The sequence below is a fragment of the Melitaea cinxia genome, chromosome 17, assembly GCF_905220565.1.
Source record: "Melitaea cinxia chromosome 17, ilMelCinx1.1, whole genome shotgun sequence".
Classification (NCBI taxonomy): Eukaryota; Metazoa; Arthropoda; class Insecta; order Lepidoptera; family Nymphalidae; genus Melitaea; species Melitaea cinxia.
Window position 1 is genome coordinate 14,177,415 of NC_059410.1, and position 72,089 is coordinate 14,249,503.

The 72,089-nt window shown below is 36.4% G+C and overlaps 2 protein-coding genes and 1 long non-coding RNA gene across 3 annotated transcripts; all 3 read left to right on the top strand.

Moving 5' to 3' along the window:
• Positions 1 to 9,390: 9,390 nt before the first annotated feature.
• On the top strand, positions 9,391 to 28,945 carry LOC123661432 (RNA polymerase II-associated protein 3). The gene is made up of 9 exons (XM_045596393.1): positions 9,391 to 9,525; positions 9,735 to 9,842; positions 13,707 to 13,826; positions 17,242 to 17,369; positions 17,940 to 18,150; positions 18,771 to 18,968; positions 25,201 to 25,524; positions 26,209 to 26,401; positions 28,779 to 28,945. Exons 1-9 carry the CDS (start codon positions 9,391 to 9,393, stop codon positions 28,865 to 28,867), a joined length of 1,506 nt encoding a protein of 501 aa, XP_045452349.1. The 3' UTR covers positions 28,868 to 28,945.
• Positions 28,946 to 38,881: 9,936 nt separating this feature from the next.
• Positions 38,882 to 39,800, top strand: LOC123661684. The gene is made up of 2 exons (XR_006744380.1): positions 38,882 to 39,177; positions 39,634 to 39,800. It is a non-coding gene; the product is annotated as an uncharacterized LOC123661684 (long non-coding RNA).
• A 2,207-nt stretch (positions 39,801 to 42,007) lies between these two features.
• On the top strand, positions 42,008 to 43,920 carry LOC123661433. Its single transcript, XM_045596394.1, has 2 exons — positions 42,008 to 42,109; positions 42,394 to 43,920. Exons 1-2 carry the CDS (start codon positions 42,008 to 42,010, stop codon positions 43,918 to 43,920), a joined length of 1,629 nt encoding a protein of 542 aa, XP_045452350.1.
• Positions 43,921 to 72,089: the final 28,169 nt, after the last annotated feature.

The window sequence follows — 72,089 nt, forward strand, 5'->3', positions numbered from 1 at the left end:
TAACAGGTGCATGGACGTCGTATAGCCTTGTTATCAAGGAGTTAAACATTTCAACCTTATCATCAATTGAGGAGAGTTCGGTTATAGCTGACCACTCAGTAGACTGTGCGTCCTCGCGAAGACGGTCCAGATTCATACCTTTAAAACTACGCTGCATAACAGTCCTTGATTTGGCTTTAGGGGGACGAAGCTTGTAAGAGAGATAGATCAGGTCGTGATTAGAAAATGCCTCCGCAGCACACTGGCCATGTTTTAACACAGACGAAGGAGTAGTTACCATCATAAGATCGAGAAGGGATGGAATGCAGCCAGGTAAGTTATGTGTAGCAGCTAAGGGTAAGATGTGCAAATTAAAAGCTTCGACCATTGACATTAACCTCTTACAGCGAGCATTCTTTTTTAACAAACAAGTATTGAAGTCACCCATTATAATACTGTGATTGTAAATTGGAATGAACTTATCTAAAAGGCATTCAAAGGAAGAAAAATAGTCGATGTGGAGAGAAGGGCTATAGAAAACGCCTAAAAAAATTTTGGTGTTAGATAATGTGACCTCAATTAAAAGATATTCAATCGTATCCACAGGAGTTGGCTGCGGTGAGGCGCTAAGTATGGCGAAAGGAATGTATGATCTTAAGTAAATAGCAACTCCGCCGCCTACCCTGCCAACACGGTCATTACGTATAAGTTGAAATCCTGGTAATGAGTAAGAGGTCGATGGTAGGCAAGGTTTAAGCCACGATTCTGAGACCAGGATGGCATGAATATTACGGGATTCGAAGGACGCAAGCATATCTGGGTAATGTGCCGGAATACTTTGGGCATTTATGTGAACTATATTAAAGTTTTTCAGCGAGTCTGAGAAATAAGAATTTAAAGTAACATTTAGTGGAATGAAAGTTGTACTATGGAAACTGTCTTCGCTGGAATCACTTGACGAAAAAGACGCAAATTCATCGCTCGATGTATTGTTGTTGTTTAAAAATGACATCTTATACTATACTTAGATATATTCAATAATAAAATACTAGATTATGTAAATAAAAATAATATTAAAATGTATATATAAAAATTATAAATAGTTCATAAAAATATTATATTAAAATAAAGCAATGTATTTCTAACCCGCCAGCAGCATTGAAAGTATTTGCTTGAAAATTTTACAACAAGAACAAATCAACCTTTAACAAAAAATATATAAATAGGTACAGTAATTAGAACAAAAAAACACAATCCATCAAAACCTCCATCACGGTAACTTACAAAAAAATAATAATAACAAAAAAAAGAAAGAACAAACAAAGTAAAAAAAAAATGTTAAAACTTACCTCTAAAAATATTATAATATAATAACAACAATTATTAAATGTAAAAAAAAATTGTTCTGTCTTAGCTATAAAATGTTCATTTAAATATTATAGAAATTAAAAAAAATGACATTTATGACCAATTTTATGTACCCGTCGATGTAAAATGCTAAATTTTCAAACACGTAAAGTAACGAAATCGTCTTCATATCGTTCCTCTTCATATCGTCCTGCTAAATACGAAAAAAAAAGAATTATCCAATTTTGTGCATTCGTTCGAAAGTTGTGAGCGTGCACATTTTTGGCTTTTATTTTTAATTTATATACATTTATTTAAAAAAAGACTTATTAAAATAATTTTTAATGTACCTATATAACATTAAGTACAGTTTTTGACGCCTCTGCATACAACAATTACTTCGATTATTGAAACGGTAAATAAAAACTTGTTAAATCAAGATTTTGTTTTTTATATTTTAAAAATAAAAACGAGAAACGATACCAATAACCACTTGGCGCAATTCGAAATACCCTTTTTTTTAAATTTTAAAAACAAATTAAAAACCTGTACTTGATATTTATAAAACTAAAAAGAAAATTTAAAGGGCACAATAAAACCTTCAAGATAATTAGGTATTGCCAATAACGTATATACCAGAAGAGATTTTTGAAAAATGTCCTTCAGCCAAGATATATTCTGATTTTGTTTCTTCTAGTAATAGTAGTCATCAACATCATCACTTCACCCTATCGCAGTCCACTGCTGGACATAGGTCTCCACAAGCTCACGCCAAAAATGGTGTGAACTCATGTGTGTTGTCCATAGTCACCACGCTGGGCAGGCGGGTTGGTGACCGCAGGGCTCGCTTTGTCACACATATGACGCTGCTGACCGTCTTCGACCTGTGTATTTCAAAGCCAGCAGTTGGATGGTTATCCCGGTATAGGTCGACTTCTTAAGTTCCAAGGTGGTGTACCGGTTACGTTACCCACGGGAAGAGAAGAGAGTGGTGTAGGTTCATATTTATAAGTGTAATCTAACATTTCTATTCATTGTACTAGTTTTATGTGAATATTTAATTAAGCTTTTTAATCGAAAGTGTTACGTTTCATGTGATCCCATTTTAATTGAACTGAGACTGAACTGAGATATACAGATTTTGATGACTTTTATTTTAATCGAAATCTTATTAAATTAGTCTTGACTTGTCTTGTAGTTCCATTCAAATTTGATTGAGATCTGATAACTACTTTTTGAGTAATCTTTGATAAGTCGTATTTACTTGACAAATTTTTCGTCTACTTACGTTGTATTACTTGTCAATGAATTGATGTCGGCTTTTTTTCGTTTTCGCAAAAGCACAATTATTTATGCTTATTTCAAATACTTTACAAACTACCTCCAATAAGTGAAAGTAATTTGAGAGGTATTTCTACAGAATCCAAATTTCTGCTAATGCAATGACCTTGACACAGATGTACATCGTCCATAATACTCATAAACTAGGCTAACTGCCTAGTGGGTTAGAAACTTACATATTTGATTACATGTTAAAAACTGATAATGAGACAAAGCTCTGCAAAAATATCGTATTCAAAATCTGGAACAATTCCAACTGGGAAAGTAGCTTAACCTTACAGGTCACGGGCCAAATAACACTGCTTTGCAGTAGTCTTGCTAGGGTGGGTACCGCAGTCAGAAGACTGTGCGATGTGTTCATTTGATATCTGGTAGGTTCTGTAAAACGTTTTTCTCTTTCAAAAATGGTCACCTCCAAATTTAAAACCAAAATTCAGCAATTCTACTCAGGATTTAATCTAATTTAATTCTTTTGCAAACCAAGTCTATTATAGTTTAAATTCCTATAAAATATTTTTGTTTGTCGTTGTCCTAAAAAACAACCTACAGTTTTCTTTAAAATATTATTAATTGTGGAAAGTTGGACTTAACTAGTTTTGACATTTATCTCCTGAATTACCAACTCTGTTTAATATAAACTACCATGTCTTTAAGGTCTCATCAAAATCGAAACATCGTTAAATGGGATTATGGAGATTAGCCGGAACAAGCTTTTTGTTAATTAAAAAAACGTTATTTATAACTACAAGCAAGTACCTTTTTAAATATTGATTATTTGTATCGATGATACGTATATTTTTAATAAGCAAAACATGCTATTTAATTCCAAATACAATATCTCAAAATTTATCAAAAAAACATTTTAGTTTATTAATGCCAATTGTGCTGTGTGGCTACGGCGTGCTGTGTGGCTACGGCGTGCTGTGTGGCTACGGCACTAAAGAATTTAGCCACCCCCTCTCTTCCCGTGGGTGTCGTAAGAGGCGACTAAGGGATAACAAGGTTCCACAACCACCGTGGAACTTAAGAAGCCGACCGATGGCGGGATAACCATCCAACTGCTGGCTTTGAAATACACAGGCCGAAGACGGGAAGCAGCGTCTTCGGTGCGACAAAGCCAGTACTGCGGTCACCAACCCGCCTGCCCAGCGTGGTGACTATGGGCAAAACACATGAGTTCACGTTATTTTTGGCGTGAACTTGTGGAGGCCTATGTCCAGCAGTGGACTGTATAGGCTGTAATTAATGCCAATTAAGCAGATGAGTATTAGTTTAGTTTTTGTAAAGTTTTTTGTTTTCGTTTTGGAGATGTGTGCGTCTGAATAAAGAAACGACCAAATTAAATGTGATAAATGAATATAATTGAAACAATTTTTATATCGAATTAAAATGCTTGACGATCTTCTTACCACCTTTTATTTAACTGGCTTCAAAAAAGGAGGAGGTTACTCACTTTGACCTTATATATATATATATATATATATATATATATATATATATATATATATATATATATATATATATATATATATATATATGTATATATATATATATATATATATATATATGTATTCCCTCGATTTCTCTGGGATTCCATCATCAGATCCTGGTTTCCTTATCATGGACCACACTTAGAACATCTCATTTCCAACGAAAAAAGAATTATCAAAATCGGTTCATAAACGACGAAGTTATCTCCGAACATACATTAAAAATATATAATATATATAAATATACGGTCAAATTGAGTAACCTCCTCCTCTTTTGAAGTCGGTTAAAAAAAAGAATTATCCAATTTGATGCAGTCATTCAAAATTTATGCGTTTACAAATATTTGGGCGATTCACTTTTATTTACTTAGATGACGACTATAGACTTTATAACTGAGGTAGGGCATAGCAGGAATTTCTTGGTCAAAATATGGAGCAGCCCGACTGGGGTAGTACCTCGACCTTACGAAGATCAAAGCAAAATAATACTGTTTTCAAGCAGTATTGTGTTCCTGTTGGTGAGTAAGGTGACCAGAACTCCTGGGCGGATTGGGGATTGGGTCGGCAACGCGCTTGCGATGCTTCTGGTGTTGGAGGTGTCTATAAGCTACGGTAATCGCTTACCATCAAGTGAGCCGTACGCTTGTTTGCCGACCTAGTGACATAAAAAAAAAATATATGTAATGCAGAACCATTGGTAAGCGAATCCGCTTCAGACTTATTGTTACATTGGCCTTATTTATTTAATTTTTTGTAGTGAAACTACTTTTTTTTAATTTCAAAAGCACTTTTATAACATACATATAAAAAAATTAAACTTAAACAATATATAATAACAAAGTATCTGATATGCATGTCACTTACAAGTGTAAATTTGGAATCGTTATGATTTGAAACTCGATAAAACGAAAAAAAAAAAAAAAAAAATGAACATAAATGAAATAAAGGATGGTCACCGTCGATAGAAAAAACCTTCCTATAACTTTTCAGAAGTTTCACTTCTGCCATGTGTGAATTGTTCACACTCACTTTATTATTTAAGGCGCTACCCCGACCAAATAACCTTGAGCATTCGTTCCCTCTTTGCCGCACCCCACCTCTACAATACTTCGTAAAACACTACTAGCGCTATTTGGTAAACAACTTACGAATACGCGTAAAAAATATAGATCATGGAGTCCGTAGACATGGCATTCATTAAAAATTTTTTTTTTTTAAAGAAAGAAAGAAATGTTAATTGGTGAGTAAATTAATTTTGGTAATGAATTCAGTGACAACACCTACGTTAATAAATAAATAAATAAATAAATATATAATATATATATATATATATATATATATATATATGTACTACAAATATATTTTATTTAATATTAATATAATATATAATATATTTGCTGTGTACAATAAAAAGTAAATTAATTTTATTTAATTGGTGCATAAATAATTTTGGTAATGAATTCAGTCACTACACTTACGTTCATAATGAATACTTACAACTTTTATTCTAATACTAGCGACTCGCCCCGGCGTCGCACGGGTGCAATGCTGATACTAAATATAAAATATATATAGATGAAAAGATACTAATATATAAAAAATATATTGTATTACATTATAATGTATATATTATATATTAGTACATTATTATATTACCGTTGCGTAGGTTTAAAGATCTTAGCATACAGACTGCGGAAAGCGACTTTGTTTTATACTATGTAGTGAAGTATAAGTATTCATGATACTCGTTTGGTGTTGACTTTTTGGATTGAAGGCGAGTTATCTATAATAATAATAATAATAATAATAATATACTTTATTGCACATGTAAATAAAGAACAAAATTTACATAATAAGCAATTATAGTACTAAATTGTTCAACCAGGCGATCTTATTGCTAATAATTGTATTTGCTCGCAAACGAAAATTCAATTACATCAACAAGTAATACAACGTAGATCGACGAAAAAATAGTCAAGTAACTACGCGTTATCAAAGATTACTCAAAAAGTAGTTATTAGATCTCGATAAAATTTAAATATGATGATATTAAATGTCATGATAAACATCAGCTTTCGATTAAATAAAAAATTATCAAAATCGGTACACCCAGTAAAAAGTTATGCGGATTTTCGAGAGTTTCCCTCGATTTATCTGGGATCCCATCATCAAATCCTGGTTTCCGTATCATGGTACAAAACTAGGGATATCTCCTTTTCAACAAAAAAAGAATAATCAAAATCAGTACATCCAGTAGAAAGTTATGCGTTATAATATAACGTAGGTCGACGAAAAAAGCGTCAAGTAAAAACGCATTATTAGATCTAACTCGAAAAGTAGTTGTTAGATCTCAAATAAATTTAAATGGGACCAAATGACACACACCACTTTTCGACTAAATTTTTTTTTGTCGAAATCGGTCCACCCAGTTAAAAGTTCTGATGTCCACATACATAAAAAATACAGTCGAATTGAGAACCTCCTCCTTATTTGGAAGTCGGTTAAAACAAAATACAATCGAATTGGGAATCTCCTCGTTTTTTGGAAGTCGGTTAAAAAGCAATCATCTTTATTATTCAGACAATGTAAGTAGAAAAATATTTTATTTTTAACAAACAACTTTTTTTTTATTTAAAACAAAGTAAATTTTATTTTATAAACTTCAACAATAAATGCTAACAAGATGCTAATAAATTTATTATTGTTAATTGATATTGTGTATTGAGCGTGCGCTAGCCGACACGGTGACAAACAACACAAGCTTCTCCCTCCAAACCTTGCGGCAGACTGAATTCCGATACCCTGTGCTTGAGTTACAGTAGTGAATACGCCCAGATTTTAGAAAAAAATCTATAAAAATTCAAATTTGGGTCTTTTGAAAAAAAAAATTCTTACGTATTGTTCAGTATTAAATTGTCAATCCATTGGTGTCGGTTGCAAAATAAAATAATGTTTACTTTACGAGGAGATGCATATTATCAATCACTATTTCTCATTTTTGTGGTATCGTTGTAAGGAGATTATTTAACATCTATTCCTTCAAAAAAAAAAAAAAATATCTACCATTGTATAGTTAAAATTATGCAGAATTTAACTGTGTTTTTATTAGTTTGATTCTTCTTTCCATTAACAAGTAGATAGCTCCAAAAAAGTGCACAAAAAACGGCTAGCGCGGCGTTTTGGTCAGGGAGGCGCCTTAACGTATTCGCACAATTCCTGATATTTGTGTACCTAATTAAAATTAAGTTGCTTCATTGAAAACGCTATTTTTTTTCGTGTTTTTGTGACAATTCTTGAAACGTTTTTTTTTTAATAAGATTGGATTTTGTTTTGGCAACTTAGTGATTGAGTGTTTATTATTATACTCGTATACCAAATAATATATCCTTATTAGTAATGTAAATACGGATATAGGTACAAATCTATCTAAATATACTTTATTACATTTCAACTTCAGAAATATATTATTTCATTTATATTTGACATGAATAAATTACTGTTTTAGTGTTTTGATGTACTTTTACAGTTTTACTGCTTAGTGTAGTTAGTAGGTTACCTTCTGGCACTGGATTCTTTCTTCTGTACTTCTGACATGCTCTGTGCATCGTCTGTGCTTCTGGCATTATGACAAAGATTCGATCCGTAAATGAAATAATGAAATGAAAAAATTACCAAGCGACGTGGCTTAAAGATCTTAATAAAAACACTTATTTATTGAATTAGAACCTGCTCAATATCTGGAGCAGCCCGTCTGGATATGTACCTCAACCTTACTATTACAGAAGATCACAGCTAAATAATATTTCAGTCAACTAGTGTTTCTGTGGTAAAGGGCGATCGAGCTCCTGGAAAGGTTCGGTGATAGGGTCAGCTCGCAATACTTCTGATGTTTCAGGCGTCTATAGGCTCTACAGTAACAGCTTACGAACTAAATTTTGACTTGTGTCTTCGTGTAAGAGAATGGTACTAGATATAAGTGTACACAAAATATATACTTACTACAAGTTCACAAAGTAGAATATAGTCAGTGGCTGACAATTGGACTTTGCATTTGAGCTTTGCCACACAGCTAATTGCATGGCCGTCTTATTCCAAGTTTTATTCTATCTCTCTAAATCATATAACTGTGTTCCATGGAAAAACACAGATAAAATAAAATAAAAACAAAAACAGATATGTAAATTCATTTTTTTTTCTTATGTGCAGTAACGGAAAAGGAACTAATAACGAAATGCACTCGAGTAATACTTTAGTAAGTATAACCTATATATATAAATACTAAAGTAAGTATAACTGACCAATCATTGTACGACAATATTATTATATTTGTATGCTTATCTATACTTATAATAGTAGTCAAGTACAAAAATGTCTTCAAATTAGACTTGGGTAACTCATGAGTGAGTGATACAAATGAAACATATCTTTTCAAGTGAGCTAGTCTCTCATCAGCTCACTTACGTTTCAAATATATCTCCAGCTCACTAGTCTTATGATTCATTTTCGAGAGACTGACGTACTGAGCGGGAGTAAACGAGACTGAGCTAGTGAGCCACTCGATCGGACGATGGCGTTTATCATGCGAAAGAGAGAGATAGTTAGTTATGGCTCTGTATCTTTTCGATTCATATTTCACAAGGTCATAGACTCAACCGTCTTGCTTTGAACAAGCGAAAAAGTATTTTTTACAACCACATAAGGTTGCATTTTGATTGCTTTATAAAATTATTTCACTGAGCTAAATGAGCTGAAGAGCTAAATGAGTGATATTTGCATTTTGGTTGCTTTATAAAATTATTACACTGAGCTAAATGAGCTGAAGAGCTAAATGAGTGATATATATCCTAAGATCAAAATGATATATATCTCTCTTTTCTTTTCATTGATATAAAGTTCGCATGGCTACTTCAAATTAATGTTGCCTGTCGAGTGTCGGTATATACAGACAGAGCCATCTGTACTTTCTATGAAGAAATAAGCAGTCTTTAAAAATCCAATGTAGGGTATATCGAAATACTTTAAACAAGTTCTCAAATAACACTTTATACCGTTTATTTATTTTATTCTGAAACTTTAGACTAAAATATTTTAATTGATTATTTTTGTAATAAGACAGAAATGTCAGATTCCGAACCGGATCAGCGCCATGACAACGTGAAAACTGTTTGAGGTTGACAACCGTTTTCTATCGATTAAGCAGGTAAAAAATATCATTTTTTCCGTGTCAATAAAAATGGACAAAGCTTTCGAAATACAAAAACAAGCTCGGGATAATGTGAAAACATTACATACATATCTCACAGATCTACAGAACTGGGAGATTGAAATGAAACGTAAAGAGGCCGCACTTAACGGTGATTTTGTACAGGTTTAAAAAAAACATAATTTATCAATTCAGTGCTTAGTGTTGTACAAAGTAATAATGTGGTTAGTGTAGTGTAATATGTATCTATTAATTTGTACATTGCGTGCGCTATTCGAGGGTGGTCCTTGTTTTCTATTATGCATTATATACATTTTGGCAGTGTTATTCGAATATTTAAATCACAGTATTGATTTTGAGTCTTTTGGGGATAGGATCTTCCACCTATAAGGAGCAAGGCGCATAAAGACAAACCTGTGCAAGTTAAAAAGAAGCCCTTGAAGAGAATCGTAGACTACGACGCTTGGGATAAGTTTGATGCTGTGAGTTGTAATTTGTTTTATTTATCACGTTACAGCATAAGTATAACAATACATGCAAATTCATATATGAATACATAAATACATTATCAATGATAATTTTTCTTGTTTTGATGAGTATAAGTACAACAAAAATCATCAACAATGGTTGACTGCCATCATTTTCTTAAAATATGCATATCTATGTCCATTGTTAAATTCCTACCTAAATACTTATTAAACTCTTGTTTACACACTGAGAATCGAACCCGCTAACCGTCGGTGTTTTAGGCGACTACTCGCACCGCTACACCAGAGCTGTTGTTGTTTTTTTCCTTTACATAAACTAACATTTATATATATTTAACTCGTAAATATTGGGATACAAAAACTTGTTAACTAATATAATATATTTCTACACATTCTTTAATAATAATCATGTATATGCAAACCCAACCTCATAACTAGACAGTTCATCGGCATAATTTCATCCCGTAATGTCTCTGGCTTCTAAAGAACACTCTAGGGTCATTCAGCGTGATTCGTCACATCAGCCTATCACAGTCCACTACAGGACATAGGCCTCCACAAGTTCGAGCCAATAATGGCTTGAACTCATGTGTGTTGCCCATAGTCACCACCCTGGGCAGGCGGGTTGGTGACCGCAGGGCTGGCTTTGTCGCACCGAAAACTGCTGCGCGTTTTGGGCCTATGTATTTCTAAGCCAGCATTTGGATGCTTATCCCGCCATCGGTCGGCTTTTTTAAGTTGCAAGGTGGTAGTGGAACTGTGTTATCCCTTAGTCGCCTCTTACGACACCCACGGGAAGAGAGGGGGTGGCTATATTCTTAAATGCCGTAGCCACTCAGCATGATTAAAATAATTAATTCAGTGTGATTAAATTATGGAAATAGAACCAGACTTGAAACTGAACTTGAACTTAATACCACTCACGCTAGTCACACTAAATTACTTCCTATCCTTATTGTAATATCCTTATCGTAATAATTACACAGAGATTGTAAGATGCTACAGTAATTGAAGATGGCTATTATTCTGTCAATATAGCCTATGTCCAGCAGTGGACTGTGATAGGCTGATGTGTATATAAGTGTTTGCTGCTACAAAAAAAACTGACTTCTATTGACATTGAAAAATAATACAACGTAGGTAGCAAAAAAAAAAAAAAATATCAATGAAATATTCATTATTTATTATTTATTTTTATTTTATACTTTATTGTACACCACAAATATATTACAAACAAAGCATAAAGATAGTTACAGACAGTGAAGTACAATGGGCGGACTTATGGCTAATTAGCCATTTCTTCCAGACAACCCATAATTCATATATATTTAATCATTATTAGCGATAACTCCATAAAAAAAAAATTCCACAAAAGAAACAAAAAAAATTGGAGGGTAGATGAGAGTCAACACATGCTAGTGTATCTTTCCTGTTATTTGGTGGAAATTTTTGTGTTTATTGTTGAATTTTGTATACTGTGCCGGTTTGTTTTGTATATTAGTGCTGTTTTTATTTTCTGTAATAAGTGTTAGTCCCTAATATGGAGTGGGACGCTTCACCTCCTCCTGATGGGGGAGGTGGCGGCGTTGGCGGCAATAAAAGACGCTTGTCAATGGATCCTGATCCTGAAAGTGTTAAGAAAGCCTCTCCTCCGTCTGCCTCTGTGCAAGACATGTAGAAGTAGAAGGAGAAGAAGAAGATAACTCCAAAAGTACTTATCAGATATTTGTAAAATTTAAATGGACCTATACGACAAGCACTGGCATCTTCTTTAAAGACTATAGCTCCATCAGCTTTTCACCAATGATTTTGCCAATGACAAGTGCTAAAAGTGAATTAAAGTCTAGAGACAGGGTCCATTTTTGACAGCACAACCCACTAGGGTTAAGCCGCTTAAGCTGCGGTTAATTGAAAATATTTGAAATGATTATTTAATTTTATTTTTTGGTAAATTATAGTTTTATATCATTGATTCTAATAAACTTAGCTAAGACAACACAAAAAGAAGTTCTCACTAAAGTTAGGAGAAAAAAAACATTAACTGGCCGTGGAATGTTTTTGGGAAGCATATTATATAGTGATTAGGTTAATTTCAAACAAAAAACAAATGATCAAGAGATCCTTTCTCCAAGCCATATTCACATAAGGAACTGTCACGAATGCGCAATTTAGCCAAGAACACAGGTGTGCAGGAGAAACCCCATTGTATACGGATAATTTTTGACTTAGTTATTTTACCTTGGTCGGAATAGTTAAAAAACCATAGCTTGATAGGAATACACGGCTGGATATTGCCATAATATTTACCTGTAACTAGTTTTGAGGATTGCCATAGTCTATCCCAAGATTTATCCAAACATTGCTTAGCCAAACTTCTAAAGTCTCGGGAAGAGCACTTATTATATTTATCACAACCTGCATAGGTTGGCATCTTTTACCTGCTATACGGCTGTGACTCTGTATCCAGGCAAGCGCTACTTCAATATTCGACTGATGACATTTGAACAGTATCTCTTTTATCTTTAGAGTAATGGGAAGATTATTTTTAGCATGAAATGGACTTTTCAATAAATCCTGGAGGCAGCTTCGAGAGTCAGTGAATACTACGGATTTATTAAGACCATGTGATTCAATATACAAGACAGCTTCCAAAATAGCAATACATTCACCTGAGAAAGTGGAGAAGTGAGGATACAGTTTGTAATTCAAGATAATATTGTATTTAGGAATCCAGACCGCCGACCCAAAGATTAACTAGGGGTTAATTAGTTGATTAGTTAGTTGTGGGCTCGATTTTCCGCATTTAGACTCAAAGCTGGTTCTTTATGCGTGAAAAGAGTCTCTTACATTTTTTTTAAGTAGGTAAAAAAACGAAACAGTTCAATGCTGCGCTATGGTGATGTGACTAGGCTGTAAGATTAAGTACTCAACAATCCCAGCAGAATGAGAATCGTGTTTCAAGGGTCCAAAAACACACAGCACAAAATCACAGAATAAGACAAACATCAAACTACCATTTATTGTGGCCACCCCACTAATTATGTTATCAAAAGTCAATTGGAAGTCAGTGACGTAGCGAGCTTAACTCGCGCCTGGGGCACAATACCTTTTTAACGCCCCTCGATTCGAACCTTTGTGAATAGCGCCCGGGGCTTGACCAGGGTGTAGCGAGGGGAACAAGGGGGCACCCCTTGTTCCCCTCGCTACACCACGGTCGGAAGTTATTTTTTCCTATTCAAAAACTGTTGTACTTGGCCTTTGCCTTAAAAGTAGTCACTTTGTAAAATCTAAATATAATCCTAAGTTGCTAATCTGTTAAATTAACTTCAAATAAATTTCTCGATTCGACTGCTGTCGGGCAATATACTGCGGCTTAAATACAAATAACCATTTTTATCTCCGAAACAACAACAAAAAAAAAAACATGAAATATCAAACATTTTTTTAATATTATATCACAAATCCCTATTAGTGGGGACCGAACTTGAATCTCCGACTAAAAAAAAATGTACAAAACTTCCTAATGTGTGGGTAGCACAAAAATAAATAATATGAAATATTAATTAATCTTATATAACTGGGTCGGCAGACAAGCAGACGACTCATCTGATGGTAAGCGATTACTGTAGCTTGTCGTACGTCTGCAACACAGAAGCATCAGAAGCGCGTTGCCGATCCTATATACCCAATTCACCCCTGAAGCTCCGGTTACCTTACTCACCAACAGGGACACATCAATGCTTGAAAGCAGTACTATTTAGCTGTGTGTATACTTCTCCAGTTATCCTGCTCTATATTTTAAGCAGGATATTTCCTGCTGTGTGCCAATCTCAGTTAATCTTATTAATTGAATTACAGAACAAAGCATGTGAAGAAGTCGACATGGCAGATGTAGGGCCAGTGTCCCTTGATAGCAAGAAGAGTCAGGCGGCGAAGGCTGAGCGGTTGAAAGAAGAAGCCCAGTATGAGAAAGAGAGGGTATTTCTTGTTTTTTTTTTTTATTTTTTTTTTACAATACTTTTATGATCACTTGATGTTAAATTTGACATTATAGTCTATTTCACGTAGGATGGGTACGGTGACACATGTCAAATTAACTCTATAGTGAGGTGACCATGCATAATTAATTGATGTAATTCGATTATCGAGTACAAATGCGGTTAACCTTTAATCGATTATATAAAAAAATAAAATAATCATCGCTATAGTAAATAAATAGTATTTTAAGGGTGGTGTTAAACGCGAGAAATAAGCTATCGACAAACCCATTAACACAGCTCACGTGGCAAATTATTAGTCGTTCGCCTTTACCCTTAGGTACTTTAGTCGAAGAATGAGCAGTGTCGTCTGTCCATACTTTGCCAACAGTTTGATTGGCGTTCAACCATGTCTAGTCAAGGAATACTACGTTGTTCCAATTCGTAATGTTTTTCGCCTTTTCTAAGAATTTCACAAAGTTTTCACGCACTTTTCTGTTTGTTAACTTTTTTATTTATTTATGGAAATCCAATTTTATTTAAAATTCGCCATAACGATGTCACACTTCCATTAAATAATTTAGCACCTTTCAAAGACATTAATTATTGTAAAACTGTGGGCAACTCATTTCTCCGCTAATAATCATATTCAACCTCAACGACCAAACATTTATTTTCTTTGCCTCTTTTTGGGAGTCGATAACTTATTATCTTCCATATTGGTGTCACCATACTTTACTTATTTTTGACACTAAGCTGTGTGGCTACGGCAAATAAGGCTTCCCGTGGGTGTCGTAGGAGGCGACTAAGGGATAACACAGTCCCACTACCACCTTGAAACTTATAAAGCCGACCGATAGCGGGATAACCATTCGACTGCTGGCTTTGAAATACACAGGCCGAAGACGGGCAACAGCGTCTTCAGTGCGACAAAGCCGGCTCTGCGGTCACCAACCCGCCCAGCGTGGTGACTATAGGCAACACACATGAGTTCACGCCATTTTTTGGCACGAGCTTGTGGAGGCCTATGTCCAACAGTGGACTCCGATAGGCTGAAGTAATTTTTGACACTGTATTACGACTAATTTCAAGTGCCTGTGCAACTCGATCCACTATGTGGTTGACAGATAATAATGGACCGCTATTTTCTCACTCGCGTTCAAAGTATTCCCGAAACCGAACAACCAATTGACTGTTTGAAACGGTCTTCTTTTGTTCTTTTCGGCATTTTACAGAACAGAACACACACACAAAATGAATAACTAAAAAAAATAATAACAGAGCTTAACAACAATAAAACAGCAACAAATATAACTATAGCAACTGGCAAAACCAAAACACGGGAAGCATACAAGAGACAGAAAGTACTGATTGAGATATCTCGAGTCAGTGAGATGACGCGATTCACAAGATGGCCGTTACGATTATTTATTTTAGCCGATTACTACGTGTCAATCCCTATCATTAAACGTTTCGTTTCATGCCTGTAATTTTAAGTTATCATTTTTTCTGTACCTTTTTTATTTTGTTTAAAATGTAAAAACGCATATATAAATACAATTTCAATCTAATCAAGCATTATTATTTGCTTTGAAAACTAATTGGTGATTTTTAAAAATGTATATTTATCCGATTTGTTGAAAATAGTGAGCGTGTATTGGAACATATCAAATGTCACCGTACCCATCCTATGTGAAATAGATTATAATGCATTTTTATTAAAATTTGTGTAATAAAGTATAAATAGGTACTTTAAAATGACATTTGTATTAGTAATTAAATGCTATTGTTGCTGTATGTATAAAAAATATATTTATGTTTTTTTTTTCTTTAATGAAAAGCTTTGCCGCTACTGCGACTATGTCGATCTGTTATTATACATATATGTTAGTGCAGTTACATGACAACACCCTAAGACACTATTGATAAAACTTCATTGACCAATTATTCAATTTCTTTGCTGAAATAGAGATTTGTCAAAATACTATTTATTACATTCTCCAAAATTGGGTTAAACGGAAAAAAAATGCGTCTTCTGGTTTCGTTCTTAACACATTCCATTAAAATATGACGGCATCCTCGAAATTTTCTAGTTATAGGTTTTTTCTTTTGATTTAAAAATAAGGATATTGAATTGACTAGAGTATGGAATATCCATTCCATACTCTAGTCAATTCAATAGCTGCATTCCTCTATAACTTTAATTTCTATGAGGATATGACTAAAAGTTCTGTTACTTTTAATTATTTTATTAAAATACTGTACCATAATAATTCTTTATTTTTCTTCTCTTTCTTTTATTTAGCCGAACATTCAAAAATTTCTTCAGCATACAGATATCAGAAATACGTTCATTACAGTTAAAATATATTTATATATCAGATATAGGCAATGCGATTAAAATTCATTAATTACATTGGCATTTATTATGGGAATATAACAATAGTCAATGAGAAAAATAACAACTATAGAACAACTCAATAAATAATATTTACAACAGTTGGAAAAGAAAGAGTAATTGCATCGTCATCGTAAACAATTTCTGTAAATTGAGGATAATTGTGAATATACGACCGCCAGCAGACCAGGAGCCAGGACCAACTGCTTATCCGACTTTCTCTAACTGGAAGTTCTGACAATGTATTAATTTTAATTTTTAGAAATTATGATTTATTTATTTATTTATTTTGTAATGCTGCACGTGTGTTCATGTGTAAATGCTTACTTTAATTATTTATCTAACGTAAATAATATGTAATTGTAAAAATGTACTTACAATTTGATTTTATGAAAGTATTTTGTTATCATATATATTCATACGCTAAGGTTATAAGATGTTTGCCACACTTTTTAAGAAAAATTTCACCATTACCACATATATTATATATCATTTTATAGATAATTGCTTGTTAAAACTATTTAAAAAGGGAAGTTAGATATGCTTTAAGAAGAAGGAAGGCAATTTTTTCCTCCAATCAACGTGGGTGAAACCGCGGGGACCAGCTAGTTTTGTTTAATTAAGGTAGGGCACAGCAGGAAATGTCTTGCTCAAAATATTGAGCCGCTCGACTGAAGTTATACCTCGACCTTACAGAAGATCACAGCTAAATAGTACTGCTTTCAAGCATGTGTTCCTGTTGGTGAGTAAGGTAACCAGAGCTCCAGGGGGGAATTGGGTATATAGGGTCGGCAACGCGTTTGCGATGCTTCTGTGTTGCAGACGTCTATAAGCTACGGTGAAACCGTATGCTTGTTTGCCGGCTTAGTTATATATTTAAAAAAAACCGATTAAGTATTATAACAAGATGTTTATAAATGGAGAGTATCTTTAGTAGATAATTAAGTAGATTATTAGAAATCAAATAAAAATAGAAATATCAGAAAATGATTTAATTTTTTTTTTTTTATATTTTCAGGGTAATAATTTTGTAAAGCAAGAGAAATGGGACGAGGCGATCTCCTGCTACAATAGAGCCATTGAGCTGGTGAAGGATGACGCTATATATTACGCTAATAGAGGATTGTGCTACTTGAAGAAGGATAGGTATGTGTTATTTTTTTAACCGATCCCCGAGAAAGGAGGTTCTGAATTCGATTATTATTGATATTTTGTTTTTTTTTATGTATGCTACCACAGAACTCTTGACTGGATGTACTTATTTCGATGATTCTTATTTTAATCGAGAGGTGCTCTGGTACCATTGAATTTTAAATAAGATTTGATAAGTAGTTTATGAGCTATCCCTGATAATGGGTAGTTAATTGACTACTTTTTTCGCCTACCTACGCTGTGACTCTCATTTTATTGTTGAGGTAACAACCGCTCTGGTGTTTATTTCCGGTTTGGATGTCCTTTCTTGTCCATAAATATCTGATAGCGACCGTTACTCACAGTAGAGAACATATCCACTGCAGTGGGGCAGCGTAGCGCATTAAGCGCCGATCCTTCTCCTACATGGAGAAATAGGCCTATCCCTGACACTGGGATTATTACAGGCTGACTGCCATCTGGGTTATATCGGTATATTTCGGTATTTAGTTTTAATGTGAACCATATTAGAAAATCCAGCCTGTATGTCCTTTTATTAAACTTTAAAAAATAATTAATTTCCAGCCTTCATCAAGCAGAAACAGATTGTACCGAGGCACTTCGTCTAGACCCTACATATGTAAAGGCCTTACAACGTCGAGCCACAGCTAGAGAACGACTGGGGTCCCTTAGGGCCGCTTCCCATGACTTAACAGAGGTCCTCAAGATTGAACCCCACAACACTGCAGCAAGGCGACAGCTTGAGGCTATTAAAGCCAGAATGGGGACTAAGGGGGTAAGGAAATATTCTCTAACTGCGACTTATATTTTTTAACTATCAATTTCTTTTTTTTTTCAAAAACAGGATTCTTTGGGATCTGGGTACACTCAGAAACAACCTTGTCGTGTTGTCTTGTTTACGATCTTCAAAACAAACTTATTTATTAATTTATAATATATATTATATGTGTATATATTTATTATAATTTATAATATATATTATTTTATACTTATTAGTAACAACCGCTTTGGTGTAGTAGTGTGAGTAGTCGCCTAAAACACCGACGGTTTGCGGGTTCGATTCCCGCTCAGGATGGATATTTGTATTGTACAATTTTTTTTTTTTTTTTCTATCTTTTATGCGATCCGAGATTGATTGATCCAAAGTCATCATCATCATCATTTCAGCCTATTGCAGTCCACTATTGGACATAGGCCTAGGGCATATGACAGATGGTAGTGTTCCAAGATGGTAGTGGAACTGTGTTACCCCTTAGTCGTCTCTTACGACACCCACGGGAAGAGAGTAGGTGGCTATATTCTTTAATGCAGAAGCCACTTAGCTTGATCCAAATTCAGCGATACTGAAAATAAAATTTTAAAACATAATACATATTTTTGACTTTTTTTCAACAGACAAAGTCAAAATCATCACCGTCATCAACGCCCACAGTGGAATCTAAGCCTATCACCCCTCCCAAGTCAAAAATAGTGGAATTGCCATCAGAGCCGGTTAAGAAGGAACTGACTCCGCTTGAAAAATGGAGAAACGGTGTCGGCGAAAATATTACTGTGATAAGACCGGTCAAGAAACCACCGCATTTGAGATCTAAGGTAAGAAAGTGTCTTATTATTATAAAATTCTAATTTCTTGGCTTGTTGTCTTGCCAATCATTACAGAAAATAAAAAATATCTCATCAGAAATAAAGCTATGTTAATGATATAACCTTTGAATTAAGTATTTCCAGAATACACAAGGGAAATAATGCTATAAACACTTGTTTTGACCCTGGCACTTTGTCAGTTAACCTTATAATTAACACATAAGGGTCCATCCATAAATTACGTAACATTCCACGATTTTTTTGAAACCCCTCCAACGTATTTGTCACATCTTCACACCACCTAGTATGATGTATTTTTGACATCAGTTTCAAAATTATTATTACATCAATTTTAATTATGTCAATTAGACAACAAAACAATTTAAACTTTTCAGGGAGCCAAAGTAAAAGAAGGCGAAGAATTTAAACTTTCATTTTTTAAGTTAATTGTTAAGAGCCATTTCACAATTTTACGCTCTGCAAGTTTAGGTAAATTTGGTCGCATCGCGCGAGTCGTACGAGCCGCGCGATCTTTGTGCTAGTACGTATAGTGTGACAACCAAAAGACCATCGTGATCATTTTGTGATGTATAATAAAAATTATAACTATGGTATAAAATGTTTTTTACATAATTAATTTGTTAAAAATTTCAAGTATGTTATATAACAACAGTCAATAAATTTAAAATAAAATTAAAAAAATCAATTTTATGAAACAATTTTTTTAAATTGATTTAGTTTTTTCAGTTTACGAATGAATCTAATATTTACGATATGAATAAAAAAGCATTTAATGACATCGACACCGACAAACATATTAATTAACAAACAACAAGACAAACAGATTGAAATGCCTATTTGTATTGATAGTGTGAGAAAAGAAAATTAAATTATACATTTGTTTACAGAAATTATCATTATATTATTTTACAGTCATTTTCGTAATATGTTTATTTTATTTATATTTTATTATGAAAGTATCAAATGCGTTTTATCCGCTATAACAACAGGCGCTTGGCGCGTGTGAGTGAAAGAGACGGCTGCGCAGAATTTGGCGTGGACCTTACCTCTAAGAGCGCTAGCGCTCGACTGATTTACCGGGCTTGATGCGTGGCAATATATACTATCTTTTTATTATTTAATATAAAATGTATTAAAAATAATTACATGTTTTAATTATTTTTTTTTGTATTCCTTAATGATGTAAGTTTACTTTGATGAAGATAGTTCGTTAAAATTTCTTAGTTTTCTAAGAGAAATATCGCTTTTAAAATTGTACTTATTTGGAAAATATTCGTAACTTTAATTTTTTATTATCGTTTAATAGAGATACAAATGGAATAAAAATCTATGATAGTGGACAACAAAATTATATTCCACATATTATGATATTTTTTAAAATGGTTTCAACGTAGAGGTTATTGAAAAGTAGGACTTCAAAGTATACATTGCGACCGTTTACCCAGGGAGGAGGCTGATGAAAAGGTTAATAATTTTATACACATAATATAAATCAAAATTCTGATCCGACTATGGACTACAACAAAGGTTGCTCTATTATATTTCAAGAATATAAATTACATTATTGCATCCAACACTGAGATTAACGACGTCAAAATATTACAATTTCGCGGATTGTTACCGATTTTTGTGAAATGGCTCTTAATAGGTAGAAGTAATATAATGTTTTGATACTTACAATCTATACAAATAAATAAAATTGGAGTGTCTGTTTGTAATATTAAAATAACCCCTTTTTACGAACATCATAGGGATTTATAAACGGTACATATACCAAAATAACATTTTTTACAATTTTGACTGTCTGTTTTTTCCGGCTAATCTCTGAAACGGCTGGACCGATTTTGATTGGAATTTCACTGGCAGATAGCTGATATAGTAAGGAGTACCTTAGGCTACTTTTATTTTAGAAATTAATCTATCTATCTATATCGTCGCTGAATAGGCAAAACTACTAAAGCGCCATTTTGGTCAAAATGAGTTATATATATGGTTCGACTGCATTTTTTTTTCTCTGCCTATTAGTCCGGGTCTCGTGGCGATCAGAGCATTTTTTTGGCGCTTTAGCACTCAAAATGGGGTTAAAATCTCACAAGATGTGTTGCGACTTTTTACTAATGTGTGGCTTACTTCGACACATTTTCGTATAATTGTCGGTTTAGTATTATGCTCGCTGCAACAAGCCCTATTCAGATTTGTTAGTAATTTTCGAAAGTATACTTTTGATAACCGATGGTATTTATATAACTTTCGCTTGAATCTATTTTTTTACCACGGGTCCTTTAAGTCAAATGAGCTTAAGAAAAAACCACAAGATATGGTGATTTAGTAGTTTCTGCTGATTGAAATCACGTATACTCAAGCTTATAAGTAAATAATCTTTCAGCAAGAATCATCAACCATGGCGCTTTAGTATTTTTGCTTTACTCAGTAATTTAAGTAACAGGATATTAGCATTTTTGAGCGGCTGATGTAACAGAAGCAGAAGAGTTAACTGTCAATGGAAAAAACAAAAGTGTGTTAAAAAAGATATATGTATAAAACTCGGCTGCCTATTTCTAAAAAGAAGTACGATGATTTATGGAAATTGTGCACATCAAAAGTAATCGCAGAAGAACACCACGATGAATACAAAAACATGCCTTGTATAGCGAACGTTCAAGACACGCTACCAGACACTGACGAAGAGGATGAGATTAATGAGGATTAAGTAGATTATTATTTCTCAATCAATATTTTATTAGAATTAGAAGTTAATAATGTTCAGTTTTGATCTCTTATTTAAATTACAATAAGTATACTGATTATTGTTAAAATGGAGTCTTGTAATTGTAACTAACTTAAGTAACTCCGTCTAGGATGACTGTTTTGAACGACAGGCGTGATATTGTTATTTTAAACTAAGCTTAGTATAAAAGAACAATATAGCGCCTGAACTGAACAGTGATTCCAGAGGGAGTTATTTGTGTTAGTTGCAATAGCGAAACTCCTTATTATGTTTTTATTTAGTACGTTTTTATAAACAAATGTGGAAAATTACGGAGGAAGGTGATTTTTGTTTTATTTATAATCTGAGAAAATGTCAATTTTGTTTGAACAAATTTTTTAATTGAATAAAGATTTATGTTAAATTGGTGTTATTTATTTATTATACGGCTTGTGCATCAACAGCTCAGCAGTTTCCTTTTGAAACACCGTCTGTTGAATCCCATGCAATCCGGTTTTCGTCCAGGTCACAGTACGACTACTGCGCTTGTAAAAATAACTGATGATATACGATCAAATATGGAAAACCAACAGGTCACGGTATTAACGTTACTCGATTTTAGTAACGCCTTTAATACTGTGGACTTTGATATACTATGTGATATTTTACGTTCTCTTAACATATCTCCTGAGGTTGCTGATTGGTTTCTTAGTTACTTGCAGGGTCGCCGGCAGCGAGTTAAATTGAATGACTCATACTCCAATTGGTCAATGGTCAATACCGGTGTCCCGCAAGGTGGCGTGCTCTCCCCTCTTTTGTTTTCAATATTTATAAACTCTATCTGTAATGTAATATCTTCTTTCTACCACCTCTATGCAGATGATCTCCAGATATACTCTCACTCCACTGTTCATAACTTATCTCAGTGTGTATCGCGTATAAACAATGACCTTTTAGCCATTGGTAAATGGAGTAAAGCCTATGGCCTAAATATAAATCCAAATAAAACGAAAGCTATTATTATAGGAAGCTCCAGACTACTCAGTCGCATTGATAAATCTGAGGTATCTCCTGTTACATTTAATGGATTCACCATTCCATACAGCGAAAGCGTGAGAAATTTAGGTGTTATCTTTGACCAACATCTCTCTTGGGGTCCTCAAATATGTGAAATTAGTCGCAGACTGTTCGCTTCGGTTGGGTCTCTCCGCAGATTGCGTAATCTACTGCCCATTCCTACTAAAATTGCTCTTGCACATAGTCTCCTATTACCAATTCTTGAGTATGCTGATACTTGCTATCTTGACATTACAGAGGAGCAGCTTAATAAGCTTGAGCGCATTCAGAATGTATGTATAAGATTTATCTTTGGACTACGCAAATATGACCATATTTCAGAATTTCGCAAAAAACTCAAGTGGCTCCCAATTCGCCTTCGCAGGAATACTCATATCCTTACCCTACTTTACTCCATTTTATTTATTCCCTTTAAGGAATCATCAAGGAATTTGAAACGTTCTTTCCTATCTGAAAGAACGTTTCAAATTCCTTGGTGATTCTCACAAACGCTGTCTTCGTTCTGACAGTAATTTTCTTCTTGAAATTCCTTCTCAATCCTCTTCCTTTTATGACAAATCTTTTACAGTTCAAGCCTCTCGCTTATGGAATACCTTGCCCTTGAATATCAGACGTGTACAAACACCTGCAGTTTTTAAAAAGACTGTTTGGAAGCATTTTTTTCAAACTCAACAATAAACAAGTAATTCATAATTATAATGTATACATATATGTATTTATATGTATGTATGCATGTATGTGGGTATATATGTATATATGTATGTATGTATGTATGTATGTATGTATGTATGTATTTATGTATCTATTTATGTATGTATATGTTTAATTATTTGAATATTTATAATAAATTTGTTGTAACTTGTACACCTATGCTGACGCTAGACCATTTCCTTTGCCCTAAGGTTGCCTGGAAGAGATCGCTTTTTAGCGATAAGGCCGCCCTTTGTACCTAATGAATATATTGTCAATATTTTCTTTCTTTCTTTGATATGTATTATTTCTGTTTTTGGTGTACAATAAAGTGTATTATTATTATACGGGTTAATATGTCATAATAAACATTTTTGTTGCTCACGTTAGTAATAATATTTAGGCTGGAACAAGATAAAAAGTGATGAAAGTATAATCATCCCATTATTTAATTGGCAACTATGTCTTGAAAGTAAAAAGCTTTCGAGATTTCTCTAGTATCCGATGCTGAATGTCTTTTTGCTATATGTCTTTCTGTAGTAGATTTATCTCTTAGTAATTTTCGTTTACGACTATTATATTTTTTAAATAATGTTAGTATTTTTTTCCAAAGAGAATGTTAACACACTCGAGTCTTTAGTAGTTGGCGACTCCCTAACCGTGAACTTAACGTGGAGGTTAGTAAATTTCCCTTGCTGGTTTTTTTTCAGGACTCAGAGGATTTATCCTAAAGTGACAGCTAACTCCGTAAATAGTTAAAATACGAACAGTGTAATAGATTAATTGCGTAGATAAAATTAAATCATGATTGTTTCCTTAACAGTTCTTACTTTCACCCAAAAGAAAAAAAGTTGTGACAGGTTAAAGCAAAAAAAAAACTTAAAATTGTTTTTTCTCAAAACAGCCCTTGTGCACGTTAGCAGTTTTGCCTATTCAGCGACGATATATATATGAATATATATAAGTGATTTCTACCTATAATATATTGACTCATCACAATATCTCTGGAACCATAAGGCTTAGAGACTTGAAATTTGGTAGTAATATTCCTTTCGCCGAGTAAAGGTCAGCTAAGAACGGATTTTAAGAAAATCCACCCACAAGAGAGGGTTGTGAGGGCGCTAACAATGGAAAATTCCCATTTTATAGCTCCTATCGACTCCAAATTTGGTAGAAATCTCCTATATGTGATGAAAAAATAATCAATGAGCGGATTTTATGATAACTCATTCAATAAGGATTGCGTGTGTGGGCATTAACAATGAAAATTTTAAATGTTATGTGACTCCAAATCTACTGAACCAATTTTTATCAAATTTTGTCTGCATCTGTAATTTGGTCTGACTTAGAAGACATTGTAGTTTTTAGCTCAATTGGACCCGGTAGGTGGCGCTGCTATCGGTATGTAACTCCGAAACTACTGACCCAATTTATATCAAGTTTTGTAAACATCTGTAATTTGGTCTATCTTGGAAGATATACCAAATTACAGAAGGTAGTTTTTATGTCAATTGGACCCGGTAGGTGGCGCCGCTATCGGTATGTAAGCTATCAAATTTGGTAGCTGTTTTCCTAGCAGGATAACGTCTGGTCAGCTAGTTAGATATATTTTGAAATGTGATGTCCCAAAATTTTGGATCCATTCCCACCCCTTGTCACACAATGTCACACTTCGTTGACAAATCCCAACTTAACATGTGAAGTCATTTATGGATGGCGCCTAATATATTTAATATTTATTTTCAGAGAGCGCTAAAACATATAACTATCCACGAAATACAATTAGGAGCTAATAAGAGAGATGAAAAACCATCGAGCCATGTTAAAACACTCAATGTAAATGACAACGCCCATGGGGATACAAACAACAATAAGGCCAATGACAACAATGTTGATGCGACCACGAAAGACGGTAACAGGGTAAAAGTTAGTAATGCTGGGGATAATAGGAATATTGCTAATGCAATTAATACAGTGCAAAATATGGTTCCACCGGTTAATAGTGTTCAGTTTATGTCGCAATGGAAATATTTGAAAGGCAACGACGAAGCTAGAAGCAATTATTTGAGGGTAAGTGTTTATATTATTACTAGCTGTGCCTTCCGGCTTCACCTGTGTACTTTTGAGAAAACATACCAAAATATAATATAGCCCCTAGTCTTCTGGTTAATGGTCTTTCCAACACAAAAAGATTTTTCCTTTTGGGCAAGACTTCTTTTATAATTGAGACCAACTATTGTATAACAAAGTCTTGAAAATAATTTATCATTTGCAAATAAACAAGCTTTAAAGTTTATATTAAGTTTTTTATGTACTGTGTGGCTACGGTACTAAATAATATAGCCACCCCCTCTCTTCCCGTGGGTGTCGTAAGAGGCGACTGAGGGATAACACAGTTCCGCTACCACCTTGAAACTTAAAAAGCCGACCGGTGGTGGGATGAACTGCTGGCTTTGAAATACACAGGCCGAAGACGGGCAGCAGCGTCTTCGGTGCGACAAAGCCAGCCCTGCGGTCACCAACCCGCCTGCCCAGCGTGGTGACTATGGGCAAAACACATGAGTTCACGTTATTTTTGGCGTAAACTTGTGGAGGCCTATGTCCAGCAGTGGACTGTATAGGCTGTAATGATGATGATGATGATGAGCTTGTTAACAAAGTATATTATATAGCGTATTATTATTATATAAATTATATTATGTGTAATTTAATAAGAATTAATTACGGTAATTAATTTTCTAATTTTTTTTACAGTTAATAGAACCAACAAAACTGCCGTCAATCTTCGAGAATGCTCTAGAAAGCGACGTTCTCTCCGATCTCCTTTATATTATATGTATTAACAAGGATAAGTTTAGAAACAAAATATCTGCTTACTTGAAAAATCTCTGCAAGGTCAAACGCTTTTCTGCACTTGCCATGTTTCTCACTGTCAGCGATAAGGAATGTGAGTAATTGTATTATTTTTATAACAAACTAGCGACACGATTATTTCCGTTCGCCTCGCCCGATCACACTTTTCGTAACGCTCTCGTCACGCATTCACCAACTTAACCCCCAAGTCAAGCGTGCGTAAAGAAGTTTCACTTCAAAAAGAATTATTTGATTTAGTGGTTGTCATTTTTTGCGGGGGGAAATTACACACATGCACACTTTATCTAATTCCCACACAAAAATAATCGTCTGTCACTACGAAACTCACACGTACAAAATTAAAATCACACTTACATTTTTCACACACACATAGATACATTCTGTGTCATTACAGTATAATGACACGCCGCAACTACACTGACAAGTTGCTTACAGCCGTGGTTGTAACAACTGTCGATATGCATTATCGATAAATTCAAGTACTCGGTTAGGGAAATAAGGTTTTTAAAGTGATACAAAGGTAAGATGTTATTATAAAAATAGACTTAATTTATTATATACTACAAATCAAACATCTTCGTGTAAAATAAACGATTATAAAGAGTAAAGATTTGATTGTTTGTTTGTTAGCATTGAATAGGCTCCGAAACTACTGGACCGATTCAAAAAACTATTTCACCGTTGAGAAGCTACACTATCCTTGAGCGACATAGGTTATACTATATTTTCAAAAATATTAGGGATCCTTACTGAAACTCCAATAATGTAGGTAATAAAGGGATAAAAGAATAACCTAAAAAATTCTTTACATTGCGTGCGCTACAAAAACTAATGATAATAGAAATATATAATGTAGTAAGACTTTGTAGAACACATCATTATCTACAATAATTGTATTTGCTCGCAAACGAAAAAAAACTGACTTCAATTACATCGACAAGTAATACAATATACGTAATATATACGCGTTATCAAAGGTTACTCAAAAAGTTGTTATCAGATCTCGATGAAATTTGAACGCGACCACATGATAAAATTAAAAATCATCAAAATCGGTCTACCCAGTCAAAAGTTCTGAAGTAACATACATAAAAAAATACAGTTGAATTGAGAACCACCTCCCTTTTTGGAAGTCGGTTAAAAAGTGTCGCGACAGCATATGTCTAACTATTGTAATTATGTCACAATACGTTTGGTGCATCGTTGTTGTGCCAAACAATGCCAGTCTACAATAAACGATTTAAACTTAACCCACATTTTGAGGAGTTGACGATGTACACGGTGACGTCAACGAATCAGGAATAGGGAGCGTAGCACTAATGGTATCATAAGATGATAGCCTGTCATCTGCTAGATTGAATGATTTGTTGATGACTCTGAAATGATGGATGTAACATTGTTAATTTCCAAAGTTGATAAAGCTAAGCTTCATTTCACTCCTATGACTAAGGTGAACCATACAGGATTACGGGACAAAAACAGTGTGGCGTTAGTGTTGGTTTGGTGCCCTCGACTAATCCTTCTATTGTTCGCCAACACTTGAAAGTTAGTGGTATCGATATGATCTAAACAAATTACACTATTTTTTGTGGTCGTCCAGGTTAATCTGTAATTACCATTTTCTTTCCATGTATCCTTTAAATTTGGATTTTTAGAAAACCTGCCAAATTTTTATATAAAACACTATGGTCGAAGTTCACATTAAGTAATTCTAGTAAAATGTTTTTATACTCATAATACGTGTATTATATTTAATTTAATCCAATTTTATTATATAACTATATTAAAAAAAAAAAAAACTAGCAATATAATATTTTAAATAAATCGAAATCTCAAAAATGTCTGTCTCCTCTTTTGCCTTTGCCGTTTTTATCGATAACTATCTACAAACAAACCGGTAACAACATTATCGCTCGGCGACAGTGACTTCTCGGAAATAGATTCCGATCAGTCGCTCGACCGATCCGCATATTGTATGAGGGCGAGCGGCCTGTGTTGGTAAACAAATCGAGTCAACACGACCGATAATATTTGTAATTTTTAAGTTTAAAAAAGGTTTAAAAGAAGTATACAAGTAATAATGTGATTAAAAAATACTTACGTATGAAAGGTAACGCCATGTTTTAGTAAATTTGACGTGGCAGATCTCTTTTTGCAGCAAAAAACAGAGCAAATTGGCATTTTTTGAAGGACGTTGATTCAATCGCGCAACTAGATTTAGTCTAGCGATCAGTGCGGCTGCAACTAGTTTTATTGTACGCATATGGCCATTTGGCATTATACCTTGACAGAGGGGAACGCCTGTAAATGGCTACTCCCCTCCGTGTTGCTCTTTGGCTATATAACATTATATTGAAGTGGCGTCATCTAAAGGAGATAAAGTGCCGTATTAAATATTTTTTGTCATATTCGGATTTTAGTTTTTATTTTATTTTATTTTTTTGTTTCAGTACTAATGGACATGCTGTCTCACTGCAAGAAAGCGGAAAACTTGACGGACAGTGAAATCTCGGATTTGACAAACAAATATGAACTTTAAATGTATTAATAAGTGTGTTCATGTTGTGTTTTTATTTTCAGTAGTAAATGTGAAAATGTCATAAATCTTTAGGAACTATTTTATAGTGTTGATGTTATTTAAAACAAATTTGAACCCAAGTGTTAATATAATAAAAGAATCATTTATATTGCCAACAGTTCACAAAAAAAGGAAAAATTTAGTTTCTATAATTTCCCAAAGCAAAGACTAAAATATTTCTAAATTTTGCAGAAGAGAAAAGCTTAAGACACTCTCCTTAACCTCTGTCTTTTTAATTGTCTTTAAGACATTTTAGGCATATGTTCAATGTAATTCATTTATTCGGTAACAGATGGCATTGTAGGTTAAGGATTCTATAGTTCTAATTTAATAAGCGTAAGGTGTACGAATTTAAGGCCTTCGAAATTTCTTTATGATTTATTGCTCGATTGGCGTCAAAAAAAAAAAATACCAATATTTCTAACTTAATAAAGTAGAAAAGAATCTCCTACTTGTCTTGGTCTTATCCATCTAATTGCTAATTCCCGCTTGCTATATTCAGGAAACGATACGTTTTGCTAACGGACCGTTAAATTTCGAACAATACAATATGTTCTTGACTAATTGCTTTCTGAATTTAGGAACCGGATCTAAAATGTTTGCTATTGTAGTAGCAGTAAAAGCCATAAAGGGCGGGTTGTCCGTACACGTCTTTTAAAGTTGTAACTGAATAAATTTGGTACCAATAAATAATAATATCATATAAACCTGAAATTCTTATAGGATTTGTGTTAAATAATAATATGACATCGTGGAGTACATCTATTATTAAATAACACACACACTCTTGACTGTTTTGTTAAATTTTACAATTTATTTAAAATTTTGTGCAATGTATTAGTTTCGCATTTTTTATATTTTAATTTTAGATAGAATAAAAAAAAATATATAAAAAAATTATTTTAGTCATAGATAGAAAGCTATGAATTGATATAATATAATTATATAGACTAACTACTTTTCTAAATTTTGCGTATGTATTAATTGACTGATTTTGTTATTTATGTATATTTTAGTCATATAGGTACGTTTATTATGTGCTAAATGTAAACGAAAAGAAGATTGTGTAGAAAATAAGTTCATGCTTGGGAAATGTTTCTAAATTTTCTTTGGTTATTTCTCATAATTCCTTTTATGAATTTTGTGGATTCTGTGTAGTAATAAAGTTATCTCGGTGATTGATTATTGGTTATCACAGATATTTATTTTATGACTCGTCCATTGGCGCAGTTTATAGTTGCCCTGCTTTCCGCTCCTCGGATCATGGGTTCGATACCCGCCTGAGTACTAATATTTGTATTTATTTATATATAAATAAATATCTATAACATTCATATACGGTTGTCTGTTAATAAGCTAAGCGACTTAATCCTTATGCTGTGCTGCTGGCTGATTAAGCTAAATACTATTTTGTTAAATATATCGACTGTCCCTACGTATAATATCGAAATTGAAAAAAGGCACTACATTTTTTACGCTGAATTATTTGTTAAGTATCGATATTGAGTATAAGTTCATGAGAAATGTGATTTTATGTGTATTTTATAGCATTTTCTCTTTTTTCTTTGAAAATATACATAAAAAGTAGTTTTTTCATGCAATAAAAAAAAAATAGAAAATTTTCAGTTTCGATTCTGTACGTAGGGACAGTCGATATATACATAAAAATAATATATATATATATATAAATACTTTGCGACTAGCCTAGCCACTTGCCGCAGTGTGCAGTAACCCTACTTTCTGCTCCAGGGGTTGTGGGTTCCTTCTCGAATCTGGGGTATGTAATATTTATTTACTTAGGAACAAACGACCGTTTGTGAATGTTGTAATATATTTATTTTAAAAGTAATAAAATCAAATATTGCATGTTTATTAGTAACAGGCTATAAAACATTACCCTATGACTAAATAAAAATGATAACCAATATGATTTGTTTACGTGTTGTACAATTATCACAAAAAATTCTAATCATGTAAATAAAATGCTCTTTACAATACATATCCTAGATCATCAACTTACCTATTCAGATGAAACTTGGCTTGTGTAATGTTTAGAATAGTAAATATATTTTTAAGATGATATAAATAAGTAGGTATATTTGAAATTATGTGCTTGCAAGTCCTGCTCAATAATAAATAACTTTCGCCAAACAACTATTGTACTTTCGACCAACCTTTGACGAACTATTGGCCAACTTATAGCGTTCTTGTCTTTGATCTATTCATTCAACTAAAGTCCTAAATAATCTATTTTGACTTGTGATACTAAAGATAATATTTGAAAACAATATATTCGGTATTTATATAAAAATATTATCTTTAGTAAACAAAAATATCTGATAGGGTTTTAAATAATAACAAAAAGAACTACGAGTGACCAATTAATTTTTTTTTGTCTGTATTCTTATAAATACTTCTGCTTTGTTTTAGTGGTCAATTGTACAATGTTTTTCCAAAATGACCATGTTTCTACCAGCATGCTGGTTGACTATTTCAATATGCTAATTTTTGCACATCTAACATTGAGACTATTATTTGTCAACGTAGTTCTTTAATTGAAATTTATTAAGTTTATATATACTGGTGCAAGGATGCATTTAAGTTGTATTATTTTAAAGTTGAATAAATTTGATAAGAAATAATAGTTGTGTTTAATTTTAACTTAATACTTTATTTTATATGATGGGTTACATAAAATAGTCCCCTTAATTGTATATATCTGTCTATATTTATACTAATATTATAAAGAGGAAAAGTTTCTAACTTTGTTTGTTAGTAGGTGGTAATCCTCGCAAATACTGATCCGATCTTGAAAATTCTTTCACTAACAAAGCTACGCTATTCAATAGTGATATAGGCTATATTTTATTGTTATTGAACAAAAAAATCGGTGAATAATAATAGTATGTGTAAGTCAAGTCGGAGAAATGCGAGCGAGTTGAAAACTTTACTATATACTAGCCGACCCGTGCCCACTTCGTTGGGCGTTAATTATTATCTTTGTGATGCAATTATGTTGTGTTTCAATTACGTCGACGTTACCGACCCGTGCCCACTTCGCTGGGCGGTAATTATTATCTTTGTGATGCAATTATGTTGTGTTTCAATTTCGTCGACGTCTGCTACTGCGTCTGCTGTATAGATGAAAAAACAATAAAACGGTCATGCGATGCGCGGTACATGATGTGCAGTGTCCAATTGTCCCGCCGCGCTACAGCGGCTTACGAGTTACGGCAGTGGGTGCCTACAGCGATGAATAAAATCGTAATAATATCGTGTATTTATTATTTTAAAATACAGAACCAAATAACATATTTTAAAAAACAAATTTTATAGCACTTAAATAAATAACATGTTGCTCAAACGCCATCTATCAAAAATCGAGAAAACGTCGTCGATAGACTAAAATAAGACTAAATCAATAACGACGAAAGACTAATAAATTGTTTTCTAATAGCGATAGATGGCGCTAGTTTATTTACCATTTTGATATATTTTAATCTTTTTCTTATTTACTGAATTTTTTGGTTCAATTACAATAAAATATAGCCTATAGAACTCCTGAATAGTGCAGATTTCTGTTACTGAAAGAATTTTCATGATCGGATCAGTATTTGCGAATATTACCTCCTACATACAAACAAAGTTATAAACTTTACCTCTTTATAATATTAGTATAGAAGTATAGATTTGCAACACAAAAATAATAATTAACGCCCAATGAAGTAAGCACGGATCGGCTAGTACGTAATTGTAGGTGTATATTATACCGACCGATTTGTTTACTTGCTCTAATATTCATAGTAACCACAAATTGAAGAACTTCCTCCATCCTATTCATGTGAACCCATTTCTGTGAAGAAATCAAAAAAAATGTATATTTATTTATTAAATATATATATATATATATATTTAGGAGAAACAAACTTATTTATTTAAAAAAAAAAACAGAAAACCAAACACTTAACTTCTATTTATTACTCATTTTTACAAATATAACAATTATCACAAAAATTAACCTTAACCACTAACTTAATCGAAAATAATGACCGAGAATTACAATTTAAATTAACCAAGCAAACAACCGTTACCTTGAACACAAAAACGATCAACGCACCCGTCATGAAACAACGACCCATCGCTCCGAAAGCCGAGAAGCAAAAGAGCCCTCTGAACGGGTAGGGACTGCTTTTATAGACGTTGTTGCATGACGTTACAAAACGTATTAGCGGGTAGGGAACTATTTTTATTAACACTGTTGCACGACGTCACGAAACGTATTAAAATAATCGATATTATGCTAACAATATATATATATATATATATATATATATATATATATATATATATATATATATATATATATTCTTTTTGGTACGTTACAAGACCGAATATTTAGACAAATAGGCACAAAAAAGTCTAAGAAAAAGATTAATACCCGTATCAAATGGTAAATAAGCGAATCGAATAACGCCATCTATCGAAGATACGTTACGACGAGATGGTGTTATTAGAAACCGTAATTATTATTTATAGTCTATGATAAACTACGACCAATTTTAGTCTTTCTTCTTCTTCTTTTATAATTGGACTCCCATAGGAATTGCCAAAGTCAGAGTGTTTTCCATCAATTACTTTGAAGACTCTGCTCGTAAGATTAGCGTTGTGATACTACAAGGTTATGTACGGTTTGCTTCACACCATTTATTCCTCTAAAAAAAGACAAACACAACCAATGTTAGTATGTTAGAAAAAAAACATCACATTTTAATATTGTTATCTAAAATAAATGTACTTAAAATATCTACTAAGGGAGTATTTACATGCGACAGAATAGATTTAAAATCGATAGGACGGGGAATAGATGGAGGTAGATAGTCGAATAAAGAACGGTTTTTTGGGCAAGAGAAGAAAATGTGATCCAATGTGCCTTCATCCAAACCACACTCACAAATAGAGTGGTCCCGGACTCTAATTTTTGCTAAAAATACAGGAGAACAACAATGTCCAAGTCGCATGCGGCAGATTGTTGAGCAGACGGTTTTTGTTGCTTTCCTGTATTTAAAAAACCATGGTTTAACCGGAATTTCAACCTGGATGGAGGCATAATGCTTGCCTCTGTCCCTACTAGATGTAGCCCACAGGGTATTCCACTGAGTTATTAAATTCTTTCTAGCAAGTGGTAAAAGATCATGGCAATGTGCTTTATACTGGCTTAGCGAGCCTGATGATGAAGCTTCTCTAGCATAGGCATCCGCACTCTCATTACCAACTATTCCACTATGGCCTGGAATCCATGCCAGCGCTACTTGAATATTTTTAGAATGACAATCAAAAAGTAACTGCCTTATTTTTAATATTATTGGGAACTTATTTCTTGAGTGAAATTGGTTAGAAACAATTGCCTCCAGAGAGCTTCTGGAATCCGAGAGAATAATGGATTTATCTAATTGGTGGGATTCAATAAATGAGAGAGCTTCTAGGATAGCTAGTGATTCTCCTGAAAAAACCGATGAAATAGCTGGGAGCTTGAAATTCAAAATCACATTAACCCTCGGAATCCACACTGCTACACCCACGCAACTATGCTCATTCAATTTGGAAGCGTCTGTAAAAATAAGCAGCCAATCTCTAAATTGCTCATTAATGATTTGTAGAAACTGATAGTTGGAAAGAAAGGAACCCTTATCTATTGGAAAATTTAATATTATATTCGGAGAGAATACAAGAGATTTAAAAGGCGTCTCAAATAGAGGATTAAGTCGACATTGAAAGATGGGACAAGGTAGGCGAGCGATTTTTCGATAGCTGATCACAAGACATGGAAGATTTTTGTGCATCCAATAATTTGAGGAAGAAACTAGCTGTGACAGATAATGAAGTTTGTCAATAAGTGGGTGGGAAGTAGATTGTAAAATTTTGTATACAAACCTATCAGATAAATATTGCCTTCTAAGTTGAAGTGGTGGGTCAACACACTCAACTTGAAGAGCATTTATGGGCGATGACCTCATAGCACCTACAACAATACGAAGAGCTTTTGTTTGAATTTTATCTAGCGATTTCAGATAAGTTCTACTGCATGGCTCAAGGAGAAACGATCCGTAATCTAAGTGACTACGAACCAGAGAATTGTATAGGAGTTTCTGGGTATATGGGTGAGAGCCCCACCATACACCAGAGAGGGCGCGAAGAATGTTTATACTCTTCTCACATTTTTGAGTGATATGGTTGATGTGATGAGTACCGTTCATCTTAGAGTCAAGATAAACCCCCAAGAACTTAACACAATTCCTCATTGGAAAAACCTGAAGATTATTGTAAATACTAATATTCTGGATGGATCTAGAGCGCGAGAAAACCACCACTGTACTTTTTTCCGTTGAAATGGATAGGCCATGTCTATCCAGCCAATCATTTAAATAATTAACGGCAGAGTTCATGCGAGTGGAACAATCTGAAATATTCTTAGAAGAAATGTACATTGCTATATCATCTGCATATTGGAGAACATTGCAAAAGCAATTAATAGAAAGGTCTAAGTCATATGTATAAATACTATAGAGGAGAGGGCTTAGCACAGAGCCTTGGGGTAATCCTTTCCATACTAACCTAGGGGGTAGAAAAGAATTTTGAGAACAGATAATAAGAGAGCGAGAAGAAAGATAGTTGAAAATAAAATTAGTCATCTTCACTGGAACACTCAGCTGGAGCATTTTCTGCCTGAGTATCGGAAGAAGCACGTTATCATATGCAGATGATATATCAAGGAACAATCCTACCACTGATTCATTCTTCGAAAAAGCAATGCGTATGTCGGTTATAAAAGTTCCTAAACTGTCGGTGGTGCTATAACCTTTTCGAAATCCGAACTGAGTTTTAGATATAACGCCTTTACTCTCCATTAACCATTCCAGTCTCTTTTTAATCATGTGCTCTAGAATTTTTGCTAAAGTAGCCGAGAGAGCTATTGGGCGGTATCCATTGGGGTCTAAGCTATGTTTTCCGTGTTTTAAAATGGGCAAAATAATTTGAGTACGCCATTCTTCAGGAGGGACCTCAGATTGGTAAATGGCATTCATAAAATTTAAGCATACACTTTGAGTTGCTGGACCGCTTCTGAAAATAAAAGAATAGGGAATGCCATCTAAGCCTGGAGAGGAGTCTTGAAGAACATGTAGCACTAACTGAAGCTCCTCCATAGAGAACGGCGAATCGAAGTAGTCTGTTGGTTGAAGGGACGCAGAAATATGAGTAATACATTCCTCAAAGGTTGGGGCAGATAAAGGTGCTAACTTTTGTGCGAAAGCATTTATCCACACAGATGTATCATTAGACTGTTGAGAATCACATACAAAGTATGACCCCCTAAATTTTCTGATATTATTCCAGACCAAAGAGGAATGGGAATCCGGGGACAGACTTTCACAAAAGCGTGACCACGCAAGTTTCTTTTTCTGAGCAAATAGTCTAGTCGCATCCGCTGCCACCTTTTTATAATTAAGAAAGTTTTCCATAGTCATGGATGATGAATACGACCGTTCAGCAGACTTACGGAGTCTACACATAGTAGTGCATTCTGCATCCCACCACGGAGGAGACAGTCGTCTATGATTTTCAGTAGTTTTTAAAGGGATTGATGTATCTGCAGAACGTATAAACACATTTTTAAAATGAGTATATTGAGAGTGAACATTCTCACAGGTGATTGGTGGAATATGACTAACTTCATTATCGGTGGTTAATGCAAATTTAGACCAATCTGCCTTTGCCACTTTATATTTGAATCTGGGCTGGCCGGTAATAACATTTAATCTGGAGGAATACGTTATCGAGATGGTTATTGGGAAATGATCACTACCAAAACTGCTGGGTAATACTGCCCAAGAGAGTGAAGGAGATATTGAAGAGGAACACAGTGACAGATCAACTGCACTCCTCGGATTCTGTAGGGGGGAGACACGTCGGGTAGGAGAACCATTATTAAGTATTACCAGGTTATTGCTATCTATTAGATCCAGTAGTAGTGGGGACATATTGTCATTAAAATATGATCCCCATGAGGTGTGATGAATATTGAAATCACCTAATATTATAAGGGGAGCAGGGAGTGAAGATATAATAGATGAAAATTCGGATAAAGCTGAAGAAGTGGGACTAGGGAGATATACTGACACAAAAGTAATATTAGAAGAGCGGACGGCCACGACATTTATATGTTCACTATGTACAGGTAGAGGGACATGACAATATATACATTTATTGGAGACAAATAAAGCAGCTCCACCATGGCCATCATTTCTGTCATCCCGGAAACATGCATAACCGGGAACTCTGAAGCGAAAGCCAGGTCTTAACCATGTTTCCTGGATAGCTAGAATTGATGGGTTGAAAATATTAATTAAGTGAATAAGGTCATGTTTTTTATTTCTGATACTACGGCTATTCCACTGGATCAGCTTGCTTTCCATTATTGGACAATAGAGTAGTTAGCTGAGTCAAGCTGGTGAGAGTTTTGTTCGGTAGTCCGGTGTCACTAAACCGGGAGATAATATTAATAAGAATGTTGGCGAGTTGTTCTATTAGGTAATCATTTGGAGATAAGGTTTCCTGTGTCAAGGCACATCCATTAAGAGTCTGTGAGATAGGTTCCCTCACAATATCCCGATGAGCTAGTTGGTCATATCCTGGAATAGCAGTGGGGATTGGCCGGCGAGCGGTGAATGTTGTTTTTTTGTAAGATATGCTTTTAGAATGGTTAGAATTGGGAGATGTTGACATAATATTGTTGTTAGGAGAAGATCTAACAGTGTCTGCAAAAGGGCGTCTTACTTGGGGAAATCTGGCTGAAGCTTCTAAATATGAAATACTCTCTTGAGACATTACTAATTTGATTGCCTTTTGTCGGGAATGCTCTGGGCAAGATGTATTGTTTGCATTGTGAGTACCAGAGCAAAATAGACAGGTCGGTGTTTCTACTGTACAAGTTTCTCCTTCATGCATCTGAGCACATTTGAAACATCTTGGACTTGACCTGCACTGTGCTTTAACGTGCCCAAATCTACAACATTTGTTGCACTGGATAGTGGGTAACACATAGGTTTCTACAGGCAAAGAGGTAAAATAACAATAAACATGGGGAGGGAGTTTCTGTCCAGTAAATGTGAGGACTACAGACTGTGTTGGAATCCATACAGGAGAATTATGTTCATTAATCGATTTTCGACTTAGTCTCCGGGCCTTGACCACTCCCCCATAACCAGAGGGAACTTGTAAATTCGTTACTAGTTCTTCCATGGACCATTCAACAGGTACTGCACGGATGATGCCCATGCGAGATACGCTGTAACTGGGAATAGATGCAGTATATCCAGAGCTAGTAAGAACTGTTAAATCTAAAAAGGAATTAGCCTGCTGTGACGTTTTGAATTCAATCGATACGCGATTACGCCCAATACGCTTTATGCCGTCGATCACAATATTAGTTACTTTATTTTTGTGTAAAAACTGACCGAATTGAATAGGCCGCAGAATAGTTCCACTATTGGGATTAGTTTCTGTTTTGGAAACATGGACAATGAAAGGGGCAATATCCTCGGTCGAGTATAACCTCTTTTCATTTTGAAATTCCGGCGTGACATAATTCAATTGAATGGATGGTGTTTGATGAAAATTATTAGTGGGTCTTTTAGGTTGGGATAAATTAGCATCGCTATTAATTCTTTTTCTATTATTAGTTTCATCTATTTCCATTGTTTGGGAGAAATTAGAGGAACCTTCACCAGGGTCAGGGGGTTCGGAACCCATAATTAATTACTTAAATATACTTACGCTTACAATATACACGACAAAAACAAACAAATAAGACTATACACACAGTAAAACTATACACAAAAACTAGAAAAATAAGCAAAACTTTACGCAACAACGAAAACACTTGTAATTGTCACTCGACCAAAGAGCAGAGTGAATTTTAGTCTTTTCACATGACAGTTGATGACAGTAGGTTATTTGTTATTAAATCAAAAATGAGTAAAAAATCGAACAAATATATTTGTATTGTAGCTTTTTTATTATTTATATCAAGTTATATCATTTCCAGTTTTATATTTGCTTATTTCAGGAACGTTGTTTTTGTTGAATGAAATCTTATGTAATTTTTATTGTTTTAATAAAGGAAAACAGTATTTATATATACCGATGAAAACAATAGTTATATATACCAATATTCAGAGTCTCAAGCCTGCTTAACAATAATATCTGTGACGTAGGTAGGTAACCTCCCAGATAGCAAAATGACGTTTTAGGTTATTCCGTATGAGCTCAATGATTTGAACTTCAGATCCTTTCAGATCCTACGTTTGAATGACGTTTTTAATACCTCAAGAAGTTGTATGCCACCTAACGTAGACTTTCATCAAAAAGAGGTCTCAAAGAGCTTTTTTTTCTTAACTAGCAAAAATTAACACTAAAGAGATAAAAATTTAGACCTCAAAAAATTGACTTCCCATTTATGAGATCATTAAGAACTCTGAATTCTGAGCTCATAAAAAGGAGCTACTTCTGAGACTTTATATTGAAATCTTTATAATTTGGATGCTGACTGAGCTGTTTGTTAAAAAAACACGCGTGAGGCGAATAAAACATGCTAAGCGGAAAGGTACGAAATTCAAAAGTTGTTCATAAGTTCCTTAGAATTTGACAGTCAATTGGAATTTTGTTTTTAGATACCAAGGAAATATGCGGAGTAATTAAAAAGGAATGCAATACCCTTTCAAATGGCTGTTCGATGGAAATACTTCTACGTAATGTTTATTTATGACGATGTCAGTATTAAACGATAAATTCGAACATTGTTGAACATTGTTTTAATACATTGTTGTCTAATTTTCAATTATTTATTGTGAAAATCGTTCAATTTCTACAAATTAGTACGTTTTAAGTATATACCTATTTTCGGTTATAGTTTTATATTTCAAAACCTGCCGATTACAGACATATGGTGTCAGTGAAAAGGGAGGTAAATCAATTTACAGTTAAATCAATAAATTAAACTTTGAAAAAATGAGGTTTTTGCACCTATTGATTCAAAATATTAATATGTCTAATGGCAGCAAGGAGTTAAGTCATTAATATTGAACATTAAATTAATGGAATTTTTTTATCAAATCAAATGAGTTGCTTTCCTATTAGTTGTCCATACTGTGAAAAGTTCAAATATATGTACTTATCTTCTTTTTCCTTAAAACCACTGAATTTTTACTTATTTTACGGTGCTGAGAAGTGAGCTTAAAACTAATTTTGAAATCAGGCCGCGCAGGTCATTATTAGAGAACCCACGGTAGTGAACAACAACACTACAAGAATGTGATTACACGTACCATTCTTTTACTTTTAAATGTCATAGCTAAGATAACTTGATGAAATTAAATATTGTGTTTTCAAATCCATTGTGGATAGTCATTTTTTAAAATCACCATGTCCGTTTCGAAACTGTGAGTGACTATGGATGACTTGTAAGGCATACTTACGTGTAACAATAGATCCGCCGTAAGACAGCGAAGACTAAATATTTTTTACCAACAGTGGAGAAACGAGACGTAAAATGAGATATAAAACCTGTTTACTGTGTACCTGGTTATAGAGCCGTTTTAATTGTCTTACATAATATAACAAGAAAAATATACCTACTTATTCAAAGAAATTACCCACAGCTAATACATAAGATAAATTTCTTCTCCTATAAAACACTATGTATAATGGTATTGTTCTTTTAATTAGATTTATACGTGATTGTAGAGGCGTGTTTATATTACGAATTTTTATTCCATAGCATCTGGCCTTATCATTGAGGACTTAAGAGATATTTCACACTAGCACGCAATATCTATTTTTGAAGTAAAACTGCTTTTCACATGATTGACTTGGGGAGTAATCTGGTGAATGCATGATGAGAGCGTTACGAAAAGTGTGATCGGGCTTGGCCAACGGAAGTCGAGATGGAGAGACAAGTTAGTGAACATAGAAAGAGAGTTACGTTTCGTATGTTACTGTAGGGGCAAGAGAAAGGTGCAAGCATACATTTTCTTTCTCTGTTTCTCCCATATATACATATACATGGGGCTAAAGAACTTTTTTTTTCATTCGTGTGGTCTAAACCACACTTTTTTCTCTCTTAGGAATAAAGCATTATCGTAAGTAACATAAATTCGAAGTGATCGTCGTCGTGACCAATATGGGTACTTCACGTGGCAATGTAGAATAGTTTAAATTTCTTAGAGAAATCCTGGTGGTATCAAAAATCAAACAGCGTCTTCGGTGCGACAAAGCCAGCCCTGCGGTCACCAACCCGCCTGCGTGGTTGAATATGGGCAACACACATGAGTTCACGTCATTTTTGGCGCGAACTTGTGTAGGCGTATGTCTAACAGTGGACTGCAATAGGCTGAAACGATAATGATGATTGATGATGATAAAAAATAAAGCCATTAAAATATACAACTAAACCAAGAGATATGTGCAAATGTTAAAGAAAAATGTATGTATGATTTACCTATGTATAAATATATAAAACTTCAACTTATATTAATGTTCTGTCAAGGGCTCCGTTAGTTTTTAAGGATAGGCAGGGCCTCGCCTAAACTATGTCCACTCCTAAATGCACGCGAAAATTTTAGTAGATTAACATTGTCTCTTTGATTTTGTAAAAGTCTGCGACAAGTTTTACAAGCTATAAAACGTCACGCAATTGCTTTACGAGTAAATCTAATCTATACATACAAATAAATAAAATCGGAGTGTCTGTTTGTAATATTAAAATAACCGCTTTTTACTAAATTCAAGTATGTGTGTACGGTACATATACCAAAATAACATTATTTAATATTTTTTGTCTGTCTGTCTGTCTGTTTGTTCCGGCTAATCTCTGAAACGGCTGGTCCGATTTTTACGGGACTTTCACTGGCAGATAGTTGATGTATTAAGGAATAACTTAGGCTACTTTTATTTTAGATTTTTTTTTAATTTTATAACTCTGCGAACTGAATCATAACTATTTTGTTAAATTCCACGCAGACGAAGTCACACAGCTAGTAACTAATAATGATAATAGACGCCATTTATTCCATACCTCTAAGTTGCGGGAGTCCCCAAGTGTTTCTAGCTACGTCCTCGTCGTCTCCCCTGGACCCTGTCCTGACCCCGGTAACGCAGGTGGCAGGCAGGTGACTGAATGCTATAGGCTATACTTGGTTGTGGATTATTTTGTCTTTGTGACTGCGATTGTTAAACGATGCTTCCTCTACGCGAGAGTAGAGGTGGAGTTGCCAAGGGCCCTTCTCAGGGCCAACCAAACGGCCCTTCTCAGGGCCAATCCAACGGCCCTTCTCAGGGCCAATCCAACGGCCCCTTTTCAGGGCCAACCCAAAGGCCCTTCTCAGGGCCAACCCAAAGGCCCTTCTCAGGGCCAACCCAAAGGCCCTTCTCAGGGCCAAGCAGAAGGCGGTATCGAAGTTCTGGAAGATATTTCCATCACCTCGTTGTCTGAGTCGGAGCTGGGGCGAAAGCGCCTTTACTCAGGGGGTTCTGAAAACTCTGGCATGGAGACAGGGACGGGAGCGACCGCGGGGAGTAGAACCCGTCCAGTGGCCAAAAGGGGCAAGGCACCCACACTCAGGGGCGCCAGAGCAGCTCTGAGAGAGCGCGTGGAGAGAGACCGGGAGGAAGAGTTTGAGGCGGCACTTGACAAGAGAGCATTTAGGAAGGAGCAGGGTGTGGGGGGTCATATGGAGGAGACCCCCATCGAGATAGACAATATCGAGGAACGGGGGGCCGAGGAGCTCAGGGTGGCCTCTGAGGCCAACCTTAACTTAATCCTCGGCTTGACTGGGAAGTCAGTCAACCTCAAGGGTGGTTACGCTGCCAAAATCAGAAGGGCCGCCGGTTCCATTAGGGAGATGCTGGAGTCCCTAGTGGTCCGCACCGAGACGGACGAAGTCCGAAGGCTGAGGGCGGACAATTGTCGCCTCGCGCGGGAGCTGGAGTTGTGCCGTGAGGAGATACGCGCTTACAAACGGGAGTTCGAGGATAGCCGCAAAAAGGTGGCTGAATCTACGAGCAGAAAGGAGTCTGCCGACCTAATGCAGGATATAGCGATTATGGTCGGCAACATTGTGGACGACCGCATGGCGGCTCTTCAGCTCCCTGCTGCCCCTCCTTGCGGCACCCCAATGGCTAGGGACAGCAGACCACTGGCGCGAGCTACAAGGGCCACCAGTGCGAACAAGAACCGAATGACGGCGGCCTCTAGCGCTAGTGTGGGTGCCCAATTAGACTCGGAGGAGCCCCCCACCCTTCCCCTAGCATCGAGCAAGGGAAAGGGGAAGGGAAAGGGCAAAGGAAAGGGAAAGGTTAAGGAGGTGGAGTGGACTGCGTTCGGTCCCTCCACCTCAAAGCAAGCGGCCACTCAACGGAAGGAGGGAGAGGTGGCCATACCCCATGAGGAGCCGAGGGCAAGCTGGACGGAAGTCGTCCGCCGAAAATCGGCGGCGAACAAACGGACAGCTTCAGTGCCGCCGGCGAAGAATCCGGTGACAAAAAAAACGGCAGCCTCAACGCCGCCGGCCAAGAAGGAGACCCCGAAGCCTAGGCTGGCGCTCCCTCGCTCTGCGGCCGTAATTATTAAGTTACGGCCGGAGGCAGTAGCCAGGGGGGCCACGTACGGGTCGACATTGCTTAAGGCCGAGAGCAATATCGACCTCAACGAGCTGGGAATAGGCCCGCTTCGAATTCGCCAGTCGGCGACCGGGGCGCGACTTATCGAGGTGACCGGCTCCACGTGTGGGGAGAAGGCCGATGCCCTCGCCGCTCGTCTAAAGGAGGCCTTGGCTGAGGAGGTGGAGGTGCTCCGGCCTGAGAAGCGGGCAGAGATGCGAATCTCAGGCCTGAGCGACGCGGTCACGGCGGAGCGCTTGGCTACTGCGGTGGCGAAGGAGGGGGGCTGTTCTCCGGGATAAGTCCACGTGAGAAACATTCGCGTAGGGCAAATGGGCTCGGGAACAGCCCACATTGAAGTTCCGGCAGCAGCAGGGAAAAAACTGCTGCAAGCCGGGAAAATAGCGATGGGTTGGAGCAGGGGGGTCGTCCACCTCCTGCAGGCGCGTTCCAGGCACTGCTTCCGTTGTTTGGGACTAGGGCACGTCGGTGCCACGTGCCCAGCAGGCACTGACCGCAGCACACTGTGCTATCGCTGCGGACAGGCTGGCCACAAAGCCGCCGGGTGCTCGGCCGCCGCTCGTTGCGCGGTGTGCGCGGACGCTGGCAGGCCGGCGGGCCACGTGATGGGGGGCATGGCGTGCAAACCCCCATTAACTCGCGGGAAGTTCCCCTCGCAGACATCCCAAGGGGGGAACCAAGTGGTGACAGCAGACGCTGAGATGGCCGAATAATGTCCGGGCATCTCAACGTCCTCCAGGCGAACGTCAACCACTGCGCTGGAGCCCAGCCGGCCTAGCATGCATACAACGAGATATCTCTTGACGAGAGAGAGAGATAATGTCTACATCGAGTATTTTCTCGATTACCCTAACATGCGCATTACGAGAGACAAAATTCTCTTCCGAAGACTTCGCCTTGTCGAGTAGAGAAACATTATCAACCATAATCACAACTGAATATCATTCTTATTTCTTATGTCGTAAAGTTGAATTTACAAGGTTATTGACCAATTTCAAACGAGTGACACATGTTTTATCGGCCTTTTGGCTAAGATAAAAAGTGTATATCTAATTTAAAAAATCTAATATGGAAAATAAAACGGCGTAAGTAAATGAATTTAATTATATATGTAAAACAATATGCTCGGGTTGTGCTTTATATCTTGTCGCACATTAGATAATTGTAATTCTATCACGCATTGTTTGTTTGTTTTTTTTTTTTTTTAATTTTTAAAATTTTTTGAATTTTTGAATTTTTTTTTTTTGATTATTGATTTTACTTTTATTCTATTTAATTTTATTTTTAGTTATTGATTTTTTTAATATAATTTTGTTTTGTTTTTTATTCTGAATGTTGTCTTGTCTTGTTGTACTAACCCAATATGGACTTATACTTTGGTCTGAAATAAAGTATTATTATTATTATTATTATTAAAATTAAAATAGGCACCCGGTTTTATTTATTTTTTATTTATCGTCTTTCTCGTCGATAATATTGAAGACGAGAAGTTTCTCTTCCTAAAACGACAAAATTCGACAAAATTACGATGTCACGTTAGCTTCCGTAGAGATAAATATCACAGATCACTAAAATTTAATGATTATCTCTTCTTGACGTAACGAGAAGAGTATCGCGTGCACGCATGTTAGCTACTGTAGACATAGAGAGATAATACGAGAAAAGGGGTAGACAAAATTTTGTCGTGGCGCGCATGCTATGCCTGCAGGACCTTTTCTTGCAGTCCATGGCGGAGTGGTGTGTTGACGTCGCGATCGTCGCCGAACCATATGCCGTGCCTTCTTACCCACACTGGGCGGGAGACACCGAGGGCTTGGTGGCGATCGTGGTGAGGCCTGGAGCTGGACCCCCCCTTGTCATCAAGGCGAGGGGACATGGGTATGTGGCTGCGGTTCGGGGGGAGGTGGCTTTCGTCGGAGTCTACTTCTCCCCGAATCGTGACCTGGCGGCCCTGGAACGGTTTCTCGATGTTCTGGGGCCGCTGGTGGGGCAGCTAGCTCCCCTTCAGGTTTTCGTAGCCGGCGACCTCAATGCCAAGTCCACGGCTTGGGGAAATCCGGTTACGAACCCAAAAGGGAGGGAGGTGGAGGAGTGGGCGCTTGCTGCCGGACTATCCCTGCTCAATGTGGGGGCAGTCCAGAAGTGTGTGCGTTGGTCGGGAGGTTCCGTGGTAGACGTCACGTTTGCCACGCCAGCTATCGCACGCAGAGTGGAGGGGTGGAGGGTGGAAAAGGAGGTGGAGACTCTCTCGGACCATCGATACATAAGGTTTGAGGTGTCTCCAGCTCCCGTCCGTCCGGCGTCATCGTCGTCGTCAACGTTGTTCAGGGGGTGTAGCCAGTTTCCACGTTGGGCACTCTCCAAGCTCAACCGGGAACTGGCAGAGGAGGCCGCAATCGTCGGCCGCTGGAGTCTCCCGCCATTGCTGGAGTTTGGGGTGGATGAGGCGGCTAACCGGCTCTGCGACACATTTACCGCTGTCTGCAGAGCGGCCATGCCGCGCGCGAAGCGTCTACCCCAACGGCGGGCGCTCTACTGGTGGTCGGCTGAGATAGCCGGTCTCCGGGCCGCCTGCAACGGGGCCAGGAGGCAATATACTCGGAGCAGGCGGAGACGCCCCCAGGACGTGGACAGGGACGACAGGCTGCGCAGGATCTACGTGGAGAAAAGAAAGATCCTGCAGCAGGCCATATGCCGAGCCAAGGAGGAGGCCTGGCTGGAGTTAGTTGGGGGTCTAGAGAGAGACCCCTGGGGCCGACCGTATAATTGGGCGCGGAACAAGCTCCGCGCCCAGTCGGCCCCCATCAGCGAAACGCTCCAGCCGGAGCAATTGGGAAGGATCGTCGGGGAACTCTTTCCCGACGAACCCAAGGGTTTCATGCCCCCCAGGATGGCTCGGCAGACGCCGGACGAGGAGGACAGTGTTCCGCCACCCGTCACAGAGGCTGAAATGGAGGCAGCTCTGTCCCGCCTTCAGAGTAAGAAGAGGGCGCCGGGTCCAGACGGGGTGCACGGGAAAGTACTTGGGATCGCTCTCGGGCACCTCGGCGATAGCCTCCGGGAACTGTTTGACCGCTGCCTGCGGTCTGGCCAGTTCCCGAGGGCCTGGAAGGAGGGTCGGCTTTGCCTACTTCCTAAGGCAGGGCGGACCCCGGACTCGGCTTCGTCGGTGCGACCGGTGGTGTTGCTGAACGAAGCTGGGAAACTCTTGGAGAGAATAGTGGCTTCCCGGCTCGTTCAGCACCTGGAGGAGGGCTCGGGACCCGGACTCTCGGAATCCCAATTCGGGTTTCGAGCGCGCCGGTCGACCATCGACGCCCTCAAACGCCTACGGGCAGTGACGGGTGAAGCGGAACACAAGAGGGAGGTGGTGCTCGCGGTGTCGTTGGACATCGCGAACGCCTTCAACAGCCTCCCGCATGCAGTGATTCGGGAGGCACTCAAATTCTTCGGAGTACCCCCGTATCTAGGGCGGCTGCTGGAGGCGTACCTCTCCGATCGCAAAGTAGGCCTCGAAAATCGGTCGGGGTCCGTGGAGTGGCGGCGGGTCGGCTGCGGTGTCCCACAGGGATCGGTGCTGGGCCCGATTCTGTGGGACATCGGATACGACTGGGTTCCTGCGAGGCCGTCTCCTCCCCGGGATGGGTGTCATTTGCTACGCGGATGACACTCTCGTTTACTCCCGGGGACGAGACTATAAGGAGGCGGCGCGGCTGGCTGAGGTCGGACTCGACCTCGTGATCAACCGCATAAAGAGTTTGGGGCTTCGTGTCAGAATTGAAAAGACCGACGCCCTCCTCTTTCGCGGGACCGGACGCAAGGGACCTCCACCGGGGGCTACCCTGCAGATCGGAGAGGGGAGGGTCAGGATGAGCTCCCAAATGAAATATTTAGGGCTCATCCTTGACGGAGGGTGGACCTTCGGTCCACACTTCGCTATGGTGGGACCGAAGGTCGTGAAGGTGGCGAGTGCACTGGGCAGACTCCTCCCGAACCTCGGAGGACCCAGCGCCGCCTGCAGGCAGCTATATTCCGGAGTCTGCCGGAGTATGGCGACGTACGGTGCCCCGGTTTGGGCGGATCGCCTCACTGCGAAGAATAAGGCCGCACTGCGGTCGGCGCAGAAGATCATCGCGGTGAGGGTGATTCGGGGGTATCGTACGGTATCGTGGGCTGCAGCTACTGCTCTAGCTGGCGACCCCCCGTGGGAGCTCTTGGCGGAGGTCCTTGCCGAGACCTACTCATACGTCTCGGGTAGGAGGGCTCTCGGTGAGAACCTCACGTTGGACGGGATCCTACGGGTGCGCCGGATGGGGCAAGAAGCATTAATGCGGAGGTGGGGGGAGGACCTGGTGGAGCAGCCGTATGGCACACGCGTAACGGCTGCCTTGCGCCCGGTCCTTGAGCGGTGGATGCGCCGTAAGCGCAAACCCCTCACCTTCCGTCTGACGCAGGTTCTCACCGGGCACGGCTGCTTTAGTGAATACTTGTGTCGGACGGCCCAAAGGGAGCCGACGACTGAATGTCACGATTGTGGCGCGGCGGTGGACTCTGCCCAGCACACCCTCGAGGTGTGCCCGAGATGGGCGGCGCTACGTCGCGATCTGACGACAGTCCTCGGAGGGGACTTGTCACTGCCGAGCGTTATCACCGCGATGCTCGGTGACGACGAGTTCTGGAAGGCGATGGTCTCCTTCTGCGAGACAGTAATGTCCCAGAAGGAGAACGACGAGCGGATGAGAGAGGGGGCCGCCGACGAGGCCTCCGTCCGCAGGCGACGAACGGGGGTGCGTAGGAGGCGCTACTTAATGCGTCTCCAGTAACGCCCCTGTGCCCATGTCGGGCCCGGATGGGAACCCGGTCCAGCTAGACATGGCGTCGTCGGGATTGTTCAGAGGTGAGCCGGACAGTCCCATGGAGGAGAAGTCTGGTCTTTTCGCCGAGGCCATCCTGTCGCTGGAGGGATCCTGTTGCCTGCAGTTCCGGGACCCTCCAATTAAAGCGGCTGAAGGCTCCCGCAGGGGTTTTGGTCGGTAGTGCACCCCCAAGTGCTAAGCCGACATACGGTCTAGGAATGCCTACCCGGGCATCCTGGATATCACCCGTAAATGGGTTACCCTGCGATATCAAAAAAAAAAAAAAATACCTCTAAGTTATACATGTCAATATTAATGCTATGTTATTAATTATAAATATTTAGCAATGAGCTTTTGTATATTTACAGCATGACGTAGAAACTTTTGCGAGAAAAAAAGATATAATAGATCTAACTCATTAATTCAGTTTTTATTAATGTCTAACTAATTTATGACTACTGACGGATTGACTGAAGGGTGTATGGTTTAAAAGGTATTTACGTTCAGATAAATACATTGATACCACAGAGTATAATAATCAGATAAGAATATACGATTTATTATCTATAGATTCTTGTCTTTAATTAGAATATACGAATGTATAGGTACGTATTACAGACAGTAATACGATATTATCAGTAAGTTACGTATATTCTCTGTGGAATAGATAAAGCGAAATTGCTTTAACAAATATAATAATATCCATATCATCGCTCATTCTATCTATTATGTTATTACAACTAATGTTAAAGTAACAAGTTTGTAGGTAGAAATACAACATATACGATTTTAAATTACCATGGTTATTTTTATTACTAAAATTATTCAAAAACGAGTCTCGTTAACAAGACATTCGTAGATAGTGTCGAAATATCGAGCTCTGTAAAATAAAAATAAAAAACATGATAAATGTCCCGTGTTTGAATAATTTTAGAAATACAACATGTTTGTATGAGTGTAATATTTATTTTAACGAAAGAATAAAATTACAGAATTTGAGAAACAAAATTTCTTGATTCTGTAGTATTGTAGTTCATAAAATATATTTATAACTAGCTGTGGCCGCGACTTCGTCCGCGTGGAATTAAAAAAAAATCATTGTTCAGTTCGCAGAGTTTCAAAATAAATAATTTCTAAAATAAAAGTAGCTTATGTTACTCCTTATTACATCAGCAATGTGCCAGTGAAAGTCCCTTCAAAATCAGTCCAGTCGTTTGAGAGATTAACCGGAACAGACAGACAAAAATTGTAAAAAAAATATTTTTGGTATATGTACCGTGTATACATCCATATGCACTGTGTAAAAAGCGGTTATTTTAATATTACAAACAGACACTCCAATTTTATTTATTTGTATAGATTAGGTATATCTTAGTACATCATCTTAGTAAATCATTCTCGTTTTCAACTAACCACACAAATATGACAAGATCTTACATAGTTACTATTAATATACTAGCGGCCCGCTTCGGCTTCGCACAGGTGCAATGCTGATACTAAATATACTACAAAATGTCTTTATTTATAGTGTGAAGCTAACTTATAGCATGGTTATTAACATGATAACAACAACATTCAAATATGCGTCGTTAGATTACACGTTGTTACAGAATGATTTAGGCTTAAAGTATACATTACTACTGTAATGTATACTCTAAGGCGTCAGGAATAACGAAAAAAAAAAGTTTCACTGCTCGTTCCCCGTAGGTGATAGCATGATAATATGCAGCCTATATTATGCTGACCCGACTTCTTAGTAATATTCGTGCCAAATTTGAAGTAAATCCATACAGAACTTTTTGAGTTTATCCCGGACATACATACAGACACACAGACAAACATTCTAAAACTATATTTTTGGCTCCGGTATCGATTATAGATCACATCCCAAGTATTCTTATAAAAAATATTCAATGTACAGTTTTACTTTCCTACCATTTTATTATATGTACAGAGTGCCTAGTGCGAGTTTTGTGTCTGCGAACTTCATTTTGAATGAGTAATTCGGCATTTCAACCTAGTTCTTGCGTTTGCCGCTAGATGACTCTGTATCGATTGTATCGTATACTATTGTTACGTGTTAGGGTTCGAAGGATTTGGAGAGAAAGACCTGCTGACTCTTTTCAAGACTTTATTCACAAGCACTAGGTCCAACACAAAGCACTAGGTTCAAACACTAAGCACTAACAATGTCCTATGTCGTAGCCAATGTCGTAGGCCAAGGTCTTTATCGTCTAGGCTGCAGTGTTTAAATTCCCACGCAAAATAATCTTCACGTATAAACGCGTTTCTTTCATGTTTCTGTGAATAAAACTCGCACTAGGCACTCAGATATTTCATTACAGGCACTCCGTCCTTGTGATGTTTTATGATTTTTATTCGAACCCCATTATTAACGGACGACCTCTTAATTAAATGAATGTAAGAATAATTTAGTACTTCTATAAATGAAAACATAAATATAATATTATCTTTAATAACCTAAATACGGACAATTCTAACATATTAATGAAATGAATATAATTCGTAACAGATATGAAACTCATAATTTTCTTTTGAATAATATATAGCGTTCAGACATGTCATGTCAGACATGTTTATTACATATTCAATGTATCTAACTAGAAATAATTGTGTTTGCTCGTAAACGAAAAAACAGACTTCAATTACATCGACAAGTAATACGACGTAGGTAAACGAAAAAATAGTCAAGTAACTACACGCTATCAAAGATTACTCAAAAAGTCGTTATTAGATCTCGATTTTAAATGTGACATGATATGATAAACACCAACTTTCGATTAAATAAAAAATCATCAAAATCGGTATACCCAGTAAAAAGTTATGCGGTACGTATAATCAACGTAGGTCGATGAAAAAATAGTCAAGTAAAAACGCATTATTAAATATAGCTCGAAAAGTAGTTGCCGGATCTCAAATAAATTAAAATGGGATCAAATGACACCCACCACCTTTCGATTAAAACTTTTTTTATCGAAATCGGTCCACCCAGTAAAAAGTTCTGATGTAACATACATAAAAAAACTACAGTTGAATTGAGAACCTCCTCCTTTTTTTGGAAATCAGTTAAAAAGTACAGCTTCTTGTATGTAAATGTGTGATGTTCCTATGGAGTGGCGTAGTCCTTATGGACTCCTTAAATAAAGAAAAAAGTATAGCTTTACAAGGGCTCACGAGACAATTTTAACTTAGTAATAATAATTTCCACTAGGTCTGTTGATGCAGTCTGTAGTGGTCAGTCAGTTGTGGGTACGAGTCCCGCCTGAGTCTGTGTGTAACATTTTTATATATTTTTTATACATGTATTATTTCTATGTAAATTTGTCAAAAAAAAAATGTAGCTATATCAGTCGGTTGTTACTTATAATACAAGCATTATTTTCCTTAGGAACCTTGAACCCTAGGAACAGACGGCCCTGAATTAAGATTAAATATTTATCGGGGTCAAATAATGTCATTTGATTTACCTCATAAGCTTCATAATAACCGCTTGTGAACATTAATAATTGCTCAGTATAGGGCAAAACCTTGATATCGGATTAGGTAAGACAATGAAGATCAATTACAACATCAGCCCTTTGATACGTCATATCTGGATAAAGGGATTTTCGTGTTAAGGCATAATACTAAATGCTAAGCTTAGTGTTATAAGACTTCTACACGATTTAGATAACATACCTTTAACCGACTTCCAAAAAAGGTTCTTATTTCGATTGTATTTTTTTTAATGTATACATCAGAACTTTTTACTGGGTGGACCGATTTCGATGAATTTGGTTTTAATTGAAAAGTGTTGCGAACTTTTAGAGTTATATCTAATAATGCGTATTTGTATTTAAATATTATTGCGTCGACCTACTTTGTATTAAACCGCATAACATTTCACTGGGTTTATCTATTTTGATGATACTTACTTTAATCGAAACTTGTCATGTAAGCTTTTTAAATTTGATAGAGATCTGATTACTACTACTAATATTATTGTAAACATTTAAAACACTACCTTTCCATAAAAAAAGAATCCTCGAAACCCATTAAAAAAGCTTAGAAGTAACACAAAAAAAATACAGTCAAATTGATAATCTCCTCTTTATTTTGAAATAGGTTAAAAAGAGTATATTTTCTACTCTTCAATTTTAACAAAACTCTCAACAGACTTGAGCTTCGCAATAGAAAACAATCACTTCAACCTATCGCAGTCCACTGCTGGACACACGTCTTCACAAGCTACGCACGCTACTGCCCGTCTTCGGCCTGTGTATTTCAAAGCCAGCATTTTGGTGGATATTCTGCCATCTGTCGGCTTTTTAAGTTCCAAGGTGGTAGTGGAACTGTGTTATCCCTTAGTCGCCTCTTACGACAGCAACGGGAAGAGAAGGGGTGACTATATTCTTTACTGCCGTAGCCATAAATAATAAAAAACAAAGAAACAGTAAATTTTCTTTCACAGATTAAAATAATTAGTTGATATCTAAACAGAATGTAGCTAAATGAACTTCTTTTTTTATATAACTAGGTCGGCAAAAAAGTGTACGTAGCTTACCTGATGGTAAGCGATTACCGTAGCCTATAGACGTCTACAATACCATAAACATTGGAACTGCGTTGCTGATGGTATCCCCAATTCCCCCAGGAGCTCTGCTCACATTACTCACCATTAGGAACACAATACTGCTTGAAAACATTATTATTTAGTTGTGATCTTCTGTAAGGTTGACGTACTACCCCAGTCAGGTTGCTCCATATTTTGAGCAGGAAATTTCCTGCTGTGCCCTACCTCAGTTTAACAATAATTACAAAGATGTTTTACTTTAGTTTGCAATAATAATAGGCCAGTGGCGAAACTATAAAAAAGGATTGGAAAATATATATTATATTTTGTCGTCTCCAAAAGTATCGTTCCTGACCTATATAAGTTAGCGTATTTGGCGAACGGAACTGATACATTTTTTCGTCTACACAGTGACATGAAACGTAAACTTTTGTGTACATATTGAACTCACAAAACGATACAAAGTCGAAAAATAGTATTGAAGAAAAACGTGATAAAGTGCTTTTACACGTTTTTGTTTTTAAATTATAAAACTAAAATAAAATATCATACTTTTGGAATTACGAAAACGGGAATTAGGAACAGGTTAGAATTTTTGTTTATATTTCAACAAAAATATTTGTTACCGTCAACAGTGATTTTGATTTTAGACTAATTTGAGCACGATTTTTATCATTTATTCATGATATGGAGAAAATAGTAAAGATTGAAGATTGATTGATGTGATTGAAGATCATAGTGACTTTATTTGATTATAATTGAAATATTTTATAGAAATAGTGAACAAGATTTGTTTTAGCCATCCATCGTTTAAATAAAAATCGATCTAGCTAAAATAAAAACGGTGATATATTTAGCCATCTACGCAGTTTTATAACTCTAGCGGGTGCGGCAGTGAATTTTATTCAATTTTCAGTCCGATAGCGGATATTTGGTCGTCAAATTGTTTTTTATTTTCGCCGTTTTTTCGTATTTTTACGGTTTGTAAGCTATTTCCGATTGTGTCGTAAAAAGTCGTTTTTTTATCGTATCGTATCGTGGTATTGGGATAAGTTTATTATAAGTGTTATGTGCGAAGTGGGTTCGATGTAGGTTTTCAATTTACTACCTTTTTGTGTGTTTTTTCTTTACTTCCTTGTTACGAAATAACGATTTATAAAATTAAATCGAAAGCTTTATTTTTGTTGTCGATACACAACTTCCCAAAGTGAATGATTGAGATTGTTACGTTAAAGTTGAATTACCGTCTGTTTGACGTAAAAACGTAATAGTTTAGCTTTTTATATCATCATCATCATCATTACAGCCTATACAGTCCACTGCTGGACATAGGCCTCCACAAGTTTACGCCAAAAATAACGTGAACTCATGTATTTTGCCCATAGTCACCACGCTGGGCAGGCGGGTTGGTGACCGCAGTACTGGCTTTGTCGCACCGACGACGCTGCTGCCCGTCTTCGGCCTGTGTATTTTAAAGCCAGCAGTTGGATGGTTATCCCGCCATCGGTCGGTTTTTTAAGTTCCAAGGTGGTAGCGGAACTGTGTTATCCCTATATAGCTTTTTATATGTAACGGACGAATCTGATTGCTTTTAGTTTACTAACAACAATACATTATATTTATTACCATTTTATACAATGGTTATAGCGTCTTGTGTGTGCACGAAATACTTCGATAAACAATATGTAATCGTGTTAATGTAAAAATTTGAAGCCAACATATAAAATTCTTCTACATATACTAAATTTTTACTACTTCAGCCTATCGCAGTCAACTGCTGGACATAGGCCTCCCCAAGTTCGCGCTAAGCATTCCGCTTCTCCGCTATCCTCATCCAGCCTTTTTTTTACGTGGGGAAAATCCTCATGGATACCCTCCGACGCGGGGGCACCGGAGTGGTGTGTCAGACTGTTACTGACTAAAATCCACCACGTATGAGCAGACCTCCGCCTGCGTGAGACTAGATGGGGTCGTGTTAGCATGCACCACCTCGCCCTGGTATTATCATCCAGCTTACACTAGCAATCTTACGTAGATCGTTGGTCCAGAGGGCCGGAGGACGTCCCACACTGCGTTTCCAATATACGGTCTCCACTCCAGGACAGGTCTGCTTCGACTTGCGACAGAGGTGACCAGCCCATTGCCACTTCAACTTACTTACTCTACAAGCTATGTATGTCGATTGCTTACGTTCCCTCGCAGATAGTCCCATTTATAATCCTATCTTTGAGAGAGACCTCAAGCTGAATCCGTTTCATTGCACTTTGAACGACTTTAAACTTGTGAACCCTTCATCAGTTTTCACGTCTCTGCACGATGTATCAAAGCGGACACATTGTTCGAAAACTTTTCTCATCAAGTATTCAGAACTACATTATTGTATCAAAAGCGAATTCTAAAACTAAATATTTACTCATATCAGAAATAACGCTTATCCTGCAGTGGGATATTTACCGTTTTTGATACTTCGTTTTTCACTTTTTTAGCGCATACGTATGCGTCCGAATGAAAAAACCGAATCACCCGCCTGTCACAGCCAATTTGTCCTGACTCTAGTGCGCCGATTCAATTGAAAATTTGCCACACATGAGTTTATGTGAGCAGAATAGAGATGTGTTGTCCTAATAAACGAACTTTGAAAGTGAGAACAGCTTTTAGGACTGAGTTATATTCTTATGTTCTTAATTGTATCGCTTAATGAATAATAAATGAATTGTTACAAATAATGTAAATTATAAGAAAATAGATGTCCCTGGACATGGAATTTTGACATTTCTATGTCTTTTTACAACTGCTCTGGTGCAGTGGTGTGAGTAGTCACCTAAAATGCCGACGGTTTACGGATTCGATTCCCGCTCGGGATGGATATTTGTATCTGGACAAAGATTCCTTTCCAATTTATTGAGTATGATATAGATTACAGTAAAAAAATCTCGTTACTAGTTTGACTTGCACTTTACTTATCCTAAAATTTATTCTTTTGGAAGAGTAAGTTAAAACGCGTTTTTGTATGATTATGAAACAAGCATTTTTAACAAATAACTCTTGTAAATCACTTTAATACATTAGCGAATTTTATCAAGGGTAATTTTATGAAGTAAACGTACTTCAACGAAAATGGATAGATATTACTGCTCCGTGACAAATTGTCCTACTCCCCGACCAGAGTTATAGGCCTTTGTACATAAAATATTACCGTCATAATATTATTCAATATTTTTAACTTCTTATAACGGTTTACTGCCGTTCCTTATAATAAATACGGCCTTTACTTTTGTTATCTAATGCAAAAACATAATAATGGGATCCAATGTCAATGTACTTATGCTGCTTATCTAGTAAAAAATGCGTTGACACAATGGCTACGACAACAGGAACAATTGCTAGTGCTCTAAGATTAGCTTTTTTTATCCAGGGTAAATCCGTGATGGATGCCTCGCAGCCTGGGTGAGCTAGAATATGTCGGATTCGCATAGACTATATCCCCTGGGGTGTTCCTTAGTTACGCCTGGGCGGCATCACGGGGACTCTATTGTACATCCACGATTCCACTAGCATTTTGCCTTGAGAGCCCATCGCATTTAGCAACTTCAAAGAGGTTCCCTCGAACACTAAGGTCGCCTACCTCCTCGAGACCGTGCAATGCGAACGATAGATCCCCCGATCTTTCGCCTGCATTACACAGGCAGATTAGCCAGGTAGACCCAGCGTCACCGACCGCGCCTTCTGCGACGAACGGGATTAAGGATCTTGTTCTCAAGATTCGACACCTGCCAATGATTTATATACCAATATAAATATTTATATAACTTATGCAGGTGTCCAACATAATCTGGATCTTATAAGTGTGTGTATGTTGTGTGACCTGACATTTGATGAGCTTTGAATTTAGGATGCAATCGATATAAAAGATGACAAATTCTTACGGCTTATTAGTTTTCTATTTCACACACAATTACCTAATAGCAATGCAAAACAGCTTAAATTATGATACCCTTATACAGTTATTTGATACTTTGCAAAAGAATAACGGTATATGTTACAATGGCAGACGTTAAGGATACCAAAGTGGAGTATTCCAGTCTGTAGAAGTTCAACACGTGGAAACGAATAGGGGTTGTCTTGATTAAGTCCTTTAGTTGTAAAAGAGTTTCATATTCATCTGGAGCTAAAAATAAAATAATATTTAAGCTGTATATAATGCAGCATGTTAAAATTTGCTAACTAAGTAACTGTACTGTATCTCATAATGAAAAGTAGGTACAATAGCAATTTTCTTTAACAAAAAAATCAGTGCGACTCAACAAGAAATGCTGTTAATATAGAAGTTATGCTTACAAACTCTCTTCTCCATTTGTATGTGAATAATCAAATGAAGGATCCTTTTATTTTGCTCGTAGCATTTTTCACAAACGTGAGTGCCACAAAAAAGTATTAAAGAGCTACTGATAAAACGCATAAGTGTTGCAATTATCAGTAAGTACACTGAACCGTACAGTGTGTCCTGAAATTATAAACATTATTTTGCATTAAAATTTCATTGCATAAATTAACCCTATAAAAAAATCTCATAAGTGTCATAAAACATGGGCATGGCGCAGACCAAATGCTTATACCGAGCTATGCAAGGCTATGAGATATATTAGAATTTGGTCTGCATTTGTTCATAATTTTGAGATTTATTAAAATTTTACACTAGAAATAACTTAGTCTAATTTTCGTTATTCGCTTGAAAATAAAAAAAAAATCTTGTATTTTACACTAATATTTTTTTAGATTTTTTGTTGTGGTTGGATAAATTTGTTTACCTACTTTAAAGAAATGTTAAAAATAATTAAAATCTTACCAAAGTGCCCAATATTAGTCTAATTATTCTATTCATAAGCATCACCATATCCAAGAAGTAGAGTAAGCTGTTAAACATTATCTGCAAAAGAAAAATAGTCTTAGTAGCACCAAAATGAAATCAGTATCCACTTTCATAAATAAGTAAATTTCTTACCCTAAACCCGTATGTGGTGTTTATGAAATCATTTTGTTCAATTAATAGAAAATAGCTTCTGTTTATATTGTTTAAGATATTGCGATTAAAACGCACATCTTTAGTAATGACGTAACGATGAACTTTCACTTTGAGTTCCTTTTGAATTAAATCTTTTTCAGTAGAAAGTAAATTATTAGTGTTGCTATAAAAAATTTCAAGAATATCACCGATTGTTTTAAGGCGAAAACTTATTTGAACGTAATTTGAAATAATATCAAGAACACTAAGCATCCTCAGTAAAAAATATAAATAATCGATTAAATACAAGAGAGTCATTTGCCAGCCGAAGCTGATTGTCGTAGCCAAGCAATCAGTGATGATTGTTAAAGATCCTATGATGATGAAGAAAATACAGAACCTTTTGATACTATTCCGAACTTGCCTATTGTAAGGCATATTTAGTAAGGTATCAATGTAATCGTAAAGCGAAAGATAATTCAATTGGGATTGGCCTCCGTATTTGTAAATGAAGATGACATCAACTAGATATTGCTTGAAACCAAACAAATAGATCATTTCAAAGAAGTCCCTAAACGTTACAACAATAAGTCTGTCGTTCAAATAAGAAATCTTGTAGTAAATAGTGAAAGCATTGATTACTAAAAACAAAATTATATACGAGAATATTTTAAAAGTCGGACATAAATATTTCAATTTCACGCCACGACGTGTGATGCAAGACATGCCGAAGATTTTTAAAACTGTATTTATTGGTTCCAAAGTGGAAAAAGCGTCGAATTTTCGAAGATTTATTCCCATTGGTTTTACCAACATATTTACGTCCAAGTAGTGTGAAACAGTAGAGAGTAACTGAAATTATGGTATGAGCTTGAGTGAAGGAAATATTTTATTATTGCACGTACATCAATCGATATTGCTTACAATATCACTATAAAAATTGGTTTAAGTGCCCTAAAACTTTAAAGCTACAAATGTCATAGAAAAACTACGTTTTGTCTGTATAGTTGAGACACTAATTTTTTTATATAACTAGGTCGGCAAACAAGCGTACGGCTCACCTGATGGTAAGCGATTACCGTAGCTTATAGATGCCTGCAACACCAGAAGCATTGCAAGCGCGTTGCCGACCCTATCACCAATGGGGATTGGGACATATTCCTCTGGAGCTTTGGCCATCTTACTCATCAACAGGAACACAATACTGCTTGAAAACAGTATTATTTAGCTGTGGTCTTCTGTAAGGTCAAGGTACTACCCCAGTCGAGCCGCCCCATATTTTGAGCAGGAAATTTCCGGCTGTACCCCTCAGTAATTTAAATAGAGTATTCGAAATAATAGGTAAGTAACTAAATTGTGAAAAAACGTTGATTAGATCGTACAATGAGAGTATGGCCGTCCAATTCCATTAGTCGCTTAAGCCATGTGCTTATTGTTAATTTTTAATTAATTTTTTTTAGTACGATAACGAAAAAGCATTATTATTCATTGTAATCGAGCTAAAAATATTTTATTTTGCATTTTCAAGAACCTTTACAAAAGCCTTCACAAAAAGATGAGTCAACGACCCTTTAAAAAATTAGACATTTTTGCAAACAAAAGACTATGTGCATTTCATTTTCATCTTATATCAAACTCATCTCTGATAGCCTAACGTGTTGGCTTTATTATGTAAAGGCTATCATTTTACAAATTAGGACTTTTTTAATATTTTTGTGAACTAAAAATGTATTTAGATAATCAATCTGGACAGATTATTAGACACGTAAAATGTCTAATGTCTAATTTATGTATCCAGAAAACTATTCCTGTTATTCTCCAACCGTAAATTTCAAACATGTAGTATTTAAAAAAAAATCATAATATAACTGTATTAATCAGGCGATACGTTGGCGCAGTGGTCACATCATAGGCTGTTGCGCTTGCGGTCACGGGTTCAATCCCGGCACATGATAGACATTTGTACTGGCTATACAGGTATTTCTCATGGTCTGGACTTTTGTGGTTGGACACTTTACACAGGAGTACATTCTATTAGTTTCCGTTGAGTGTAAAGCGTTTATTTCTTTATAATTTAAAGTATACGAATCCAGGTGTATCTTATAGTATAATTAAAACACAACTTTGTATGGATGGTATCAGTAAAGTTTTGTTACGACTTTCATTAAAATATACTTTACTTGATGGTCGATTTCATTTTTTTAATGAGAAATATTTCAAATTATTAAAGTCGATATAATGATATTGACTTTGATAATTAGAAATATTTTTTATATTTTTTTTTTGTCTGTGCCAAATTGTTTTTAGTATATTAAGATTTTGTTTTATGTTCCAACTCCGTCGTCTCTCTCTAATCATTTTAAGTTTCTTTCTTAAAAAAATCACAGGTTGTAACTTCACGTATTCTAATTACGACTTTTTCATTATCAAGGAATCTTATGTAATAGTTATGTTCCAAAAACTATTTTTAGGCACATGTAATTTTTAGATTGATGAAGTTTACAAAATATTGGTGCTTTAGCCAATTAAGTTATGGAACGATGTACCCGTTAGATCAAAATTTTTGTTATGATCATTTTATATTCGGTTCTAAGCGACCGCGACGCCGTCTAAAGTGAGTACTTTAGAACCGAATATAAAATCATCATATCAAAAATTTCGATCTCAATCATATCAAAAATATCGTTCCATACCTTCATTCTTAGCTTAATTCCAAGCACCAACACGCTCAGTCGGAGATGCAGGTTCGATCCCCGCTGGAACGGTCGATTTATGATATGATATTAAAAATTGTGTAGAATTCCCTAATGTGCGGGTAACACAATTTATTTTATTTTTATAAATCGTACGAATTATATAAATAACCTTGTCAAGAACCAGTTAGATAATTCTCCTAACCGTAGAGTATCACTTAAAACACGAGTTTACTTCTAAATTCTTTGTTAAAGTTGATCTTACCTATAAGTGTATATATACTTTTATATCCATATCTGTTTTATATTTATTTGATGACTTTGTTTTGCACTATCTAAGCTGAAATTGCAATATAGGTATTCTATTCAGCCGCTCATATCATTAAAGTACTAAAAAGTTCATTCTAATTACTTTATCATATAAGCAACATAATTAGTCAACTTGATGTCCCAACTAAGCACTTGTTTGGAATTAACCGTTATTGATGGTTGCAACGTTAATAACAATGTCTTCACTATGTAGTACACGATATTGTCGGAAGCGATCATTAAAATTGCATTAGGAACTCACTTTATACGATACGATTGTTTATCGTTACGACAAATCATATTTAATAAAATAAATTTTCTTTCACCGTCGGAGTTTAATCCACTCATACATATTGAAGATTTCGCATCGATTTTACAAGCGTATCTGTTTTTATCTTATACGTTTTTTTTGTTTTTCTAATTTCAGTTTAAAATCGGAAGGAGAATGTCATTTGTATCACATGAATGTATCTTGATTTTTTTTATAGTAAATTAATTTAGCATTTCGCTTCAGCCTGTAATATCCCACTACGTGGCATAGGCCTCTTTCTCCATGTAGGAGAAGGATCAGAGCTTAATCCACCACAGTAGTGAGATATTACAGGCTGAAGCGTTTATACGGAAAAGGAAATGACAATCTTTCAACACATTTCCAATAAATCTCAAGCTATTGCTCATTTCATTTTAAACGATCTATTAATAATAATAGGTTTAACTTTGGTTCTGTCGTAACGCAACGCCATCTATTGAAAATCAAGTGAGATCTACCTTTATATGTATATAACTTTGAAAGAGAATGATTTTCTTATAAAATATTACTACACACATACATAATTTTTAATAGAATTATTTCTTTATGTTTTTTGAAAAAACAAATTTTTGTATCGTGATCAACAGAGTCTAAACCAATTAAATAGGCGAAATATCGTATTCATTAAATGTCTTGGTTCTGTATAGGCTTTATATTAATTATGGCGTCACTAGAAATTTAATATTAATTCCTTTGCCTTAGCGATATCACTTACGCACTTGCGTAAACACACATATATGTATATGCACACGTACACACAAACCAACAACAAAAGAACAAGATTTAGTGAATGAGCTTTTTAATGAATGAAGTAATGATAAAATCTTCAATATCTTCACCGACTTTATATCAAAAAATAATAAAATCAAAAACCATGGTCACGTAGCAAAAATATATAATCGAATGAATACAATGTAAAATATGAATTATAAAGAAGAATCATAATTTATAAAATATAAATTCTTGACATCTATCAAAAATATAAAAACAAAATGAGGTTTGATTATTCTTAAATAAAAACTTTACTCTGAAATAAAAAGTTTGTATATGTGTGGATAAACCACAGAACGGTTTTTTTTTTACAATTATTTATTAATATAGGTACAAGAAATAGATAAATGCTTGTAAGTTGTTAAATAATTTAATTTTACTAATCTATTTTATAATTTAATTTGATTTATTAATTAAATACTTTTTTTAAAATAATTTTATTAAAGTTATTGCAAATTTTGCAGGAAAATTATTGTGTATGTGACAATAGCAGATGCGAGAGATACTAGGGTAGCGTAGTCGACTCGGAAGAAATTTACAGCGTGAAAAGTTATAGGTCTTGATATGACTACATCCTTTAGCTCCATAAGCATTCCTCGTAGGTTCCTTACTGTAAGAAAGTCAGTAATTAATATCATCAAATCAACACAGCAACCTTTCGCAGTCCACTACTGGACATAGGCCTCCACAAGTTCACGCCAAAAATAGCGTGAACTTATGCGTTTTGCCCATAGTCACCACGCTGCACAGTGCTGTGAGCCTAGGACAAAAAAGAAAAAAACAAATTTCGGTTTCCTACAAATCGGTATTGCCGTTTTAAAAATAATGAGTTCCTACACAACGAGCACCAATTTTTATTAGCTGGATAGTTTTTATTCGCTTATAATGACACTTTGAATGTCTCACTTTGAATGAATACCGCTAACTACCTTATCAGTCGTAAATCGTCTGTTGTGCAAAGTGCATTGTGAAAAGAAAGTGTAACGTTTTTATAAACTAACAGCTATGGAGATTAAAGGCCAAGGTATATACTTTAAATTATTATAGTTTTTGAGTCTATACGTTGTCTTTAACTATGTATGAATCTATCCAAAGTTGCTATTGAAAATAAGTATAACTCGGTGCATTTTAAAACTTTGAAGAAAGTTTTAAAAAAAACATTGCATAACATTGCATACTTCTAACATTTTATTATTACTACATTGGTATACTTTAATTTTCAGTACAGTTTAAGTGCTTCCGTTTGCGACTTTTTTTTATAATATCTTTTTCAGCGAGAAGGAAATCTATCAAAAACTCCGGGTAATCTGGTAGAAGTACGGTTTGAAACGGGAAAAAAGTGGTCGAGAATCAGCTGTATTTGAGAGAATTTGTTCTCTTTTCGTCGGTTATTTTGTTTAAATATGAGCAATAAGTGGAAAGAAGTTAGTCGTAGCCGCCAAAGACTTTATCAACGCCACGGAGGTTGGCTACAACGGGAGATTCGCCTGCCAGAAAGTTTTAATTAATTTAAAATAATTTAATTTAAATTATTTTAAATAATTATTTAATTTAAAATAATTTAGTTTGGCTATTTTGGTAGAGAATTAAGTTAGAATGAATATTGTGTTTTTTTACCTTAATTAAGATAAATATAATTTTATATTTAATATTGTTATTAGATTAAAGAAGCTAAAAATTATTATACTAGACAACATTAACAAAATTATGTACGAAATATAGTTTATTACAGCATTAAAACTGTGTTATGATTTTTGTCCATCGCGCCATACATTTCACTGCACTGTGCGCTGGGCAGGCGGGTTAGTGACTGCGGGGCTGGCCGTCTTCGGCCTGTGTATTTCAAAGCCAGCACTTAGATGGTTATCCCACCATCGGTCGACACCCACGGGAAGAGAGGGGGTGGCCATATTCTTTGATGCCGTAACCATACAGCGCTAAATAATTTACACAGCATTAATTAATTAATATATTTGTATACTTTTTAAATGTTTGGAACAAAATAGACATCTACGGATCACAGTTGTATAAACGTTACCTAATAAAAATTATACAACTTTTTTGGATTCTGTTGCTATCATAACGATCTTATATCAATCCATCGACTTTAAAATTACTTTTCCCTAAATAGAACTCTTGTATAAATATCGGGTGTTAAAAATTAAACTAAACAAAATATTTACCTATTTTCTTGCTAATCAGTAAATGATTGATCAGTCGGACAATTCTCTCCGTTTGTCTATACGTCTGTTCACATCGATTGATCCCGCAAAATAATATAATTGTGTAGCTCAAAATTCTCCCAAGAGAGGAAAGAATAGTCAAATAACCAGGAGCGCCCGGAAATACCTTAAAATAAATAATAATTATCATAGTACCTGTCAATACAATCCATATTTTTATTATGGGTAAAAACGGCGGTTGTCATTATTTGCAATTATGTTATACCAAAAACATCATTTGTATTATGATTTGCAGATTGTATGAAGATTGATCGATTGAAGATTGATTGATCTTCATCGATTTAGGAAAAGTATTGTGACTATATAGAAATGACAATACAGTATATACGAGTAGTATCAGGTATCAGGTACATGTATACGTTATTTTATAAAATTGATAAAAATATAACAGTTTTTGGAAATAGCCAATGCAATATAATATATATTATGAATCAGTGATATATAATATATATCACCGGCTGTAGTAAAATCGCTTTATAGAATAATAGGAAATTAAAAATAAAGGCATTATGATTCTATCTCACCACTTTTCCCATCAATAATCGAATTATTATATTTAGCAATAGAACCATGTCCAACAGATATAATGAGAATGCGATGAGGATCTGCAAAAAAAATCAAATTTTACTTTTTTTACTAACCGACTTCCAAAAAAGGAGGAGGTTCTCAATTCGACTGTATTTTTTTTTTATGTATGTTACATCAGAACTTTTGACCGTGTGGACCGATTTCGACAATTTTTTTTAAATCGAAAGGTGGTGTGTGTCAATTGGTCCCATTTAAATTTATTTGAGATCTAAGAACTACTTTTCGAGTTATATATCTAATAATGCGTTTTTACTTGACGCTTTTTTCGTCGACCTACGTTGTATTATACCGCATAACTTTCTACTGGATGTACCGATTTTGATAATTCTTTTTTTGTTGGAAAGGAGATATCCCTAGTTTAGTACCATGATAAGGAAACCAGGATCTGATGATAGGATTCCAGAGAAATCTAGGGAAACTCATGAAAATCCGCAATACCTTTTTACTGGATGTACCGATTTTAATAATTTTTAATTTAATCGAAAGCTGATGTTTGTCACGTGGTCACATATATTAATAATTTTATATATTAATCTTTTTGTATAATTTTATTGAGATCTGATAACTACTTTTTGAGTAATCTTTGATAACGCGTAGTTACTTGACTATTTTTTCGTCGAACTACGTTGTATTACTCGTCGACGTAACTGAAGTCGGTTTTTTTTCGTTTGTGAGCAAACACAATTATTTATCTGTAACTTGCGTTAACTATCTCAAATCAAATAGTGACATAATCTCTCTATATCGTTTACATGCACGTATAAAACACTTTTAAGTAACAAAAATAATAGAGAACAAACATTCTTACCCTGGGTCCATACTTTAGATTTAGGAAGTCAGATTGTTCCACGAGCAGAGTGTAACACCTACTCGAATGGCTCATCATTTTGTGTCGAAGGTTTGAGGTTATCTTCAAGTGGTCGAGATAATTCACATTTTTTACATCTTTTGTAACCCAAATTTTATCGTAATCATCATTGACTATACCAGGGACACTCCCGTCATTGTTATAATAGTATTCCAGTATATCACCAATTGTTTCCAGACGAATACTTATTTGAACGCAATTAGCAATCATATCAAGTGCTGCCAATATCCTTATCGTGACGTACAGTAATTCTACGGAGTAAATATTGAGCACCGCAAAATTGAAGCTGTCAACCCATGTAAAAAGTTCAATAATAAATGTGCAAATAGCAATAAAAATGAATAAAATGCACATATTTCTGACGGATTTCTTGGCTCGTATGTAATAGGGCATACCAATAATGCTATCAATGTAGTCATACAGATGAAAGTAGTCAACGTAAGCATGTCTGCCATGTTTGTAAACGCTGATGGTATCAAAGACATACTGGATGTAGCCAAGCAAGTACACCAAATGAATCGCATCGATGAATGTAAATTTTGATTCTACATCGACGGTTGTTAGTTTAAAGTAAATACTATATGTATTTGCAGCAATGAAGATAATGATGAAGATTACAGATTTCCAGATTGGGTTGTTGTATTTTAGCTCAGTCGCATCACGATAAATCGCGGATAATCCAAATATTCTCAGAAGTAAGTTTAATTCCGCTACTATTGAAAATGCGTCCTGATTTGGAAGGTTTTTATTTGAAACTAGAATTTTCATATTTTCAATTACACTGCTTTGAACTGTCACGTGGAATAGTTCTAACTCATCTGTCCTCAAACAAAAATGTTTTGCCCTTTATTGTAATTGTATTTTTAATAATGTAATAAGTCATATTATAGGCCGACTTTTATCTTTTTTAATTTACTAATTGTTTTGTTTTTCTCGATAAAATACTTTACATGCTGCGTGTAAATTGTTCATCGAAAATTTAATTCAACACAAAATTTTGATAGATATTCTTTTTGTTCATAACCGTTTTTTTCTGCGTAAATAATGGTATACATCACGCAATGGACACAGCACTGGTTTGTGGCTCTTGTGCGGGAGGTTGAGGGTTTGATCCCCGCGCATGACAAACATTTGTATTTGCCATACTGTAGCTGTCTGCCATGGTCTGGGTGTTTGTGCAGTTTTTGTAGGTCTACCCACCGTGCTTCGGAGAGCACGTTAAGCCATCGGTCCCGGTTGTTATTATGTACACCTGATAGCGATCGTTACTCATAGTAGGCAATATATTCACCAACCCGCATTGGGGCAGCGTGTGGATGTTACAGGCTGAAGCGTAGCGCGTAAGCGTAATTATAAATATTCTTTCTTTGTTAAATCTATACATATAATAAAATGGTAGGAAAGTCAAAACTGTACATTGAATATTTTTTTAAAGGAATATATTTTTAAAAGAATTAGGTGTGATCTACAATCGATACCGAAGCCAAAAATATAGTTTTTAGAATTTTTGTCTGTTTGTCTATTTGTCTGTATGTATGTCCGGGATAAACTCAAATAGTACTGTATGGATTTACTTCAAATTTGGCACGAATATTATTAAGAAGTTGGGTCAACATATAGGCTACAAATTATCACGCTATCACCTACGGGGAACGAGCAGTGAACTTTTATTTCTTCAATGCATTCTGTAACAACGTGTAATCTAACGACGCTAATTTGAATGTTGTTATTATGTTAATAACCATGCTATAAGCTAGCTTCATACTATAAATAAAGACATTCTGTAGTATATTTCGTATCAGCATTGCACCCGTGCGAAGCCGGGGTGGGTCGCTAGTATCTACTAAAACGCAAAGGGTCGTGTAGTGGACCGAGTTCCGATTCATCTCACTTTCTTTCCGCGTATCTGTTTCTTTTCGTGTTTTGATGCGACACTTTCAGGTTTAGTTTCAGTTCAGCTAGTTTAATATTATAAGAATTTTAGACATTTAGTGCCATAATGTGTGCATAGTTTTAGTTAGGCTACAGTCACTTAATCTTGTTGAAAGAGTATTTTACTAAACTTGTTTATAGAATTATGTGAAACTGTCTTATTTGTTCTTTTCAGTAGAATCTATATGACAGTAGCTGTGCCCGCGACTTCGTCAGCGTAGAATTTAACAAAAATTTATTGTTCAGTTCACAGAGTTACCAAATAAATAAATAAAAAAGTAAAAGCAGCTCAAGTTACTTCTTATTACATCAGCTATCTGCCAGTGAAAGTATCGTCAAAATCGGTTTAGCCGTTTCAGTGATTAGCCGGAACAAACAGACAGACAGACACAGAGGCAAAAATTGTAAAAAAAATATTTTGGTATATGTATCGTATATAAATCTACATTTAGTAAAAAGCGGTTATTTTAATATTACAAACAGTCACACCAATTTTATTTATTTGTATAGATAACATTAGTATAGATAAAGAAGAATTTAAAATAAAAATTATTGACACCTAACAAAAATATTTTTATTTTATTTATTTTTTTTTCAATTTATTGGCCAATACATAACAAATACATTTTAATTTGAAATTTAAGTACCACGAAAACCTCGCGGGTTTATCTGGGTACAGAGAGTCACTCAGTTAATTCAGTTTGTTTTTGTAAAAAATACTTTTTTTAAACGTGATTTGGTTTTCGTGGTACTCTTATACATTTCTTGCAGTTCTCTGGGCAGTTCGTTAATATATTCGGGTATTAAGTAGTCGTCAGTTCTCTTTCCATACTTATTGTTAGTTTTTGGTAGGTGATATTTAGGGTTTGAATCAAGTTTACGTAAGCCTATTATATATAATAGCCTATATTAAAATATAGCCTATATTAACATAAAGCCTATATTAAAATATTGTTACGTGTTAGGGTTCGAAGGATTTGGAGAGAAAAACCTGCTGACTCTTTTCAAGACTTTATTCACTAGCACTAGGTCCAACACAAAGCACTAAGTACAAACACTAAGCACTAACAAGGTCCTATGTCGTAGCCAATGTCGTAGGTTTCGCTGGTACCACTCTTGATCACTAGTTTTCACTCTTGAAGTCGCCTCGAAGATCGCTCAAACTGAACTGCACTCGCTCGCCTCGCTGCGGCTATTTATATCGGCCGAGACGAGGCCCAGACCATTCTGGAAAGTTCGCGCATGTACCCGGTTTTCGAGACTATGCTTCTATATAGTTCCACAGTTATTCCTCTAACGCCATCTAGTATTGAGTAGAGAGTTTCATGCGGTCGCTGTCTTTGCGTGGTTTCAATGGTTGCCGCTAGATGGCGCTAGTTTCTTTGTGTGTCCTTAACACTACTCCCCTCTTAGAGATGCTCGTCCCGAGCATCATTGTTACTGCCATGGTAACGCGCCAGACGGTCTATGTGTACCACTTTGAATGTCCCTCTTGGTTGCTTTTGAATCCTGTAAGTCACATCATTCAGTCGGGTAACCACTTTGTATGGACCGTCCCACTTGGTCTGCAACTTTGGAGATTTCCCTTTCCGGCGGGTTGGGTTATGCAGCCACACCAGTGACCCTTCCTTGAAGCCGCTCGTGTTCGATTTCCGGTCGTATCTGGTTTTCATGTTCTGGCTTGAATGTAACCCATTTTCCCGAATCAAGGCGTGTATATAGCGCATTTTTTCCCTTAAATCGCTGACATAGTCTTGTACGGTATTTGGTCCCTCCGGTGCCCCTCCAGTCAATAGGTCTACTGGTATTCGTAATTCTCTACCGTAATTGACATACGCCGGGGTAGCTTTTATGCTCTCATGCTCGGCGGTTCGGTACGACAGAAGGAAGAGTGGTATATACTTGTCCCAATCTTTTTGTTTGTCGTCTACCAATTTCGCCAAATGCCTCTCAAGGGTCTGGTTAAATCTCTCAACCATTCCATCAGACTGTGGATGGTACGCGGTGGTCCTCGTCTTATGCATGCCTAAAATTCTGCACACTTCCTGGAATACTTGCGATTCGAAGTTTCTGCCCTGATCGGAATGGATTTCTAGAGGCACGCCAAAGCGACATATCACTTCTTCGACTAACTTAGAAGCGATTGTTGTAGCTTCTTGATTTGGTATGGCGAACACTTCGGGCCATTTGGTGAAGTAGTCCATGACGACCATAAAATACTTGTTTCCCGATTCCGTTACAGGAAATGGCCCCGCTACGTCAACTGCAATTCGTTCCTACGGTGCACCGACGTTATACAACCGCAGATTCCCACGGCTCCTGGTCTGTGGTCCTTTTACAGCAGCGCAAGTAGTACATTTGCGGCACCAATCCTGTACATCATCTCGACAATGCAACCAGTAGAATCGTTCTCGCACTTTTGTTAACGTCCTCTTGACACCTAGATGACCTCCTGATACGCCATCATGTATTTCACGGAGAACATCTGGTACTCTCGTTCTTGGGACAATTATCTGAAGGTGGAACTCTCTGCCGTTAGTCTTCTCTCATTTCCGGTAGAGCATTCCGTTTTGAAGTATCAGACTGTCCCATTGAGCCCAGTACGCCTTAGTGACAGCGCCAGTGGGTGCAACCTCACTCCAGATTGGTTTTACGTCACCCCGTTTCTTCCATGTGATGATGTGCCGAAGGTCGTCATCTCTTTCTTGAGCTTCCCTCATAGCATCACTCTCCCAGATACCCAAAGGACTTGTTCTTGTTAGCTTTAATGTTACTTCATTAGATTCTTGCTTAACGCAATTTTTGCAGTCTTTTGAACACGGCCTTCGTGAGAGTGCATCGGCATTCCCGTGCATCTTTCCGCTGCGGTGTTCCACCTTGAAGTCATACTCCTGAAGCTGCTCAATCCATCGAGCTACTTGACCTTCTGGGTTCTTGAATTGCAGTAGCCACTTCAAGGCTGCGTGATCAGTTCGCAGTAAAAACTGTCTGCCGATGAGATACTTGTTGAAATGTTGTAGCGTCTTTACAACAGCCAAGAGTTCTCTTCTTGTCACACAGTAGTTTCTTTCTGGCTTGGATAAAGATTTGCTGAAATATGCAAGATTTATTTATATTTTTGAGATAACACCCCTCCAATGGCCGTGTTGCTTGCATCCGTGTCGACTATAAATCGACCTTCGGTTTGTGGATATCCCAGGATTGGTGTTTCACACAGATGTTTTTTCAGTTTCTGAAAAGAATCTTCACAAGTCCCATCCCAACTAAATTGTCGTTTATCTTCTGTCAGCCGATGTAATGGCTTGGCTATCTCTGAGAATCCCTTAACAAAACGCCTGTAGTATGAGCACAGTCCGAGGAATGCCCGCACTTCGGTTTTGTCCTTAGGGGTAGGCCATTTTTGGACTGCTTCCAGTTTCTCCGGGTCTGTCTGGATTCCATCACTGGAGATAACATGGCCGAGATAACTGACCTTATTCCTGAATAAACGACACTTTTTCGGGTTCAACTTTAATTTGGCCCCCTCTATTTTAGCGAAAACTCGCTCCAAGTTTTGCAAATGGTCCTCGAAGTCACGGCCGACAATGATGACGTCATCTAAGTAGACTAAGCAAGCCTCTCCAACTAAGCCTGCCAGTACACACTCCATGAGTCGCTCGAATGTGGCAGGTGCATTGTACAATCCGAAGGGCATGACTTTAAATTGCCATAAACCTTTACCGGTCGAGAAAGCTGTCTTCTCCTTATCTTTTGGATGAATTTCCACCTGCCAGTATCCAGATTTTAGATCTAGGGTTGAGAACCATTTCATGCCACTCAAGGTATCCAAAGTGTCGTCAATTCGAGGTAACGGGTAACTGTCCTTCTTAGAGACATCATTGAGACGCCTATAGTCCACACAAAATCTCGTGCTACCATCTTTCTTTTTCACTAATACAACAGGTGAGCACCACGGGCTTGCAGACGGTTCAATAATCTTATTCCTTCTCATGTCCTCCAAAAGGCCTTCAACTTCTTTTTCCTTTACGATTGGTATCCGTCTTGCTCGTTGACGAATTGGTCTCTCGCTTCCGGTATCTATCCTGTGCTGGACCACCGACGTTCTTCCAAGGTCCCCTTCGTGACTGGAGAAGATATTCGCGTAGCGCTGTAAAAACTTCTTGGCTTTCATGCTCTGCGAATAAGTAAGATTACTCTTGCAGTCATCGAGTAGCTCAGTCACTAATTCGTAGTTGTTGCTCTTCGCCAAGTCTGCGCCTGTCATCGAACTACACTTTTTCATCCAGACAACTTCTTCACATTTTC

Bases quoted from the DNA above. Each gene is read 5' to 3' on its own strand.
- LOC123661432 (XM_045596393.1), top strand. From the start codon at position 9,391: ATGGACAAAGCTTTCGAAATACAAAAACAAGCTCGGGATAATGTGAAA. The intron at 9,843-13,706 runs GTGAGTTGTAAT...ATTGAATTACAG, and splicing joins CTTGGGATAAGTTTGATGCT to AACAAAGCATGTGAAGAAGT. The intron at 18,151-18,770 runs GTAAGGAAATAT...TTTTTTCAACAG, and splicing joins CCAGAATGGGGACTAAGGGG to ACAAAGTCAAAATCATCACC.
- LOC123661433 (XM_045596394.1), top strand. From the start codon at position 42,008: ATGATAATAGACGCCATTTATTCCATACCTCTAAGTTGCGGGAGTCCC. The intron at 42,110-42,393 runs GTAACGCAGGTG...GGCCCTTCTCAG, and splicing joins TGGACCCTGTCCTGACCCCG to GGCCAAGCAGAAGGCGGTAT.